Source organism: Notolepis coatsorum (genome assembly GCF_963971535.1).
Source record: "Notolepis coatsorum genome assembly, chromosome: 12".
Classification (NCBI taxonomy): domain Eukaryota; kingdom Metazoa; phylum Chordata; class Actinopteri; order Aulopiformes; family Paralepididae; genus Notolepis; species Notolepis coatsorum.
Genome location: NC_140176.1, coordinates 55,889,585 through 55,961,673, shown reverse-complemented (window position 1 = coordinate 55,961,673; position 72,089 = coordinate 55,889,585). Strand labels below are relative to the sequence as shown.

The following is a 72,089-nucleotide window of genomic DNA, read 5'->3' as shown; positions in this document are numbered from 1 at the left end:
AGGAAAGCCCGTCCCATCAGACAGCAGACTGCTCCACCTGGCACCCGAGAGTGACGCCCATAATCTCATCAGAGTGGGTGGTCGCCTGCGGAGAGCCCCCGATCTACCGGATGACATTAAGTACCCGATAGTCTTGAACAGCCGACACAAGGTCACAGAGCTGATCATAAAGAAATACGACGAGGATGTACACCACGCAGGAGCAGAGAGAGTCTTCGCGGTGATCAGACGTCGCTATTGGATACTTCAAGGAAGAGAAGCGGTGCGACGCTTCCAGCGAACCTGTCTAGACTGCCGAAAGTGGCGCGCGCAGCCCAGCATACCACGGATGGCTGACTTACCCCCCTGTCGCCTCCGACTCGGCGACAAGCCATTCCACTCCACAGGCATGGACTGTTTTGGCCCGTTGTATATAAAGAGAGGAAGAGGAACCGAGAAGCGGTGGGGTATTGTATTCAAATGCATGACCACCAGAGCGATACATATCGAGCTCCTTCCGACCATGAGCACAGACTCATTCCTTATGGCCTTCCGAAGATTCACATCACGGAAAGGAAAACCGTCTACATTGTTGTCTGATCACGGGACAAACTTCAAAGGCGGAGAAAGAGAGCTGAGAGAGAGCTTCCAAGCTATGGGCCCAGAACTTAAGACCCACCTAGCTCCATCCCAGATTGACTTCCAGTTTAATCCCCCGAACGCACCCCACTTCGGTGGAACCTGGGAACGAGAAGTACGTTCTATAAAGACAGCCCTGTACGCCGTGCTTGGGGCCCAGACTGTGGCGGAGGAAGTCCTAATGACAGTCCTCACGGAGATCGAGGGAGTATTGAACTCAAAACCCCTCGGTTACGTCTCCAGTGATGTAGCAGATGTCGACCCAGTCACCCCCAACACACTCTTAATGGGGAGGCTGGACCCCGCGCTACCCCAGACAATGTACAGGCCTGAAGAAGCGAACGGCCGAAGAATGTGGAGGTACAGTCAAGTGCTAGCTGACAAGTTTTGGAGCAGCTTCCTACTCCACTACCTACCGTCTCTACAGACCCGCCAGAAGTGGGTAAAAGAGAGAGACAATTTGACAGAAGGAACAGTCGTCATGATTATCGACCAGTCACTACCCAGAGCTATGTGGCCGGCTGGCCGCGTAAGCAAAGTGATCACTGGTGCCGATGGTAAGGTCCGAGCAGCTGAAGTACTCGTCCAAGGGCGAACTTACACACGACCCGTGGCGAGGCTAATAGAACTGCCCCGACTCCCAGATACAATCGATGATGACCATGACCCCATGACTTTGTGAGTTGACTGACCCTTACAGCGGACCTTGAGTGGTAGACAGTGCGGTTAATCTGTCTCTGCTTAGCTAATTAGGTGGGACTAATTAGGGGGCGGCTGTTGTGAAGGATCAGATTAAACCGAATATATATATTTATTTATGGATATATATTTAATAGTATTTGTATATCGTTTGATATCCCCTGTATATTCCTTGTACAATATGCACTGAATATCCCTTTAGTCTACTAAACAGCCCATAATAGTTTCATTCTACCATTGGACGAGAACCTGGCGCCAGCAGCCATACCCCTAGGTTCAAGTTCAATCGTGCCAACCAACATGTCGTGGCAAGCCCGGTTCCGCGTAGGAATACGTCTGGCGAAATACGAATGGTACTATTTGTTCACAGCGCATATATATATGGCGCAAGTAAAGTAGAACTTCCTTTTTTAGTCCATTAGTTCTTTACCCTCCAACCTAGTAACAGACGCGAAGCCTCACCCACGACGCACGTGTGGTGCAGTAAGGCCTACTTGGCCTCAGAATAGGCATTGAGATATCGTGTGGATTAATAGTTGAATTGTCATAGTTTGGCACTATACCGTCGAGTTGGACGTATTTCTATTAAGCTAATAATAGTCTATTATGTATGGTGCATCGTTCGGTTAGAGTTATAAAGTGAGCAGCACCCCCATCGTTCCTGACGTTATCTGGAGTCTTAACCAGGCTGGGCAGACCACTTGTGGTGCTTGCATCCGAGGAGCTCCGGGCCAGGACGAGTGGACCTGTACATTGGATTACTTTACCCGGACGACGGCGAGCCTTCCACGGCTTGGATTATCTACATGCTTTGGGTGCTTTGATTATTCCATGGATAACGGCCAACACTGCTGAGTGTTGGAACTACCCCCCGGAGAGGAGTCCAGGTGAGACGGCGCTCTACACCAGTGAGGTCGCCTCACGTCTCTCCGTTGTGGACCGGCAGCTACCGTCCACCAGAGGGTCCAGCTGTATTCATCTGCGGACCGAGGTTCTGTGGGCACCGTGTTCAGGACTCTGAATTCTCCCAAGAAATCGTCGGCCAGATGGGATACCGCCAGCGGCTCTTCTAACCCCCCCCTCCTACTGTCTTACAACCAGCGGGACCCCCCCCCCCCCCCTTAGTGTATCCAGCTATAATCATTTAAGTACCATCGCTATAGTTCCCTAAAGAACCGGGTTGTATACTTACTCCCTGCGTAACCAGAGATTGGACATTCAATGTTGATTTACCTACGAATACTCATTTGCCATACAAGTGCATTTCAAATCATAAATGTCATCAAGTGAACGTTGTATATACCCTTTGCTATATAAAATATTCGATTTGTACATTTGTGTGGACTTCGTTTCATCAGGTGGGAAAGTGTTCATCATATCTATATCATGTACTGGATGGCCAGAAGTTAAAGTACAAGAGGTAGTGGTTTAATAATACCATACTTATCAATACAGTCAGGGAATTGTACCCCTCAGTTACACCTATTCTGAGGCCAAGTAGGCCATACTGCACCACACGTGGGTCGTGGGTGAGGCTTCACGTCTGTTACTAGGTTGGAGGGTAAAGGACTAATGGACTAAAAGAAAGTTCTACTTTACTTGCGCCATATATATATGCGCTGTGAACAAATAGTACCATTCGTATTTCGCCAGACGTATTCCTACGCGGAACCGGGCTTGTAACGACATGTTCGTCGGCACGATTGAACTTGAACCAAGGGGCTTGGCTGCTGGCGCCAGGTTCTTGTCCAATGAGAGAATTAAACTATTATGGGCTGTTAGTAGACTAAAGGGATATTCAGTGTATATGTACAAGGAATATACAAGGGATATCAAACGATATACAAATACTATTAAATATATATCCATAAATAAATATATATATTCGGTTTAATCTGATCCTTCACAACAGCCGCCCCCTAATTAGTCCCACCTAATTAGCTAAGCAGAGACAGATTAACCGCACTGTCTACCACTCAAGGTCCGCTGTAAGGGTCAGTCAACTCACAACGTCGTGGGGTCATGGTCGTCATCGATAGTGTCTGGGAGTCTGGGCAGTTCTATTAGCCTCGCCACGGGTCGTGTGTAAGTTCGCCCTTGGACGAGCACCTCGGCTGCTCGGACCTTGCCATCGGCACCGGTGATCACTTTGCTTACGCGGCCAGCCGGCCACATAGCTCTGGGTAGTGACTGGTCGATAATCATGACGACTGTTCCTTCTGTCAAATTGTCTCTCTCTTTTACCCACTTCTGGCGGTAGGTAGTGGAGTAGAAAGCTGTTCCAAAACTTGTCAGCTAGTACTTGACTGTACCTCCACATTCTTCGGCCGTTCGCTTCTTCAGGCCTGTACATTGTCTGGGGTAGCGCGGGGTCCAGCCGCCCCATCAAGAGTGTGTTGGGGGTGACTGGGTCGACATCTGCTACATCACTGGGGACGTAGCCGAGGGGCTTGGAGTTCAATACTCCCTCGATCTCCGTGAGGACTGTCATTAGGACTTCTTCCGCCACAGTCTGGGCCCCAAGCACGGCGTACAGGGCTGTCTTTATAGAACGTACTTCTCGTTCCCAGGTTCCACCGAAGTGGGGTGCGTTCGGGGGATTAAACTGGAAGTCAATCTGGGATGGAGCGAGGTGGGTCTTAAGTTCTGGGCCCATAGCTTGGAAGCTCTCTCTCAGCTCTCTTTCTCCGCCTTTGAAGTTTGTCCCGTGATCAGACAACAATGTAGACGGTTTTCCTTTCCGTGATGTGAATCTTCGGAAGGCCATAAGGAATGAGTCTGTGCTCATGGTCGGAAGGAGTTCGATATGTATCGCTCTGGTGGTCATGCATTTGAATACAATACCCCACCGCTTCTCGGTTCCTCTTCCTTTCTTTATATACAACGGGCCAAAACAGTCCATGCCTGTGGAGTGGAATGGCTTGTCGCCGAGTCGGAGGCGACAGGGAGGTAGGTCAGCCATCCGGGGTATGCTGGGCTGCGCGCGCCACTTTCGGCAGTCTAGACAGGTTCGCTGGAAGCGTCGCACTGCTTCTCTTCCTTGAAGTATCCAATAGCGACGTCTGATCTCCGCGAAGACTCTCTCTGCTCCTGCGTGGTGTACATCCTCGTCGTATTTCTTTATGATCAGCTCTGTGACCTTGTGTCGGCTGTTCAAGACTATCGGGTACTTAACGTCATCCGGTAGATTGGGGGCTCTCCGCAGACGACCACCCACTCTGATGAGATTATGGGCGTCGCTCTCGGGTGCCAGGTGGAGCAGTCTGCTGTCTGATGGGACGGGCTTTCCTCCCTGTAGACAGTCTAGCTCATCGGGGAACGAGTCTCTCTGGGCTTGTTGTAGTAGAAGAAGTTCTGCTTCTTCGTAGTCAGCTGCTGAAATGTCGGCAGTGGGCTGAATCTCTGGGTGGTGCCACAGGAATGTCTTTAGCTGCGCACTCTGTAGGGTAATGCAATCATCTATGTTGGGGTCTGTGGAGGCGACTGTGCTCAGTCCACAGAACATAGGTTTCTTGTTCTCAGCCTCCTCTTTACTCGCTTCCCGTGGGGTGGGCGTAGGCCACTCTTCTTCCGGGAGCTTGAGGAACTCTGGTCCGTCACTGTAGATGTTGCGACGGGTGAGGTCATCTAGGGACATTCCCCGGGTGATGACGTCAGCTGGGTTGTGTTTGGTGTCCACATACCGCCAGCTCGCTGCTTCTGTTAACTCTTGAATCTCGGTGACTCTGACTCCCACGAAGACCTTGTATCTGCATGAATCAGACTTGATCCATGTGAGTACTGTCGTGGAATCTGACCACAAGATTGTTCTGTGCACCGGAATGGTGAGTTCACGTTGGATTAACGTGGCTAGATGCGCTCCTGCTAGGGCTGCGCAGAGCTCTAGACGCGGGATAGATTGTTGCTTTCGTGGGGCTATTCTTGAGCGAGCCAGGATGAAAGCAGTGTGTATCTCTCCTCCCTTCTCTTGGGCACGCAAGTAGGCCACCGATCCATAGGCTACTTCGGAGGCGTCACTGAAGACGTGTAGATCCATCTTGCATGTCTCTGGCCTCACTGTGGGTGGGAAGTAGCTGCGGCGTATATTGACGCCTGGGAGTGAGCGGAGCTCCGTCTCCCACTCTCTCCATGTGGAGGCAAGGTGTGCGGGTATTGGGTTGTCCCAGCCCTGGTCCTTGTCCCATAGTGCTCGTACAATCATCTTTGCCCTGGTGGTGTAAGGTAGAATACATCCCAACGGGTCATATTGTCTGGCGAGTGTTCTGTACACACTCCGTCTGGTGGTCGGTATCGCCGTCGACCTTCCCTGCTCCGTGGTCAGGGGTTTGTGTCTATAGTGGAGCGAGTCTGTTTTGAAGCGCCAGACTAATCCTAGTGTCATTTCTTGGGCTTCTCCTGGGATGGTCGCCATCCAGGTCTCGCTGCTGGCAGCCTTGTCCGTGGGGGAGAGGCTGCGCAATACGTGCGGGTCGCTGCTGGCCCACTGCCTGAGATCAAAGCCGCCTTTGATCAGGGAGGCGCGTAGCTTGAGTAGGAGAACCTCGGCTTCTTCTTGAGTCGAAACGCTTTGTAAACAGTTGTCCACGTAGAAACTGTTCTTCACACTGTGTCGGACCTCTTCATCTGCTGCTGGGTCCTCTGCGACGTGTTTCTGTAGTGCAAACAATACTGGGGGGTCGCTGCTGGCCTGCTGCCGGAGATCAAAGCCGTCTTTGATCAGAGAGGCGCGGAGCAGCGCTCGGCGTCGCCAGTCAATCTTCTTTACGTGTCCCGCTGTGATTAGCTTCTCAATCTCAGCGCGGTACACACTCTCTTGAGCGGGGTCTTTGGCTAGGCGCCGCTCTGTGTTCAATAGATACCGCTCCGTGGCGTCTTTCTTTGCGTGAAAGGTGGGCATTCCCTCTCGCCTCAGGAGTGGAGTTGCGTATCTCATCACTCCGCCGACTGTGACTCTCTTTGTCCCTTGCTCGAGGAGGTTTATGGCGTAAATGTCTTCTTTAGAACGAATGTCTTTCTTTTCGTTCTTAAAGGGCATTGTCTCTAGTGTCCATAGCCTCTTGACATGCTGCAGGAGAGTGGTGTCTTCTTCTGTCGCTCTGGAGTGGAGGCAGCTAGTGGCTGCTGTTCGGTTGAGAGATTTAGCGAGGGGGCCTTGTAGTGTCCACCCTAGGCGGGTCTCGACTGCTGCAGGACAGCCTCGGGGTCCTGTATGGACCCGGTCTATCGGGACTATGAGGTCTGCATGGTCGGAGCCTATCAGCAGGGTCGGGGTGGCGCCGTCTATGAGCGGGATAGGTAGTTGACGCAGGTGCACATATTTATCCATCAGCTTGGCGATGGGGTAGGTGTACTGTGATAGTCCTATTTCTTGGCTGGTGAAAGCATTTGTAATCCTATACCGTCGCTCTGGCTGCCCGCTTGCTGCGATAGTGAAGGAGACATTCTCGCCCTTTATCGTCTTTAAATCTCTTCTTATTGTCCGAATCGTCATTTGGTTCTCGCTCCCCCGCAGTCCCAGCTGGGCCGCAGCGGACGCGAGCAGAAGGGTCTTCTCTGACCCGTCATCAAGGACGGCGTAAGTGTCCATGACTTTATCTTGGTAGCTCAATGTTACACGGACTACCTTTAAGAGCACTTGGGCGCCGCTGCTGCTGGCGGGGTCAATGTACATGACACTTGCCTTGGTGCTGCTCGATGGTGCAGGTGCAGGCTTTCTTCTGTTACTGTCGTGTAGTACATCTAGATGGGCTCCGTCACACCGACTGCACCTCTTCTTTAGGCGGCATTCGGCTGCCATGTGACTGCGCGCACATCGGTAACAGCGCCTGTTGGACTTTATCCATTGACTCACTTCTTCTGCATTCATCTTTGTGAACAGGTCACATTGTGACAGCCAGTGTTCCTTCTCGCAGTACGGGCACACCATCTTCCACTTCTCTTTTCTCGAGGGGGTACTGTGGTTCTTACTGCTCGGTACTGATTCTGATTGGTGCATGACAGTCACCGATCTTCTTCCATCGTTTATTCTCCTGGGTCCCTCTCTGGAGCTTGGTGTGCTCCGCACGAACGTATCCAGTCGTAAGCTGCTGACTTCTCTCACCAGGAAGTCGGCTAGATCGAGGAGGGATGGTTCGGGACCGTTAGGATCACGGTGGTCTCTCTGCCGCCTGAAGCGCTCTTGTCTGGCGGGTGGCAGCTTCTCTAAAATCCTCTCGACGTTAGAGTTGGCGTATAGCTCGTGCATGCCCTTTTCTCGTTGCGCTCCCAGCATCCCTACCAGGGACTGCACTTTTATAGACAGGTCGTCTAATGAGCGATTGTCTGTTGCTGGGGGTAGGCGGTCAATATGCCTTATCTCTTGGATTACGTAATCCCATATACGTCCATATCTCTGGTCCAGCGCTGCTAGAGCCGCGGTGTATGGGGTCGTAGAGGTGGCATAGGCTAGCGCTATATTGTGCGCTCGCGGTACTTTCAGGTGCTTCAGTAATATTGCATACTTGTGGCGTTCATCAGCGACATCCACCATCATTGTCTCTAAGCACATCCGGAGCTCCGTGTACTGTGCTCGATTCTCATAGGTGAAGTCGGGAAACGTCGGTGTGGCAATGTATGACGCCGTGGATGGCTGATACATCGGCGAGCGTTGGGGGAGAGACCTCCTAGGCGAGTCTCCTCTTGCGCCTCTCTGTGGGCTGGTACCGGCAGGGTACCATGGCCCGCTGGTCCAGGTGCTATTCCTCGGGGCTGGTCGTGCGTCGTGCTCACCCGTGAATAGAGTCGGGGGTCTGTAGCGCAGCGCCGCGGGGGTATAGCCTGGGCTGTACTGGACCTCCTGGTCCGGTGGAGTACTGTGCTGTCGTCGGGCTTGGTTCTCCTCCTCTCCCTCTTCTTCTTCTATCAGGTCCTCTAGATCCTGTAGTCGTTTATTTAGCTTCTCCGCAGTGTATGCCGCTCCTTCCTTGTAGCTGGGTCTCGCTTGGACCGGTCTGGGAAGGGGGTCTGCGGGGGGTATAGGCTTGGTCTGTTGGTCAAGTTCAGGGTCGCTTGCTCGGTTAGGAGACGCTGCCCTTGACTGTTGTCTCGACGAGTTCCTTGAACCCCTGGCGCAGGGAGAGGGTGTTGCCTTGAGGATCAGCTGCTCCATTAGCTGCGCTTGTAACTTGTCGCGCTCGGCTTGTAGTCTGTCGTGTTCGCCCTGTAGTCTGTCGCGCTCGGTTTCGCGCTGGATGAGAGCGAGGTCGCGCTCTGTTTCTCTTTGGGCACCGGCAGCGGCACGCTGGGTGTCTGCTCGGTCTCTTGCCATATTCTCTTCCGTCTAAAGGCGTCTCATCTCCAGGCGTATGCGCTCTTCTTCGCTCCGTTGCTGTGTCTGGAGTCGATCGCGTTCACCCTGAAGTCGATCGCGTTCACCCTGGAGTCGATCGCGTTCGGTAGAGGCTGTCAGGCTGACGAGGAACGCCTGTGATAGCATCCTCTCCGCTTCGCTGGGGGAAGACGGTTGTAGAGGTGAGCCGCTCCTGGCTGTACTCGTTGGGGAGTCCTGGAGCTCTATTTCCTCGGCGCTCTCCTCCTCTTCTTCCGTGCAGAGTTCTCTCTCTGTAGGGTTGTCTTCCTCCCGGGGCTGGTCGGGGACTACTTCTTCGGTATTGGCGGGGGGTAAAGGCATGTCAGCTCCCTCCTGGTCCCCACCGTGAGCTTGGTCAGTTACATTAGAACCCACTAGGGCCTCTGTGGTCGGGGTAACCTGGTTGTTAAGGTCAGACATGATTTTACTTTCTACTTTTACCGCGTTTACCGTTTGTCGAAGGCTAGGTAGTTGACTGACAGCGTAATCCTCTAAGTACTGAGGTGTCTGTCGTCTGCGCCGCGGGCGTTCTACGTTAGGAGGACCGTTTCGTGGAGTGTTCATCATAGGCCATTTCAATATTAATAACACTATATTAATATTACACTAGTTACCCTCCGGCTCGAAGGACCAATTGTAACTGAGGGGTACAATTCCCTGACTGTATTGATAAGTATGGTATCATTAAACCACTACCGATTATGTACTTTAACTACTGGCCACACAGTACATGATATAGATATGATGAACACTTTCCCACCATGAAACGAAGTCCACACAAATGTATAAATCGAATATTTTATATAGCAAAGGGTATATACAACGTTCACTTAATGACATTTATGATTTGAATGCACTTGTAAGGCAAATGAGTATTCGTAGGCAAATCAACATTGAATGTCCAATCTCTGGTTACGCAGGGAGCAAGTATACAACCTGGTTCTTTAGGGAACTATAGCGATGGTACTTAAATGATTATAGCTGGATACACTAAAGGGGGGGTCCCGCTGGTTGTAAGTCAGTAGGGGGGGGGGTTTAGGAGAGCCGCCGGCGATATCCCATCTGGCCAACGATTTCTTGGGAGAATTCAGAGTGCTGAACACGGTGCCCACAGAACCTCGGTCCGCAGATGAATACAGCTGGGCCCTCTTGTAGACGGTAGCTGCCGGTCCACAACGAAGAGACGTGAGGCGACCTCACTCGGGGTAGAGCGCCGTCTCACCTGGACTCCTCTCGGGGGGTAGTTCCAACACTCAGCAGTGTTGGCTGTTATCCATGGCATAATCAAAGCACCCAAAGCAAGTAGATAATCCAAGCCGTGTAGGGCTCGCCGTCGTCCGGGTAAAGTAATCCAATGTGCAGGTCCACTCGTCCTGGCCCAGAACTCCTCGGATGAAAGCACCACACATGGTCTGCCCAGCCTGGTTAAGACTCTAGATAACGCCAGGAACGATGGGGGTTACTGCTCACTTTATAACTCTAACTGAACGATGCACCATACATAATAGACTATTATTAACTTAATAGAAATACGTCCCACTCGACGGTATAGTGCCAAACTATGACAATTCAACTATTAATCCACACGATGTCTCAATGCCTATTCTGAGGCCAAGTAGGCCATACTGCACCACACGTGGGTCGTGGGTGAGGCTTCACGTCTGTTACTAGGTTGGAGGGTAAAGGACTAATGGACTAAAAGAAAGTTCTACTTTACTTGCGCCATATATGCGCTGTGAACAAATAGTACCATTCGTATTTCGCCAGACGTATTCCTACGCGGAACCGGGCTTGTAACGACATGTTCGTCGGCACGATTGAACTTGAACCAAGGGGCTTGGCTGCTGGCGCCAGGTTCTTGTCCAATGAGAGAATGAAACTATTATGGGCTGTTAGTAGACTAAAGGGATATTCAGTGTATATGTACAAGGAATATACAAGGGATATCAAACGATATACAAATACTATTAAATATATATCCATAAATAAATATATATATTCGGTTTAATCTGATCCTTCACAACAATAATGGTATTTCCAAAAAGGCATCATGGTACTTTGGTCACTACGATGATGGTAGTAACTAAAATATGATGGAAATGCCACAATATTACCATCAGTATCATGGTTTAAATTGGATTATACCATGGTATTATATTATGTAAATACAAAAATGGTACCATAGTGATACATATAACTCTTACCATTGTAGTACTGTGGTAAATTATTTATTCAACGTATACTATTTTTAAACTGAAATGACCATCATGCTACCATGATACTTTTTCTATAAGGCTGAACACTGGAGTAAAACAGACCTATTCTTGGTCAACAAATCAAACTCTTTGGGCGGTCAGGTGGCGTAGTGGAGATTGTGCTCGTCACCAATGCAAGAGGCTGCGGTCTCGACTCCCGGAGAGTCAGCATTGCCTTGGCTTGGGCTGATTGCTATACTAACTCGTTTGGCTGAGTTAGGGGGAGGGAAGCCGTGGGTGGGTCCTGGGCGTTGTGGACAGCGACCCCTACAGTTCGGTCGGGGCACCTGCACAGCGAGGGTAGGATCTGGAGAAAGGTAGTGTGACCTTCCACACGTTACACTCTCCCGGTGAGAATCTGCGCTGCCGGCTGGCTGCACATGTGTCGGAGGAAAGCATGTGACAGTCTCCGGCCTCCCGGACCAATAGTAGGGGGGGGTGCGCAACAACCAGGAAGGAGGTTGGGAATTGGCATAACGACTAACAGTGGGATGGGAGAAAAATCGGAAAAAGGAGGGGGGAAAAGATAATAAAAAAATAATAATAATAAAAAATCTAACTCTTGAAGAATGTATGTGAATAATCCCCACATATTATTGGCCGAATTGCTCGTACTTAAGGTGCTTACTGGCCATAAGCTTGTACTTAATGCAAGCAAAACAAAATCCATGATGTTCTCGAGGGCTAGACATATTGTGTACAATGATATGCATATATCGACTGTGAATGGGTCTGATGTCGAAAGAGTTACAGAATACAAATATCTTGGTACTTGACATTTAAGTATCATAGCTTGCCGGTAAATTGCAGAAAAAAATATGCTTCTTGTACAGGAACAGAACTGCGGTCAAGTGAGCCGTCTTTTGCTTTTGCGTGGTCAAGTGAGCCGCTCTTGTTTTTCGAGTGCGCGATTAGTTCCAGGTTTACGGTAATGCATTAAAACAAGCCTGGGACGCTGTTGTAATGAACCGACGTGACTTTTGAACACAGTCTCACAAGTAGATCTTACAGAAATACTTAATATGACATTGAATGCGCATCGAATCAATGGGACGTTTAGTCTAATCAATAGGACGTTTCGTATGTGCAGTATTATTGAACATCGAATCAATAGGACGCGCAGTATATTCGATCACTAAACTAAAGCTACAGACAATTCCACAGAGGAACACTTCCGGTGAGGATTTCAAAGTAAAGGATGGCATGTGGTTCATTTCTATTATTTCATAAGTAGTTTATTACACTGCCATGTTTGTACTTAATACTTCTCAAGACTACTTGCACAAATAATATTAACTACTTTTACTGTGTACTTTGAGTAATTTGAGTTTCAAAGTCCTTTTTATAGAACAATGAGTATTTTCGACTAACTTTGATGTGGGATAAAAAAAAGATTTCCCCATAAGCACTTTATGAAACTGCCATGGTTGTACTTAGTACCTCTTAGACTACTTGTACAAATTATATGAAATATTTTTACTGTGTACTTTTTGAGTAATTTCAGTTTCAAAGTCCTCAGAATCAGCATTTTCGACTAACTTTGATGTTGGATAAAAACAATTCTTCCCATAAGCACTTTATGAAACTGCCATGGTTGTACTTAGTACCTCTTAGACTACCTGTACAAATTATATGAAATATTTTTACTGTGTACTTTTTGAGTAATTTGAGTTTTAATGTCCTCAGAATCAGCATTTTCGACTAACTTTGATGTGGGATAAAAAAAGATTTTCCCATAAGCACATTATGAAACTGCCATGGTTGTACTTAGTACCTCTTAGACTACTTGTACAAATTATATGAAATATTTTTACTGTGTACTTTTTGAGTAATTTGAGTTTCAAAGTCCCCAGAAGCAGCATTTTCGACTAACTTTGATGTGGGATAAAAAAAGATTTTCCCATAAGCACTTTATGAAACTGCCATGGTTGTACTTAGTACCTCTTAGACTACTTGTACAAATTATATGAAATATTTTTACTGTGTACTTTTTGAGTAATTTGAGTTTCAAAGTATTCAGAATCAGCATTTTCGACTAACTTTGATGTGGTATAAAAAAAGATTTTCCCATAAGCACTTTATGAAACTGCCATGGTTGTACTTAGTACCTCTTAGACTACTTGTACAAATTATATGAAATATTTTTACTGTGTACTTTTTGAGTAATTTCAGTTTTAAAGTCCTCAGAATCAGCATTTTCGACTAACTTTGATGTGGGATAAAAAAAGATTTTCCCATAAGCACTTTATGAAACTGCCATGGTTGTACTTAGTACCTCTTAGACTACTTGTACAAATTATATGAAATATTTTTACTGTGTACTTTTTGAGTAATTTCAGTTTTAAAGTCCTCAGAATCAGCATTTTCGACTAACTTTGATGTTGGATAAAAACAATTCTTCCCATAAGCACTTTATGAAACTGCCATGGTTGTACTTAGTACCTCTTAGACTACCTGTACAAATTATATGAAATATTTTTACTGTGTACTTTTTGAGTAATTTCAGTTTTAACGTCCTCAGAATCAGCATTTTTGACTAACTTTGATGTGGGATAAAAAAAGATTTTCCCATAAGCACTTTATGAAACTGCCATGGTTGTACTTAGTACCTCTTAGACTACTTGTACAAATTATATGAAATATTTTTACTGTGTATTTTTTGAGTAATTTCAGTTTTAAAGTCCTCAGAATCAGCATTTTCGACTAACTTTGATGTTGGATAAAAACAATTCTTCCCATAAGCACTTTATGAAACTGCCATGGTTGTACTTAGTACCTCTTAGACTACTTGTACAAATTATATGAAATATTTTTACTGTGTACTTTTTGAGTAATTTCAGTTTCAAAGTCCTCAGAATCAGCATTTTCGACTAACTTTGATGTTGGATAAAAACAATTCTTCCCATAAGCACTTTATGAAACTGCCATGGTTGTACTTAGTACCTCTTAGACTACCTGTACAAATTATATGAAATATTTTTACTGTGTACTTTTTGAGTAATTTGAGTTTTAATGTCCTCAGAATCAGCATTTTCGACTAACTTTGATGTGGGATAAAAAAAGATTTTCCCATAAGCACATTATGAAACTGCCATGGTTGTACTTAGTACCTCTTAGACTACTTGTACAAATTATATGAAATATTTTTACTGTGTACTTTTTGAGTAATTTCAGTTTCAAAGTCCTCAGAATCAGCATTTTCGACTAACTTTGATGTTGGATAAAAACAATTCTTCCCATAAGCACTTTATGAAACTGCCATGGTTGTACTTAGTACCTCTTAGACTACCTGTACAAATTATATGAAATATTTTTACTGTGTACTTTTTGAGTAATTTGAGTTTTAATGTCCTCAGAATCAGCATTTTCGACTAACTTTGATGTGGGATAAAAAAAGATTTTCCCATAAGCACATTATGAAACTGCCATGGTTGTACTTAGTACCTCTTAGACTACTTGTACAAATTATATGAAATATTTTTACTGTGTACTTTTTGAGTAATTTGAGTTTCAAAGTCCCCAGAAGCAGCATTTTCGACTAACTTTGATGTGGGATAAAAAAAGATTTTCCCATAAGCACTTTATGAAACTGCCATGGTTGTACTTAGTACCTCTTAGACTACTTGTACAAATTATATGAAATATTTTTACTGTGTACTTTTTGAGTAATTTGAGTTTCAAAGTATTCAGAATCAGCATTTTCGACTAACTTTGATGTGGTATAAAAAAAGATTTTCCCATAAGCACTTTATGAAACTGCCATGGTTGTACTTAGTACCTCTTAGACTACTTGTACAAATTATATGAAATATTTTTACTGTGTACTTTTTGAGTAATTTCAGTTTCAAAGTCCTCAGAATCAGCATTTTCGACTAACTTTGATGTTGGATAAAAACAATTCTTCCCATAAGCACTTTATGAAACTGCCATGGTTGTACTTAGTACCTCTTAGACTACCTGTACAAATTATATGAAATATTTTTACTGTGTACTTTTTGAGTAATTTCAGTTTTTTTTTTTTGTATTTTATTTTTTTATTCTTTTTTAAAACAAACATATAAACAAACATGACAACACACGATAAGATATACAAGCATTAATTGTCAGGGCACATCCAATGGGATCACCTTTTGGTTAGTTGTTTTATATAAGATATACCCATAATACCTGTTATCTAAAAAAAAAAACCTACATACATATGCTCAGCTCGAACCCCCCCCTCCCGGACCCCACCTTGAGAAGTACCTCCACTATCCCTCGCACCTAACCAGACACTACCATTATAAGCTAGCTTTTATTCTCTCCACCACTTCTAACCACATTGACATTTTGGATTCATTGAGACCCAGAATTCTTGCTGTAGATATTTCATGGTAAATTACATCGAGATATGTAAGAAACCAAACTTTACGGCACATTTTTTCCGGTTGAAACCAGCGTGATGCGATCAGCTTTTTGGCTACTGTGATACCCGATAAAACCAATCTCTTTAGCTGTGGATTCACTGCAAACTCAAAAACATCATTCAACAGCAATACCGAGGGGTGTACAGGTATATTCCAAGATACGAGTTTTGATATTTGTTGGGTCACATCTTTCCAGAATGCCTTAACTGGTGAGCAGTCCCAATACATGTGCATAAATGTCCCTTCGTCCCCATTTGTACATTGGGTGCATTTGGAATCTTGTTTGAGCCCCATTCGGCACAGTCTTATAGGAGTCAAGTATGTCCTGTGAATATAGTTAAGATTGATTTGTTGATGATCCGGGTTCCTTGATGTAAGTCGGACATTTGCCCAGGCTCCTTGCCAATCAAAGTCATTTTCCAGGTCTGGTATATCCCTCCTCCAGACAGAGTCAAGTTGGAGGGTTTCATACGAGGACGTTAGTAATTGATGATAAAATTCTGAAACAAAACCTCTCGATGTCTCTCTTGAGTAGAAGAATTTGTGGTATCTGTGGTGTTCAATTGGTCTGTCTAATGGAACACTGTGAGACTTCAAACATAGCTCTAACTGTTTGTGAAAAAGCCATGTGGACTTGGTGAGATTAAATTTTTTGCGTATTTCTTTATCACTACAAAAACCCTGTTTGTTAAAAATATCCCCTAATGAGTGTATGCCTTGCTCTTCCCATATAGGGAATCTTATAGGTCGTTTTCCAATTAAGAGAGCATTGTTATTGAATAAGGGAGTATGGTTGTGCCATTCTTGTGGGTTAGGATTTTTTTTTTGTGATTCACGCCATATCCGGATCGCATGAGTAATTATGGGGCCAAATTTTCGTTCACAGTGCTTGATTGGTAGTTTAGTGTATGCTATGTCCTTCAGTCTATGTGGGGCTACTATGTTTTCTTCTATTTTCCTCCAAGATGCTAATGCTTGGGAGTCAAACCATGTTGTCAATGGACTTAATGAGTACGCCTTAAAATATAGGAAAAAATCTGGAAATGCCATGCCACCATCTGCTTTATTTCTCTGTGCGGTGGATCTTTTTATACGTGGTGGTTTGTTATTCCAAATAAATTTGTATGTGGAGGAGTGTAATCTTTTCCAGTAACCCTCTGGAGGGGGTAACGGTAGCATTGAACAGAAGAAGTTGATTTTAGGTAGTACATCCATCTTAACTATTGATATCCGTGCTTGTACTGTGTTCTTAAGTTTTGCCCATCTATCAAGGTCGTCTTTGATTTTGTTTTGGATTTTTGTGTAGTTGTGCTTCACCGTTTGTCTTATGGTAGGGAATATTTCCACTCCCAAGCATCTGAAATGTTTTACCATCGGTATCTGTCCAGGGAGGGTTGTATCTTTTTTTGCAGGGGTGTTAAGTGGAAGGAAAGCCGACTTCGGCCAATTTATCTTAAATCCCGATAAATCACCAAAGTCCTCAATCAACTTGAGCAGATGAGGCAATGTGGTGTTGGGGTTTTTCATGAATAATATTACATCGTCCGCATATAAACAAATTTTTTGTTGTGTGCCCTTGATTACGATAGGTTCTATGGATTGGGATTGTCTTATATATTGTGCTAACGGCTCTAATGATAGATTGAACAGACCGGGACTAAGAGGACAACCCTGTCTGGCAGAGCGTGATACCGGAAATATTTCAGAGATGATTGTGCCTGTTATAATCATGGCCGATGGGTCTTTGTATAATACTTTAATCATATCGATGAATCCTTTTCCTAACCCCATCCTTTCTAGCACTGCCCACAGATACGACCATTCCAGCCTGTCAAAGGCCTTCATAGCATCCAGGGACAGTATCGCCTTAGGTATGGTGTCCTCTTTGTCGGCATCAAGTACGTGCAGTATACGTCTTATGTTCTCAGTGATCAGGCGGCCTCCTATGAAGCCAGTTTGGTCCGGGTGAACTAAAGACGTCATATGCTTTTGTAATCTGATGGCTAATACCTTAGAGTACAGTTTGATATCTGTTCCGAGGAGGCTTACAGGTCTATAACTACCGCACTCGTTGGGGTCTTTGTCTTTTTTAAGGAGGACTGTTATGAGTGCAATATTGTCGGTTTTATGGAAGTTCCCCTCCTTGACTGAGTATAAGATCATATTTAGTAATAAGGGGCCAATTATGTCCCAACAAGAAAGGTACATTTCTGATGGGAAACCGTCTCTTCCTGGAGCCTTACCACTTTTCATTGCGGTTATGGCCATCTTGAGTTCCTCTAGTGTGATCGGTATTTCTAACTGTTTAGCGTCATCCTCTGAAAGTTTAGGGAGAATAATTTGATTAAGAAATGTGTCCATTTTGTTTTGATCGAAGGTCATTTCTGATTTATATAAATCGGAGTAGAATACTTTGAATGTATCGTTTATTTTTACCGGATCTGTTACAAGTACTTGTTGTGCTCTAATGGTAGTTATATCTGCAAATGTTGCATTAATTCTTAATCGCATGGCTAATAGGTGGCTGGGTTTGGAACCATGGGAGTACTGCTGTTGTCTTGTGCTGCGTATTTGTATTTCCGATTGTTGTCTGTATATGTCATTGATCTCTATTTTTAGTACGTTAACTTGATTTTCTAGTCGAGTTGAGTTGTTGTATTTCAGAGAATTAAATAACGTTGAGTAAAGCGTTTCCAGCTCATCCAGTTTTGTGTTTTGATTCTTGCGCATTTTGGAGGAAAAGCTATCCGTGAAGTCTTTGATCATTCCCTTTACCGACATCCATATTATTCTGGGGTCTTGCACCGAGTTTGCATTCTCCCGTTGGAATACTATAAGAGCTTCTTTGAGTTGTGTAATGAATTCCTTGTTGTTAAGCAGCAACGAGTTAAATCGCCATCTTGGGGCTCGGGAGGATAGTATACCAAATGTACCTTTAAGGAGTAAATAACAGTGATCTGATAATGCGTTGGGAATCATTTCCACTTCATAATTATCAAATAGTTTCTGTGATGCAAAGACATAATCTATTCTGGATAGTGTCTTATGTCTCGCAGATCGACAAGAGTACTTTCGGGTCGTGGGGTTAAGTAACCGCCATAAGTCCTTTACACCTGTAATCTTTGACCAATCCTTTAATGCCTTCGATGAATTCTTTTGTTCGCTGGAAAAGGCGAGGTAAGATTTGTCTATCCTTGGGTTCCAGATGGCATTAAAATCCGCTCCTATTATAAATGAGTAATCGGGAATGTCTAACATTGCATTGGTTAGTGTAGTGAAGAAATAATTAGTAATTAGTAAAAGAGTAATTTCAGTTTTAATGTCCTCAGAATCAGCATTTTCGACTAACTTTGATGTGGGATAAAAAAAGATTTTCCCATAAGCACATTATGAAACTGCCATGGTTGTACTTAGTACCTCTTAGACTACTTGTACAAATTATATGAAATATTTTTACTGTGTACTTTTTGAGTAATTTGAGTTTCAAAGTCCTCAGAATCAGCATTTTCGACTAACTTTGATGTGGTATAAAAAAAGATTTTCCCATAAGCACTTTATGAAACTGCCATGGTTGTACTTAGTACCTCTTAGACTACTTGTACAAATTATATGAAATATTTTTACTGTGTACTTTGAGTAATTTCAGTTTTAAAGTCCTCAGAATCAGCATTTTCGACTAACTTTGATGTGGGATAAAAAAAGATTTTCCCATAAGCACATTATGAAACTGCCATGGTTGTACTTAGTACCTCTTAGACTACTTGTACAAATTATATGAAATATTTTTACTGTGTACTTTTTGAGTAATTTGAGTTTCAAAGTCCTCAGAATCAGCATTTTCGACTAACTTTGATGTGGTATAAAAAAAGATTTTCCCATAAGCACTTTATGAAACTGCCATGGTTGTACTTAGTACCTCTTAGACTACTTGTACAAATTATATGAAATATTTTTACTGTGTACTTTTTGAGTAATTTCAGTTTCAAAGTCCTCAGAATCAGCATTTTCGACTAACTTTGATGTTGGATAAAAACAATTCTTCCCATAAGCACTTTATGAAACTGCCATGGTTGTACTTAGTACCTCTTAGACTACTTGTAAAACTGAAATTACTCAAAAAGTACACAGTAAAAATATTTCATATAATTTGTACAAGTAGTCTAAGTGGTACTAAGTACAACCATGGCAGTTTCATAAAGTGCTTATGGGAAAATCTTTTTTTATCCCACATCAAAGTTAGTCGAAAATACTCATTGTTCTATAAAAAGGACTTTGAAACTCAAATTACTCAAAGTACACAGTAAAAGTAGTTAATATTATTTGTGCAAGTAGTCTTGAGAAGTATTAAGTACAAACATGGCAGTGTAATAAACTACTTATGAAATAATAGAAATGAACCACATGCCATCCTTTACTTTGAAATCCTCACCGGAAGTGTTCCTCTGTGGAATTGTCTGTAGCTTTAGTTTAGTGATCGAATATACTGCGCGTCCTATTGATTCGATGTTCAATAATACTGCACATACGAAACGTCCTATTGATTAGACTAAACGTCCTATTGATTCGATGCGCATTCAATGTCATATTAAGTATTTCTGTAAGATCTACTTGTGAGACTGTGTTCAAAAGTCACGTCGGTTCATTACAACAGCGTCCCAGGCTTGTTTTAATGCATTACCGTAAACCTGGAACTAATCGCGCACTCGAAAAACAAGAGCGGCTCACTTGACCGCAGTGGAATGAATGAATGAATGAAAACTTTATTAACAGATTGCAGAATGGGTACAGTGCAGTACAGCTCAATACATACAATTGTTAAGGGGATGCAGACCAGAGAAAGACTTTCGACTTGTTTACACCAGGGTCCCCCATTTCCAATTCATCGTAACATATATGACATACAGATAGACAGTACTGCTACATCTATACATTTATGACATACCAGATTTGCAATTACAGTACTGTTTGTGATACAAAAAGAGTCCAGAAAGAAAAGAGTATATACATTAGGCGTAGAAACTGTACATTACACAAGCAGTGTCCCAATGATTAGCAGAAAGAGGGTCGTTGAAGCATTTTTTCTATCAGTCCTGGATTATGGAGATGTGATTTATTAATTAGAATTAGAATTAGAAGTGCTGCCTAGTAGACGGTCTATCATTCTGCACTCAGATTTATTACTGGTAATAGATATGACACTCATCACCCCATCCTGTATGATGAAGTGGGTTGGTTTTCTCTGGCAGAGAGCCCAAATAAACATTGATATCTGTTTATCTTTATGGCCATTGCCGGGGAATGACCACTTTATATCACAGTGTTGCAAGATTGGCACTATGGACCCTATCTGACACATTCAAATGACTGGCTCAGTTTTTTGTTTCAGTGGCCCAGCTTCTGGAATGATGTTCAACTCTCGCTAAAAACCAATACCCAATGATCTTCTCTGTTTTTTGTTGTTGTTGTGTGATTTATTCATTGTCAGCCATTCTGAATAATGCTATAATAATGTTGAATAATCATTAAGAAATACACTGTAGTATCAAATCTATTGGCCCTATGAACATAAATGTTACTTCAGAGGTAAACGGTACACTAACCCCCCCCCCCCCCCCCCTCCCAGTGAGCTGCGGTGTTCCACAAGGAAGCATTTTAGGACCTAATTTTATGTTCCTAATTTATGCAAAAACCATGTCATCAGCCTGTGACTGCAACCTGTTCCTGTTTGCGGACGACTCAGCCCTGCTGGTCTCTGACAGGGACAAGTTGCAGGTTGAAAAAGCCCTCAGCTCTGAACTCGGCAGAATCTGCACCTGGCTCGCTGATAACAAACTATCATTACACCTAGGCAAAACAGAGTCCATTATCTTCGGATCAAATAACAAACTCAGCAAGGCCAACAGCTTCTCTGTTACAGTGGGTGACAATATTGTCACAAGGAAAGATGAAGTTACATACCTGGGTTCCATCCTAGAGGCTAATCTTTCCTGTGACAAAATGGCAACCGATGTAATCAAAAAAGTCAACCAACGAACAAGATTCTTGTACCGGATCTCCTCTCTGGTAAACAAGAATACCCTGAAGACTCTAACAGGAGCACTCATTCAAGGCTACGACTATGCTTGCACCTCATGGTACCAAAGCACCTCAAAGGCACTAAAAACAAGATTACAAACATCACAAAACAAACTGGTCAGACTACTGCTTAACCTCACTCCTAAAACCCACCTCACCCCTGCCCACTTTGACAACCTAGGATGGCTTAGAGTAGACGACAGAGTACAGCAACTTGCAATTGATTGATTGATTGAAAACTTTATTAACAGATTGCAGAATGGGTACAATACAGTACAGCTCAATACACACAATTGTTAAGGGGATGCAGACCAGAGAAAGACTTTCGTCTTGTTTACATCAGGGTCCCCCATTTTCAATTCATCAGGACATATATGACATACATGACATACAGATAGTCAGTACTGCTACATCTATACATTATGACATACCAGATTTGCAAATACAGTACTGTTTGTGATACAGAAGGAGTCAAGAAAAGGGAGTATATACATTTGACGTAGAAACTGTACATTGGAGGAGGTTGGGTGGGGGGGGTTGGGTACATTGGGATATTGACAACCATACTGGGTAATTTACATTGGAGGTGGTTGGGGGGGGGGGGGCACACTGTATAAACAAGTAAAACTGTACATTGAGGTGGGGGGGGGGGGGAGACACTGTACAAACAAACAAAATTGTACATTGGACTATTGACAACCATACTAGGTAAATGACTGTACATTGGAGGGGGTTGGGTTAGGATATTTACAGGGGCCAGTGTTGAATTGCAGTCTCCCGTAGGTGTCCCTTGAGAGAGGTTTTGAAAGTGGGTAGTGATCCACATTCCTTTACAGCTTTGGGTAGGGCGTTCCACATTGATGTGGCATAATTGCGAAACGTGTTTAGTCCCTTATTTGAGCCGAATCTGGGTTTAACATGATTTGTGGAGCTCCCTCTGGTGTTGTGATCGTGGTATTCACTGACCTTTGGGAAGTATTTTGACATGTACATGGGTACCTTGGTCGTGTAGTGTATCTTGTAGACCAGGCCCATTGCAAGTTGCTGTACTCTGTCGTCTACTCTAAGCCATCCTAGGTTGTCAAAGTGGGCAGGGGTGAGGTGGGTTCTAGGAGTAAGGTCAAGCAGTAGTCTGACCAGTTTGTTTTGAGATGTTTGTAATTTTGTTTTTAGCGCCTTTGAGGTGCTTTGGTACCATGAGGTGCAAGCATAGTCGTAGTACCCCTGAATGAGTGCTCCTGCCAGAGTCTTCAGGGTATTCTTGTTTACCAGAGAGGAGATCCGGTACAAGAATCGAGTTCGTTGGTTGACTTTTTTTATTACATTGGATGCCATTTTGTCACAGGAGAGATTAGCCTCTAGGATGGAACCCAGGTAGGTAATTTCATCTTTCCTTGTGACAATATTGTCACCCACTGTAACTGAGAAGCCGTCGGTCTTGCTGAGTTTGTTATTTGAACCGAAGACTGGTCTACAAGACTGGTCTACAAGACTGGGACTGGTCTACAAGATACACTACACCACTAAGGTACCCATGTACATTATCTTATTCCATTGCTTCGCCGATGACGTGCAGGTCTACCTCCCCTTAAAACCCACCCAAGGGAAAACATCAATAACACCACTACTTGACTGCCTGGCAGAAATCAAGTGCTGGATGTCTGAAAACTCCCTGACATTAAACGAAGGGAAAACTGAGGTAATTGTTTTTAATAGTGCCCCCCCGACCCCCCTCATTGACGCACTTGGTCCCCTGGGTCCAAACCTCTCCACCTCTGTCAGGAACCTCAGGGTAATCTTCAACAGCAATTTTAAATTTGATAAACAGGTCAGCGCCGTAGTCAAAAACAGTTTTTACCACCTTAAGACTCCTGGCAAAGACAAAGACGCGTCTATACTTTCCGTAGCCGCATTTCTGGCAAGACGCTCTCTGATTGGCCACTGTTGCCCAATCGCGTGACGAGCTGTGTCTTTGCCCATTTCCGCGTCAAACAGCCTGCAAACTACCTGGCGTTCTATCGCCATGCTCTAAGACAAACTCTAACCTTAACCAACTTCGAAAGAGTGCCTAAGCTTAACCGTCGAAAGAACTTGCCGTCACACTCTAAGACAAACTCTAACCTTAACCAACTTCGAAAGAGTGTCTAAGTTTAACCAGTGTAGAAACAGGCGTCGGCCAATCAGAGAGCGTCTTGCCAGAAATGCGGCTACGGAAAGTATAGACGCAGGGGAGACAATGAGCTTTCTCCACCGCAGCGCCTAGATTGTGGAACAGCCTCCCCCTCAGCGTACGGACCGCCCAGACCGTGCAGGCTTTTAAATCACTTTTAAAAACCTACCTGTTCTCCTTGGCCTTCCCCCCTACTTAATCACCACTAGACCCCTGGCCCTTCTATCCTCTTTGTTTTACTGTGTCCTACCTGTTTTTATTACTTTCATTGCTTTACTATGTTTTTAATCTTATATCTTGCATCATATTATTTTCTTTTTATTACTTTCATTGCTTTATTATGTTTTTAATCTTATATCTTGCATCACATTATTTTGTTTTTATCAACCTGCCTGTGAAGCACTTTGGTGCCAGCTGCCGCTGCCTGGAAATGTGCTATATAAATAAAATTGACTTGACTTGACATGTCAAAATACTTCCCAAAGGTCAGTGAATACCACGATCACAACACCAGAGGGAGCTTCACAAATCATGTTAAACCCAGATTTGGCTCAAACAAGGGACTAAACACGTTTCGCAATTATGCCACATCAATGTGGAACGCCCTACCCACAGCTGTAAAGGAATGTGAATCACTACCCACCTTCAAAACCGCTCTCAAAGAGCACCTACGGGAGGCTGCTATTCGAAACTGGCCCCTGTAAATGTCCAAACCCAACCCCCTCCAATGTACAGTCCCCCCCCCCCCCCCCACCTACCCAACCCTCTCCAATGTACAGTCTCCCCCCCACCTACTCAATCCCCCCCACCCTCCTCCAATGTACAGTTTCTTCCCCCTCAAATGTATATAATCTCAAATGTTTATAATGTATACGCTCTTTTTAGAAACTATGTCTATTAATCAGAGTTTCCAACGCCAGGGTCTATATGACAGGCGTTGTACTCAGTACTGTATATTTGTCGATCTGGTATGTCATAAATGTTGGATGTAACAGTACTGTCTATCTGCATGTCATTGGGTTCTATGAAAGGCGCTATATAAATTTGATCTATTATTATTATTATTATTATTATTATTATTATTATTATTATTATTATTATTATTATTATTATTATTATTATTATTATTATATTATGATGAATTGAACATGCCAAATGGGGGACCCTGATGTAAACAAGACGAAAGTCTTTCTCTGGTCTGCATCCCCTTAACCCATTCTGCAATCTGTTAATACAATTTTCAATCAATCAATCAATCAATCAATCAATCAATCAATCAATCAATCAAATCAATCTCTCCCATGAGCTCAAAATACCGGAAGTATTGCTGTTGTTCTAGCACCACGGCACATGTATCGCTGCGTAGCGCTGTTGAACGCACCTCTAGTAACCAAGGCAATGACGCTTTCCCCCCTAGTCAAACACACCAGAGAGCTAGGCTAGCAAATCTGCCCAGATAATCTTCTAAGATATCCATTTGAAACACTTAATCGAGTTGCATTTTTAAGTAACATAGCTGTGATTTTAAAGTCTTTCTAGCTCATAACCATTAGCTGTCAGTGTGTTAGTTGCATGTCCTAAAGGCAGAGGGAAAACGAGGACAGGGTTTGGTGTGTAATTACTAATTAGCCTGCCTGCTAGCCGCGATGGTGAGTAACGTTAACGTTATCTGCTATTCTTCCAACCCAACCGTTTACTTATGACAAATGTGCTTGCTAAAGTGTTAGGTGCTCGTGCTGTAACATTAACGGGCTAAGTAGATAGCTAACGTTCTATTGCTTGCTCAAACCATAACGTTGTCGAGGCTATAACGTTACTGAAATGAGCTTCTCCACATAACGTTAACTATAAGCTCAGGCCCAGTTAACGTTACAGGTATCTCCTGTAGCTAGCTAAGTTAGCTGTGACTGTGAGTACAAGCAGAGATAGTCTGGGTTAATTATATGTTCTCACTATATTGACTCTGCCTTTCATTTCATGTGTTATCCAATGTCATCTCAACTCCTGCTCTCTCTCCACGTAGGCTGAATTGGGTTTTAATGAACACCACCAGAATGAAGTCATCAACTACATGCGATTTGCACGCTCCAAGAGGGTCCTGAGACTGAAGACCATTGACTCATGCTTTGAGGAACTCAAGGACAGCAGGTGAGTGACGTGTGTCACACAGTTTAAAATCTTCGGTGCCAATGCTTATTGTGAAAAATAGAAAGGTGGTGTTCACTTTAAACATCTGATAGACCTTTGTTATTGTGTGTGTGTGTGTGTGTGGTGCGACTATGCTTGCACCTCATGGTACCAAAGTACCTCAAAGGCGCTAAAAACAAGATTACAAACATCACAAAACAAACTGGTCAGACGTCTACTTGACCTTACCCCTAGAACCCACCTCACCCCTGCCCACTTTGACAACCTAGGATGGCTTAGAGTAGACGACAGAGTACAGCAACTTGCAATGGGCCTGGTCTACAAGATACACTATACGACTAAGGTACCCATGTACATGTCAAAATACTTCCCAAAGGTCAGTGAATACTACGACCACAACACCAGAGGAAGCTCAACAAATCATGTTAAACCCAGATTCGGCTCAAACAAGGGACTAAACACGTTTCGCAATTATGCCACATCAATGTGGAACGCCCTACCCAAAGCTGTAAAGGAATGTGAATCCCTACCCACATTCAAAACTGCTCTTAAAGAGCACCTACGGGAGGCTGCAATTCAAAACTGGCCACCGTAAATGTCCAACCCCCCCCGCCCCCACCCCCTCCTAATAGACAGTCTCCTCCCCACCGCATGTATATATTCTCTCCCCGCCGTATGTATATTTCTCTCCCACCCACCCACCCCCTCCAAATGTACAGTCTCCTCCCCACCGTATATATATATTCTCTCCCCACCGTATGTATATTTTGCTCCCACCCACCCACCCACCCCCTCCTAATGTACAGTCCCCTCCCCATCATATGTATATACTCTGTCAGGATCTATGGGTAACAGTACTGTATATTTGAATATCGTATATGTCACAAAATGTAACAGTACTAAATACCTGTATGTCATGAATGTCCCTATGCCATAAATGTCATGTATGTTGTGTATGTCATAAATGTCACTATGAATTGAAAATGGGGGACCCTGATGTAAACAAGACAAACATCTTTCTCTGGTCTGCATCCCCTTAACAATTGTGTGTATTGAGCCGTACTGTATTGTACCCATTCTGCAATCTGTTAAATAAAGTTTTCATTCATTCATTCATTCATTCATTCATTCATTGTTGATTGATTGATTGATTGAACATTTTATTAACAGATTGCAGAATGGGTACGGTACGGTACAGTACAGCTCAATACACACAATTGTTAAGGGGATGCAGACCAGAGAAAGACTTTCATCTTGTTTACATCAGGGTCCCCCATTTTCAATTCATCATAACATATATGACATACAGACAGTACTGTTACATCTATACATTTATGACATACCAGATTTACAAATACAGTACTGTTTTTGATACAAGAAGGGTCTAAAAAAAGAGAGTATATACATTTGACGAAGAAACTGTACATTGGAGGAGGTTGGTAGGGTGGAGGGGGGGGGGGGGGTTCGGTAGGTGGGGGGGAAACTGTACATTGGAGGTGGGGGGGGGGGGGGGGGGGGTGGTAACTGTACATTGGATTATCAACTAAACCTAACTGTGTGTGTGTGGTGTGCACGTGCACCTGCAGACTGGTGGAGGAAACGTTTACAGTGGATGAGGTGACGGAGATGCTGGACGGCCTGCAGGCGGTGGTGCGTGGGGAGGTGGAGACTGAGCTCATCAACACAGCCCACACTAACGTGCTCCTACTCAGGCAGCTCTTCTCCCAGGCTGAGAAGTTCTACCTCAGGCTGCAGACTGACATCTCGGAGCTGGAGAACAGGTGGGCTTTCAGGAGGGCTGGGGCTTGTCCGTGTCGCGTCATAACATTTGTATCAAATTATATACCGTATGATATGGTAGCTGCTAGCCAGGGCTGGGCGATGAATCAAGTTTCAATTTCAATTATGATTTTTGTCTTCCCACAATCATGAAAACAAGATAATCGAGATAAAACCATTATTGTGCTATACGGCCCTGCTCCCACCCCCACCCCCCCGAGTTTCAGCTTGTGTTGAGAGGGAGGAGGGAGTCACAGGCAGCACGTTTATCCAGTTATTTTGAAACGTCGTGATTTCAATAAAAATAATTGTGTTTATGATTTTTGCCATAATGAAGCAGCCCTAGTAGCTGTTCAATATCAACAAAACGTACCACTGCCACATCAAGGTGGGAACTCACACAGGTCTCTTTCACACAACGGGGCCCGATGTTCCACCCCCCCTGATGATCCCCCGAATAAAAGCAGAAGCCACTTCCTTCAGCGCATGTCGTTAGTTTTGGTGTATAAGGCACGCACCAAGGTCATTGCCATGCCACACAATCCAGCTGTTCTTTAACATACCTGTGGTTTCCTGCTCTGTGACTTGCCGTTGGCCTGAACCATAGTTCTTGTGACCTGTTAAAAAAAACGTCAGTCTGTCACACAGAGCATGTGTTAACATCCGATTTTCTACCAAAGATATTCCAACAGCCATGTGAGGTTTTGTGTCAAAAGCAGAGCACTGTAGATTTGAGCATGGTTTTTCATTTGGTGAAATGGTATTCTGCTTCTCTTGTTAATTGTTGTTTAACCATTTTGGTAGCCTATGCATTAGGGATGGGGGGTATACCGATTCATACACTGGTAGTAATCTGTGCTAGTATAAATGAACTAGAGCTGGGCCGTTAACGGCGTTAACGTGCTGCGTTAACGCTATACTAGTATCGCGCGATAATATAATTAACGCATTAATCTAACATTTTTTTTTTTTTTTTTACCTTTATTTACCCAGGGTAGGTTCGCTGAGCACAGATGCTCTTTTTCAGGAACGCCCTGCTTCACATTCACACAGTTCCATTCACACCTGGGAGCTGCCCAGTACAACCACAGTTGACACCATTGGCCACTGAGCAACTCCACTGGAGCAGTTGATTCAAGCCATGTCACATAGTTCAAGTTTGAAATTATTCTTTCTGTTTTGCTCCTGAGAGTGTGCTAGATACTGTACTGTACTGGTAATATTATTTATTTGTGTTAACTTCTGAATAAAACAACTTATTAAACACAAGTACATCTTATTGAACATTATTTTGATATTTCATTACCAATTATCATAGCAAAACAGCTTTTTCAAACAGTCTGTAATGCATTTTGGAAACGGGAGATGGGATCATGGTGTAATGGGCCACCTGGCCTGAGAAACATAAGGAGGAAAGAAAAAGTAAGGACTTACTTCTGGTCATTATTTGGGTAGAACACACATATTTTGAATGCCATCGGCAGGTTTTTTTTTTTTTTTTTTAGCCATTTTAATCTAGATTAATCTAGATTAAATCCAGGATTGCAGATAGATTAATCTAGATTAAAAAAATGTATCTATGCCCACCTTAATGAACCCTTATCATTTCTAGCGGTTGGGTATACTGTTGGGAGACCTGGGCCCAGGAGTTCAAAACTTTTAATCCCACGGGCGGCTAAGTGGCGCAGTGGGCAAGGCGCTCGCCACTAACGCAGGAGATGCTGGGTTCGAGCCCAGCTCTCTGCGTTGCTTCCGGCTTGGCTGGTCGTTCATACTAATACAATTGGCAGTATTAGGGGGTGGGAAAGCCGGTGGGTGGGGATTGGATGTTGTGGACAGCGACTCCTACAGGTCGGTTGGTGCGCCTGTACAGCAGAATAAGGAAGTATCGGGGGCAGTGTGAGCCTCCCACGCGTTACTCCTCACCACTGAGAGATCGTGCTGTACAGGTGAAAAGATGCGACGGCTGCCTCCTCGAGTACCGGAGGGGACACGTGATGCAAGGCTTCGTCCACATTGCAGCCGACCAGTGGGAGGCATGGTCTAGCAACGTTCGAGACAGGGGAGAGAAGAATTGGATAATACGAAATTGGGATGGGAGAAAAATTGAAAAATGGGGAGAAAAAGTAGATAAAAAAAATATATATATTTTTTTTATCCACTTTTTCTCCCATTTTTCTATATTTTCTCCCATCCCAATTTTTCGTATCATCCAATTCAACCCTCCCCTGTCACGGACGCTGTTTCTTGCCTCCCACAAGCCGGCTGCAATGTGGACTAAGTCATACATAGCACAAGTCCCCTCCGGTACCTGAGGTAACAGCAGTCGCATCTTTTCACCTGCGCAGCTCGATCTCTCAGTGGCGAGGAGTAACGCGTGGGAGGCTCACGCTGCCCCCGACACTTCCTGATTCTACTGCGCAGGCGCACCAACCGACCTGTAGGAGTCGCTGTCCACAACGCCCGATCCCCACCCATCAGTTTCCCACCCCCTAATACGGCCAATGTGTATTAGTACGGACGACCAGCTAAACTGAAAGCAAATGTGGAGCGCTGGGCTCGAACTGACGAGCCCAGCGTTTCCAGCATTTCGTGGCGAGCGCCTTGCCCACTACGCCACGTAGCCGCCCATAAAAAAAAAAAACGTTTAATCCCTATCTGATTGGATCAGATTGGGATTTTGGGTAGTTCAAAACCAAAAAACAGGATCCAAGGATCAAATCCAAGCTTTAATCTGGATCAAATCTTCAAAACGGGTAGTTCAAACCGACAACACAGGATTGGGATCAGTTTGATCCCAAAAAACTGGATTATCTTGATCCCACCAGAGGGGTGGATTTCCAGTGGATTACCAGAGCAAAATGTACTATACAAATTATAAAAAAATATGTTACAATATAAATAAAATGGCAAAGTTTGTTAACTGAAATAATACAATATTTTAGCCTTCATGGCAAATCAATTTAATCTTTTTATCTTTTGGTCACATTTGTGGGGGCCTATTTTGTTTTCAACCAAATGCTGATAAAAGTATCACAACAAAGATTGTCAATCACAAATGTAATTTAGATTAAAGAAAAAATATCTTCAACAAAAAAAAGTCCATCGGTCATCACTCATCACCTTCAGCAAACTGAAACCTCACTTAGAATTCAGCCCGTCAAAGCACGCCTGGATGATCAGCTGCCTTTGAATTAATGTTTTTTTGTTGTTACCCTAGTGGGAGTATTTTTCTTATTACAATTCCATTGTGATTTTATCAATATAATTGGACATTATAGATGTCTCTGCAATGTGGTCCTTGTCATCCTTTTTTTTTTTTTTTTCTTCTCATATCCACTAGATGGAGATCGGTAGGATTAAAGCACTGATATTCAGGATCTAGTAATCTTGAAAAGTCTGAATCTGGATCAGGGTGATCCTATCCTGGATTGCTTTGAAATACCGGGACAAAATCTGGCCGAGTTGTCTGATCCTGGATCACAAAAAATGGGATTTAAAAAATCAAATCGGATCAGATAGGGATTAAAAGTTTTGAACTCCTGGGCCCAGGTGACCATTAGCTTTGGCTCAAATACCAAAGAGACTGTTGCCTCTGCTCTGTACTTCTAAGTTTAAACTTTTACATTTATTTTCTTTGTTTTTATTGTACTGTATCACCAAATCAAATTCCTGTGTGCATTGTGCATTTGGCGAATAAAGCTATTCTGAAAAGTTGTACGTTGCACAATATGAATATTATATAGGCTAATAATTGCACTCTTCGTCAAACCTTTTGTCTATTGGGATTGCACAATGAGTCTTGAACAAAGGATTTGACAAGTCTCAATGCAGTCTGTGTAACATGTAGGCTACTCAAGTAAACACAATTATTTGCATGTGAATTTATCTCTAAATAAACTAAAGAAGAACCATAGACAGAATACATACAAAAGCAAACAAAGAAACAAACTATAAGGGCTTGGTATCCATTCAAGATCAATACAGGTCAAGTACAGAGAATGTATTTCCTCATAGGCTCAGCCAGTTTATATTGTGCAATGAAACGGGTAACACGTGTATTCTAGAATAAAAGGGAATAATTGCACTCTTGAAACCCACAACGAGAAAATAGCAAAGTGACATTGATTCAACGTTGAAATTACATCAGAATCATCATTTTGGCTGAGGTTAAAAATCGAATTAAAATGTGATAGTGCAACTATCCAAAATCTATATAATTATATTAAATTCAGGCCATATTGCTCACCCCTACTTTGTATTCTCTACTGTCATTTAAGCATGACTGAGAGGAGTTACTTGTGGTATTGTAGTCTGTGGTAACAAAGGAAAATACTATGAGACGAAACAAAAAAGAAATTCAGCATTACTACCCCCAGGCCTGCCAAGAACGTCCTACAGCACTTTTATTTAATAAGCGTGGATGCAGACGGAGCGTAAAAAAAATATGTATCTCATTTTAAGATGCTATCGGCACTGTCTTTGTCCTCTTGACAATGTGCCAGAAAACGTATTAGCACTCTGGATTTACCACCGCCGGCACATTCATCATCTGGTCTTGGAAACAGAAGGGATGGTAAACACAATAGCAGTTCACACAGTGGCACAAGGGAGATGAATCACTAATGAAATGTAAGACGAAAACCAGCCTCACAAAACACACTGGCTTACTTGAGAAAGTTAAACGCACAATTGGGAGCAATGAAATGGAACGATGATGTAATATGTTGCCAGGTGTGTGAGCGGCCCATCCCTCTATTTGCCGATGAGATATTAATTCAGCCTGCATCGCTTGAGCATTGATCCTTGGTATACGAAGACAAATGACATTTAGAACACAATTCACAACTTCTAAAGTGAGATTATCCGATGACCCTTTAACCTTTGACCCTAGCCTTGAGAAATGCACGTGTTTTGAAAAAGTATTTTTAGTTTGTATGTTTGTAGGTGCGTTGCTTTTTTTCTTGTTCTTTCCACCGCCTTCGTTTCGCCAGTGTCTATTTGGGCATCAGAACAGAAGTAAGGACAACACCCCGTGCAATAGATCTCTGTATGTTCCAATAGGATAGGGGCCTGTACTGTGTGGTGCACTACTGCGGATGAGGGGGGGGCTCTCTCTCTCTCTCTCTCCTCTCTCTCTCTCTAAGAATCTAACATACAGTACTGTTACATTTGTGATTGATTGATTGATTGAACATTTTATTAACAGATTGCAGAATGGGTACAGTACAGCTCAATACACACAATTGTTAACCTTCTGTGTATTGTCTCAGTGAAAGTGTTAACCGTTTGGTAGTGTGGCAGTGAAAGGGTTAACAATTGTGTGTATTGCGCTGTACTGTAAAATGTTCAAATCAATCAATCACAAATGTAATAGTACTGTACTAATGTCTCAGTAACACGTAGAGAGAGCGGGAGAGATCCCCCCCCTCATCCGCATGCGCAGTAGTGCACCGCACAGTACAGGCCCCCAACGCACAGTACAGGCCCCTGCCTGCAGATTTATCCTACTCGTATGTTCAGCAGCTGTTTTAAACCACATGTAAGCATTGCAGACAAATGCTTTGTTCACCACAATCTAATATTTAAACCATCGCTAAAAAGACGATGGGCATCACGTGCTTAACCCGTATGTAGTATTTTGTTTAAAAAAAAAATGTATCCACTTTTTCTCCTCCTGTTTTTCTCCCATCCCAATTTAGTCATTATGCCAATTCCCCCCCTCCCCTTCCTGGTCATTGCTCGCATGTGCCCCCCACTGGTCGGTCTAGGGAGCCCTGAAGTCTATCAGATGCTTCCTCCGAGACATAGGAGACAGTCAGCAGCATCTTTTCACCTGCCAGCACGGAAGTAGTATTGTGTTTCTTGTGCGAGTTATGGGCTTTTAGTTTCATGTTTGACATTGGGCTGAATATTGTTTGGCTTTAGTACATTATTGGGTTGCAGACGGTTGATGTTAAATGTTTTGGCTTGTAGTACAGAAGTCCACTTTTTACCCAGATTTGTTTTGCCTTCAAGGAGCTCGCCAACATTATTTATTTAGCACAAATTAATGGGAGCTGACACGGACCTGCTAGCCTAGCTGTCGGCCAAAAACACCTCTCCTGGTTTTTAAGCTAGGCTAGTGGTCTGTATCCATTAATTTGTGCTAAGCCAGGCTAGCTTGCAGCCGGATAGCTTTCTACTGAATGCACAATAATAGAACCTACTCGGTGAGTCTAGCCAACTTCTCCCAGCAAGCCAACCTCACCTGTGGGGTCTCACAGGGTTCAATCCTGGCACCCATCCTCTTCAATCTTTACATGCTCCTCCTCAGTCAAATCATCACTCGGCACAATATCTCCTTCCACTGCTACGCCAATGATACCCAGATATACCTCCCACTCACAACAGCTGACTCCACCGGCCTAGACCGCCTGAAGACCTGCCTAGGCAACATAAAGGAGTGGATGTCACAAAACCACCTGCAGTTAAATGAGAGCAATGGGGAGATCATTCTGTTTGGCACCCCCACCTCAGTCACTCAGCTCCAGAAACATGGGAAGTCTCTCCTCCTTGGTGAAACCCAATGTGAGAAACCTTGGGGGGTCTTATTTGACTCGGATCTCAACTTCAACCAGCAAGTGAGATCAGTGGTACAGTCCTGTTTCTTCCAACTGCACATCACCTCAAAAATCAAGTCCTTCCTCTCCCCCAGCGACCTTCATAAAGTCATCATCATGCTAATTTTCTCATGACTGGACTACTGCAATTCCCTCTACTCTGGTCTTCCAGACAACCATCTTCCCCTTCCAGCGAGTTCAAAATGCTGCTGCCAGGCCGGTCTCAGGCACCAGAATGAGGGACCACATCTCCCCAGTCCTTGTCTCTCTCCATTGGCTCCCAGTGAGGAAGAGAATCAAATTGAAAACCATGTTTGTTTACAAAGCCCTCAGTGGTCTACATTGAGGAACTCTTGGTCAAACCCGTCAGCTCCAGGTCCCTCAGATCAAATGACCAACTGTGTCTGAGGGTCCCATGGGCCAAACTGGTGACAAAGGGTTTCCGGGCCTTAGCAGTGATGGCGCAGACACTGTGGAATAAGCTCCCTCTCAACTAGGGATGTCCGATATTATCGGCCTACCGATATTGGCATAAAAATGTGATATCGGAAAATATCGGTATCTGTTTTCAATTTTTTTTTTTATCTTTTTTTAATTTGTATTTTTTTACATTTCTATAACCTTTATTTACCCAGGCAAGCAAGTAAGAACAAATTCTGATTTTATTTATTGTCAAAAGTATGCATAATGTTATGTTAATTCCACAACAAGACATATGTAATGTTAATTACCTGAAATTGTTCAGTTTTTTGGGGGGGGAAACCCTGCATATATCGGTATCGGTTGATATCGGTATCGGAAATTAAGAGTTGGACAATATCGGAATATCGGTATCGGTAAAAAAGCCAATATCGAGCATCCCTACTCTCAACATCAAGTCTGCCAACACCGTACAGACATTCAAGGCCTTGCTTAAAACCCACCTTTTCGCTCTAGATGATGTCTGAGTGTGTCTGAGGTGTACTTGTGTTCTCTGTCTGCCTGGTTCCCTGTCTCCATTGTCCTGTCTGTGCCCCGTACCGATGTAAAAATTGGCAGAGGGGGCGCATTATAAATTAAAATATCATATCATATCACAGAGAGGAAATTGGTATCTATCTTCTTGACTCTGGAGAAGACGGTAAAAGCATTTCCCATAATGTCGGCGTGCTCCTTTAACATGATATAGAATCCATGAACCCTTTTATTTTTTAACATTATCTCTCCTTTCTCCTCTGCATCATTTCCCTTGGCCAACCATCCCTCCATCATGCTACCTCCGCAGGGAGCTGTTAGAGCAAGTGGCTGAGTTTGAGAAGACCGACTTCAAAATGACCAATAAAGTAAGTACCGGCCGCTGTCATGCCGACCCGTGTCCACCCTGATGATGCACCTCTTCTGAGAGAGTAGCTGATGTGCTCAGATGAGCTACAGCACGTGAGCACGGCTTCACAGCATCTAAAATGCAATGCTGCAGTTACCATAATACTATTATGGTATGTATCTTTTCAACAATTCATACAACTTCCTGGAATCTGGGGAACATCTTTGTAAAAAAAATTTGCAAAGAAACTAGTATAAATATAATTGTATTTATTTTCCACCACCTTGTATTGACCACGTTGTTTTTGGTGGGTGTAACACAAGCCACATTTTAAATGAATTATTCTCCTCCCTGCCTGGCTACCCCACACCCCCAAGAGTAAACCACTTATATTAGGTAGGCAGTGTTCCTGTTTCCAAAAGCACAACTAATTGATTAATTAAGGCCAATTTATTACTTAATGAATCAATTGTGTGTGCTGACAGCAATCATTCTGAACAGCTTGTTTACAGAAGCCAGTAGGTTTCCCTCCCTATGTAAATTTGCGTGTCAAAAGGATTCTTCTTAGTCTTTCACACCTTTGTCACACTTCAGGTAAGTTATTCGGTTTCACACACAGGGTTGATATAATACCTTTTATTTTTTTGTCATGCAGTGCTGCCTTCCAGTATTCTTGTACTACATGTTGTGCGATTCACACCTTGCACTGAAAAGTACATATAATTTTTACATAATGTAAAAAAAAATGTCGGCTCCTCTCTGAGTCATGCTTGTACAATTAAGACTAGTCTGATATATTATATTTTCTGTACTATTATTTGCATTCAGCAGTAGATTATACAGAATCCAATTTAAGAAATCAAGAATTGTATCTTAAATGATTAAAACATACAATTGTGTGAATGATGTTGGGTTTTGTTGTGGTATATGTTTGATGTTTAAAGTATCCCCTTGTAAATATTCACTTGTCATTTTTAATGCATGTTTGCTGTGTCCTCAGGCAAACCAAGAGACTAACAAACCCAAGTTAGCGCCACTCAATGAAGGTGGAGGAGTGTCTGAACTTCTCAACAAGGTAATACAAAAAACTCTAAATGTAACCAATGTAAGGTAGGATGTAAGAGTTGGAACTGGACTATTACATTGATATGGCCGTATACACTTAAAATCTTTCTTCCTTCAGGAGATAACGAAACTACAAGAAGAAAATGACAAACTTAAAGCCAGGCTCCGGACTTTGGAATCCCAGGTACAAAACCCAACATAATTATTTTTAAATGTTGACTGCATTCTCCTGGGCCTAACGCTCTTATATTCCACTTGAAGGATAATTCTAGTTATTTTCAACCTAGCCCTTTTCTTCTATTATGTGACATCATGCTGATTCGATTCTGAACCAAAAACCCATCAATTGGACAACAAATGAGCAAGTTGGCTGCAATTCAATTGAATGTCAGTTCACTTTGGGTGTAACAAGATACAAGAAAGATACCTTTATTGCCACACAAGCAGGTTGGTGGTATTTGTGTTCGGTACAGAGTGTTTGAAGCTCTGGATATACATAAAACAGGAACATGGATACATTTACCCCCCCCCCCTCCCAGCAATAAATACAGCACAACATGACACAACACAACATAACCCATGGAAGAGACTAGTCCATCTGGTCAGGAGCTTGGTTAGTGTAAGGGGGAGAGGGGGGCCAAGGGAGTTCAGGGTCTGAATGGCTTTTGGAAAGGGCTCACACCAGCATTTTATTGCCTCACAAAGTCAAAACCCCATTTATTGTCTTTTATTGTAGATTCTTATAACATTAGCCTACTTTATCTCCAGTGTAAGTTGTTATGCTCCAACCTCTCTTGCAGCAGGGAGCACGCCTAAGAGTAGACCCATACTGCCGAGACTTAACTTTTAAGTGTTGCCATTACCATTTATTCTGCTATTACAATAAATGGTTCAACTAATGAAGTGTGTGATTCCTGGCAGAAATGCAATTTTGGTAGAAACCGATCGGTGTGACGCAAGGTGGTAGGAAAACTAGGTTTCTATGATGAAATATCGGCAGAATAATCATTTTAACACCATGTACAACTATAAGTAATTTGTTGTTCTTTTTTAGGCTATGAGTGCACTGGATGACAGAACCAAGGCAGAGAGAGCTCTGAAGGACCTCCAGAAGGTCCAAGGAGAACATCAGGTACAGCTGAGTCCAGTTTGCAGCTCGTTTCATCTAGTGTTTTTTTATGAATGTGTTGTCTCACTGCTGCTCATCTAGTCTGTTTGTTTATGAATGTGTTATGCCTCACTGCTGCTCTCATCTAGTCTGTTTGTTTATGAATGTGTTATGCCTCACTGCTGCTCTCATCTAGTCTGTTTGTTCATGAATGTGTTATTCCTAACTGCTGCTCTCATCTAGTCTGTTTGTTTATGAATGTGTTAAGTCTCACTGCTGCTCTCATCTAGTCTGTTTGTTTATGAATGTGTTAAGCCTCACTGCTGCTCATCTAGTCTGTTTGTTTATGAATGTGTTATTCCTAACTGCTGCTCTCATCTAGTCTGTTTGTTTATGAATGTGTTAAGTCTCACTGCTGTTCATCTAGTCTGTTTGTTTATGAATGTGTTAAGTCTCACTGCTGCTCTCATCTAGTCTGTTTGTTTATGAATGTGTTAAGCCTCACTGCTGTTCATTCTAGTCTGTTTGTTTATGAATGTGTTATTCCTAACTGCTGCTCTCATCTAGTCTGTTTGTTTATGAATGTGTTAAGTCTCACTGCTGCTCATCTAGTCTGTTTGTTTATGAATGTGTTATGCCTCACTGCTGCTCATCTAGTCTGTTTGTTTATGAATGTGTTATTCCTAACTGCTGCTCTCATCTAGTCTGTTTGTTTATGAATGTGTTAAGCCTCACTGCTGTTCATCTAGTCTGTTTGTTTATGAATGTGTTATTCCTAACTGCTGCTCTCATCTAGTCTGTTTGTTTATGAATGTGTTAAGCCTCACTGCTGTTCATTCTAGTCTGTTTGTTTATGAATGTGTTATTCCTAACTGCTGCTCTCATCTAGTCTGTTTGTTTATGAATGTGTTAAGCCTCACTGCTGCTCATCTAGTCTGTTTGTTTATGAATGTGTTATTCCTAACTGCTGCTCTCATCTAGTCTGTTTGTTTATGAATGTGTTAAGTCTCACTGCTGTTCATCTAGTCTGTTTGTTTATGAATGTGTTATGCCTCACTGCTTCTCTCGTGCTTTACCACTTTTTCTGTCTTCTGTTTCATTCACTATGATTTCTGAACAATTGCTGTTGTTTTGATTTTCTTTGCTAACTTGGACCTGGCAATGGTACGTATTCATCTGATCGAGGTGCTTCTTTTTCACTCTTACTTAATAGCGTGTCTGTCTGCACACGAGTGCGTATGTGTGTGTGTGAATAAACTAGGGATGGGTGATAATAATCGTTTGTGGGGATTAAAGTCAACTTTTGTAACGTGGTTGTTACTTTATTGAGAATTTCAATGGTGGAAATGAAAAATGTGTGGAGAGCTGTTCCTGCCTGGCCTCTGGCCTGCATGCGCTGTTGTGTTGTTATACTACCGTGGCTCAGTAGCTGGCTGCAACGTAGCCCTGTGTCAAACTTCAAGAAATCTGAATCAAACTTGTCTCATGTGGGACAAGTGGACCAGCGTTATCCTGCCGTGGCACCATGTCCACAAGTCTGACTTGTTAAAAAAAAAGAAAAAAGCATCTGTTTATTCAACAAGTGAGGATGACGGACCTGGCCAGTCAAATTAGCCTAGCATGATAAGTGTAAGTTCCATGGAGTGCCAGATGCCGCGATGAGAATTATTTTCTTTTTTCACCCGTCATCTATTCTAACCTTTGTGAATGTGGGTACGCATTCGCTCAAACCACCCACCGACTAAATGACTGTTGAAAAGTGAACTTGTGCACATCTCTAGAGTAAACATTCAACCTTCCATGCCAAACTGTCCTATCATGTTTTTGTTTTCCCTCCAAGCTGACGGCCTGTTCCCAGGAGATCAACTGTCTGGAGGACACTGTGTCGGCTCTGAAGGAGGACTACCAGAAGTCCCTCAGCGCCAATGCTGTGTCCCAGAAGGACATGCAGGAGAACCTGGTCTCCGCCAAACATGACCTGCTGCGGGTGCAGGAGCAGCTGACCCTGGCAGAGAAGGTACTGCGTGTCCCCTGCTCTCTTCGCTTGCCCACACACCCCCCACACACACACACACTAACCAATCCAATGCACTTACTTCCTACAATGGTCTCTAACTACACACCCTCAAGACCCCTACGCTCTGCATCTTCTGGCCGCCTCAGATCTACTCCTATCCAAGCTCCCGGAGGGTCATCAAAGAGAAGCCGCCTATTCTCAGTCCTTGCCCCACAATGGTGGAATGAACTACCCATCCCAGTTAGGACAGCCGAATCCCGTCCAATCTTTCGCCGTCGACTAAAGACTCACTTCTTCAACCATTATCTGAAATGATAAAAAAAAAAAAAAAAAAAAATCTAACCCCGACTAACCTTAATGTCATGCACTTGTCCTAATAAACTAACCTACACTGTAACACGCAACACTTTGATGAACATTGTTACTCAGCTGATAGAGTTATACCCTTCTTGCTGTCTTGTCGCACAGAACTTGTAAGTCGCTTTGGATAAAAGCGTCAGCTAAATGACTAAATGTAAATGTAAATGTACAGTATACTGTAGGTCTTGGGAATGTGATGTAACATCACAAAGCCGCCATCGGTAGAGGATCACTCCGGTTGACTGTGTGTGTTGACGGGCAGATTTTTGCAATACAAGAAGGTCTGGAAGTCTTGTTGTGTGAAAATCTGCCACAGTAAATCTCACGACCATCATGGGAGAAACCTCCACCCTGCTGTTTCTCCAATCCCTACTAGGGTTGAGTACCGTTCACATTTCGGTACCCGACGATAATTTTTTTCGGTACTTAACTCTCTGTAATAAAAATATATATTTAATTTCAGTTGTAAAAAATGTGTCCAAACAATTTCAACACTGTTATTTATTTGGAACATTTTGTTATTTATTGTTGTAACACACCACGCAAAATAAATCTTGTATTGTGTTTTTAACCTCTTAACAGGCGCCCCCAAAAGTGGCCGTTTTAGTTTTTGAGGACTGCATAGTTTTTTTGCAAACCGAAATACTATACTTTTATACTTATAGCACATGCATAAGCCTGGTCTCTTTTGAAAGTTACCATTTTGGAGTTTCTGATACAATAAGAAAATTAGCAAGCACTTTTAGTGCTAAGGAAATAGAGTAACATAGGTCTGAACTTGAGTTGTAGAAAAACCTGTTACTCACGTTTTTCTGTAGTAGTTGCAATATCCAGAAGTAGTATTTCCAAAAAGATTGGTATGAGCTGGAAGATACTGGGTCCATAGCCTGAAGATTTATATAGTACATGTCCAAATTTCATAAAAATCCGTTCAGAAATGAGTGATTAGGAGCGATTTTGGTAAACTGGGAGAAAAAAAAGCTCTGCCGGTTTCAGTTTTCTCATTGACTCCAATGCATTCCGTGTTTTTTTCTCTTCCTGTTTTCACTTGTGACTTTTCACCTAGATCCCTGATTTTCTCATCCCCACGTGGGGTATCATTGGAAAGCCACACTCATTGGTTACAACCCTGTCTAATAGTTTTCGAGATCACCAAATGATTGACAGAGCTAGTCGGGAGTCAGGGGTGGTATTTGGAAAAAAATAAAAGTCTGCCGTGTACTTTGGCGCACGCCTCACATATCGGCATGTAACTCGAGAACCGCTGAACGGATTTTGTCGCCTGAAACGGAAATTGACAGGCAACAAATAGGGCTTTAATACGATATATATATATATATATATATATTGTATTTAAAAAATGCACACCCGAGCCGCTAGAGGTCAGCAAAGTGGCGCGTTGCACCGGTGGGCAAATCGTCCTCAAGAGGGCCCGGGACCGGTGCACGTTAAATGTTTAAATATCAACATTATCTGGCCATGGGCGGCTAGGTGGTGCAGTGGGCAAGGCGCTCACCACCAATGCAGAAGACGCTGGGTTCGAGCCCAGCTCTCCGCATTGCATTCAGCTTTGCTGGTCGTTCATACTAATACATTTGGCAGTATTAGGGGGTGGGAAGCTGATGGGTGGGGATCGGACGTTGTGGACAGCGACTCCTACAGGTCGGTTGGTGCGCCTGCGCAGTAGAATCAGGAAGCGACGGGGGCGGCATCCCTCCAAAGCGCAGACCCCCGACGCTGAAAGATCGCGCTGTGCAGGTGAAAAGATGCGACGGAGGGGAGCTCCAGTAGCTCACCGCGTACCTCGGACGCTATTTCGGCGTCGGGGACAACCGTGCGCGTCACGGATCTGGGGTACACGAGTTCGACTCCCGGACTCGCCGTATTTTCTCAGAGTGTCTTTCCCCCGATCTATACCCCATTCAACCTGTTTCTGTCGGTCATGCTTGACCAGAAAAAGCGATAAACGCTAAAAGAACCAGCTGACTGGTCAAAGTTTTAAAAAAAAAGAAAAGATGCGACGGCTGCTACCTCGAGTACCGGAGGGGACTCGTGCAATGTATGGCTTCGTCCACATTACAGCCGGCTTGTGGGAGGCATGGCCAAACAGCGTTCGAGACAGGGGAGGGTAGAATTGGACGATACGAAATTGGGATGGGAGAAAAATAGAAAATGGGAGAAAAAGTAGATAAAAAAAAAAAAAAAAAAAAACATTATCTGGCCATCGTCCGTAAACATTATCAAACTCCTCTGACCTTAACCCACGAAGGATGGCGACCAGCGTCCGTAGCAACATGCGTAGCAACCGCCTCCACTTCCCACCCACTTCCGGAGCCATATTGCGCCGATGCAATCAACTTGCAAGTGCTCTTTTAATGGTGTGTGTGTGGCTATGTGTGTTTAGGAGTTGGAGAAGAAGTTCCAGCAGACTGCAGCCTACCGCAACATGAAGGAGATCCTGACCAAGAAGAACGAGCAGATCAAAGAGATCAGAAAACGACTGCAGAGGTGAGTTGAGTGGAGCTGCCCTGCTCAGCCTAACGGTACCGGGTTTATGGGACAGAACAATGGAGACGACAACACACAGTCTTTCCTGCGGTGACAGGCTCCGGTGACTCTGTACCGGTGACCAGTGGGCTAGTGCATATCTGGGTCGCAGGAAACGTCATACGATTTCCGAATACGAATTAGGTCTTTTTTAGGCTATAGGGAGGATAGGGTGGGGTGACAACAATATTTTGGTCAAGCCCTTTAAATGTAATACTTTTACAATCATAGGTGAATCATATCACAGTTTTCTTTCTTCCTAACGCACACCAATGCTTTCCCTTTCAGATACGAGTCAGACGAATGAGGCTCATCACAGACGTACCAGGCGAGATCGGGGGTGGGGGTAAGAAGGGACCAAAATCTGCAACTGTGGAAGAGACCAGTTATTCTATCGCTCTATTGATTGATTGATTGAAAACTTTATTAACAGATTGCAGAATGGGTACAATACAATACGGCTCAATACAAACAACTGCTAAGAGGATGACTTGGAGAGAGACAGAAAGAGATGCTTCCATGAAGAATTGTTTTGTCACGCGGCTTTATCCAGCATCATAAGTAGAGATGGGTTACGTTAGTAGAGGAGACTCAAGTAAGACGAAAGGTAGGCTTGAGGCTGTTGGGTCAAGTGATGATTAATTCAGGCCTTCTTCATCTGTGCTTTTATTTCTTTTGAATGTTCTGTCTCAATTCAAGTTCAATGGGACATAGTATGTACCAATTCAACATGTATACAACTTTGAATCTGTAGAACTTGTGTGTTGAGCTTTTAGCAAAGAAACTAGTCTAAATCTAATTTAAATTATTTATTTTCCCCTTGAACACATTGTTATTTTGGTGGGTGTAGCAACACATTTTGCCACCTATTAACACATGATTTCCATCCCTGCCTGGCTACCCCACACCCAAGAGTAAAAATCCTTTACAAACTGTGTTAGTACATTAGCTAGGCAGTGTTCCTGGCTCCAAAAAGCACAGCTAATTGATTAATTAAAGCTAATATATCGCTTGCGACCTCCTCGTGATATCACAACAAGCGATAATTCTCAACAGCTTGTTTAGGCTTCTTAACCTTAATCCTCTTAACTTCAAACCCCGGCCAAAACGGCAAGGAGTATCTATGTAATTTCACCCCTAGCCCCTAAATAACATTTCAGACCAACATTTACCATAATATGTCCCCTTTAGGTTTCCCTCACTGCACTCTGCAGTACAAGTACAACAGGGAGGTGTAGTCTGACGTCACTACTACACCTCCCTATAGGGTTACAAGTGCAGCATGCCCCACTTTTAAAGAGGCCTTGTACATTTTTGCTGAACAGGGAAGGTGCTGCCTGCCTTAAGCTTTGCAGTCTTATCTGTATGACGGGTTTAGGCTAATCATAGTTCTATGGCACCATGAATGAATTATCGCCTTCTTTCACAATGGCATGTTCATCTGTCTTTGATTTTATAGTTCCAGAGAGGACTCAAAGGTTCCACACTAATCTATTTATCGATAGCAAAACAACTGTCTGGTGAAGGGATTCAACCCTTTTGAGCTCCCACTCACAATATGCCATTTAGTATTTATTTAGCTAAACTCACATTCCATTGACCATATTCACACGGTGGCAAAGGAATCCCAACCTGAGAATGGCATAAAAGCAAAATGGCCACCGCATGAACATGGTCAATAGCATCTTGGAGGCAAGTTTACAACGAGAGGAATGGAAGATTTGACACGTTCACTTCATTGCGTACTTTAATATATTTTTATTGCATATCGAATGTGTCAAGAATAGTGATTGAGAAAGATATTTCCCTAATAGAGAGTGTGCATAGAATATTTTTATCTGAAAACGGTGTACTTTTTATTATTGTCATGGTTGATTGTAATGTACAAGACAAACTATATCTGATTCGGTCCGTGATGTGATGCTCTTGTAGAGTATGATACATTACGTATATCACACTAGACGTGCATTTGTTTGTATTGTGCAAAGTGTAGGGTAATAAAGGCTGTTACCAAAACAAGATTTATTTTCCTTTTTTCCCCCTATGGTCAGCATCACAATCACTTAAGACATCAAGCCAAAAGAAATAAACTATTAAACAATATAATGCCTCAATTGAACATAGACATTGACAGACATAAGTCATGTATATTGTGTTATTTATAGGGATGCACCGATCCAACCTTTTCAGTCCCGATACCGATACCTGGGCTTTGGGTATCGGCCGATACAGAGTACTGATCCAATACCCATTGTTCAATTAATAAACTATGCCTCACTGTGTGGAAGAGACTTGGATCATTATTTTGTGCAAGGCAACATCAGGCTTGACTTAAAACATTACTTTACTAACTTAGTGAAACAAAATGTAACAAATGAACACATAGATATAAATGTACTGAATTATTATTTATTTTATTTATTATTATTTTCTCAGTTTCAGTTTATTTTAAAAAGGACAGTACACATTAATAAACATTTCTGTAAATGTGTCAGTTTTAGCCAGCTGCCTAATTAGCAACTGTAGTCCTTTTGGCAAGATGTTATAAGACCGACAATACACCTAGAACAGAAGCATTCAAAGTAAAACACAGTATTTACAACACAATCCAACATAATAGTAAAAGCAATAATAAAATACACAATGAACTGATTAAAAGTGATTACATGTTTGATTGGTTAATAACCAGGTCTTGAGTTTTTTTTTGTAAAGGTGTGGTAGGTAGCACAGTGTCTTATTTCAGTTGGTAGGATGTTCCAGAACTGAGTGGCTCTGACTACAAAACAGGACTGACTGAAGGAGCTGGACCTAAACGGCACAGTACAGTCCCCTCTCTGGGTAGATCTTGAGGACCTATTATGAGATGTTTTTTGTTTGACAAAAGTACTGAGAGGTGGAGGGGCCTTGCCATTTAAGATATTGAACAGTAGGCAGGCATCAGTGTATTTTGTCAGGTTTTCCCAGCTGATGATTCTGTATTTGCTGAGGATGTGACAGTGGTGGTAAGTATATGGTTTTCGGTCCAGCACCTTGAGGGCCTGCTTATACAGAGAGAGAATGGGTGTCATGGTTGTGTTTTTTTGCATGGGTCCAGCTAGTCATACAGTACATGAGATGGGAAATGATCATTGCGTTCACATAGAGAAGGGCAGCAGTAGATGTTAAACAGTTCCTCATGAATCTGAAATTTGACAAGTTATATTTGGCAGTCTGTTACTCTTTTTACCTGCTTTTTGAAAGATAATGTAGAGTCGAGGATAATACCAAGATATTTAAATTGAGAGACTACTTGAATTGGCTCTCCAGCAACAAACACTCCAGGATTATCAGATGTTGAATTGGATTTTGTGAAATACATACAAACTGTCTTCTTCACATTAAGACACAGTTGACAGTTGAGACTCTGTGAGCCAATTGTTGACATTCACCAGTGTTCGAATTATGTGGGGGCCAATGGGGGCTCAGCCCCATAGATAGTCTGAGCCCCCATTGTCAACAACCCCTGTGGGGGTCTCTCAAAAAATGTATATATATATTTTTTTTTTCAATGTACGAATTAGTATTATTTATGTTACCTAAATAAATTGTTAATGGATCATATTTTTCTTTTCAGTTTTTAAAATAACCGAATGTTAATTATTGGAATAGGCTGCGTTTCACATCCAAGCCACAATGCGTCGCCCATGAGCGTGTCTAATGCTACTCCAACCCATTTGGTGAAGAAGAAGCAGCAAGCTTAACGTGATGTTCCTGGTCTGGTCCTCATGTCCTGCAACTGCGACTCAAGTAAAAAGTTAACGGTACACCACATGCCGCCGAAAAAAAGGCTTAACCCGCCACAAGGCTGGACAGCTTCGTCTTTATAAAAAGGCCAAAGACTAATGCTGTTAGCGCAGCAGCTAGCAGCACTACTGCAGTTGACACTGCTAGTAGTGTTACCATGGCTGCCACTGCCAGACCCGAGTCTCCACTAGACCACAATGCTGGGGACCGAGTCAGTGGACCTTATGGAAAACTAAATACAGCTGGTTATTTGCCAAGGAGGTAAATGGAGGTAAATGCTGCCAGCATTATCGCTTGAGTGCCAGCGCTTTAGTCAATGAGAGGACGGGGATATTTGCGAACGCATAAACTATATCTTAAATTATGGCTATGTGTCTAATACGACTGTCGCTTATCAATGACTTGCTTGCAGTCAACATGTACGAAACGGATTGTTTTTTCATCAGTACATTTCCGTTTTATACCGTTTTGAATAAGAGTATAGTTTTGAAGATTTCTAGTGATTCCAGAAAAATCTGCGATAATAGCTCTTTAGTGGAATACACAAAACACGTTGTAATTTTTTGGCCTATTTATGAATCGTTTTCAAATAAACGCTAGATTATCGATAGTATATGTGTACTTATGCTCGCTAGAGAAGCGGGCTGAAAAATCGATTATCCATGACCTGGTCAGCGCTAATGTCATATACACACATAGGGGACACGTTGTGAACGCTGTGGAAAAAAAACTGATTAACCCAATACTGGTAATATAGATTCCTTACCTTAGTTCAGATGTTCTGCAAAAAGATTATTCCAATTCCTGATCGCCATTCCAAATATCGATCACGTTTATTGATCCAACGTTAAACCTCGAAACAGATAATCCACGCTGCTTTCGGTTGCCTCAATGAATGCAATAGTCTCAGGTTACATGGCTCAGAAGTAAAATGTGTAATCCGGAGTATTTTTTTCTCATGCATTTCCATTGACTCCAATCCAATGGGTGCAATACCTTCGAGGTCAGAGCCAGTCCCAATTATAACTTGAGGCTGGATGGATGAAAAATGAATGGATATTGCTAATAAAATAAATAACGATTAAATAACGAGATTTCTCATCATTGGAACTCAACGCATGGCGGCCAACAACGAGATTTCTCGTTGCTGGCACCCAATGTGTTAAGTGCCATACAACTATTTATTTTCCATTTTATTTTTGTTAGTTTTTGATTTATAAGTGCAGAGACAAATAAATGTTCATTCAAGTTAATAAATTTGGTCTAATTTTTCAAATTAAATTGTTGTATTTTATCGGATGCAAATAAGTAAATATAGCATTATATATCAGAGGTGAGTAAGAAAATGAACAAATATTGATGGTTAAGAATGAGTCTGAATAATGACATCACACAATAGTCTAATGATTAGACTGTTGTGTGATGTGATTGATTGATTGATTGAAAACTGTAACAGATTGCAGAATGGGCACAATACGTACGGCTCAATACACACAATTGTTAAGGGGATGCAGACCAGAGAAAGACTTTCGTCTTGTTTACATCAGGGTCCCCCATTTTCAATTCATAATGACATTTATGACATACACAACATACAGATATACAGATATATATCATGACATTTATGACATACATGACATACAGATATACAGTACTGTTAAACAGATCCTAACAGAAAATATATACATACGAGGGGGAGGAAACTGTACATTAGGAGGGGGTGGGTGGGTGTGTGGGAGGGGGGGTTTGGACATTTATCGGGGCCAGTTTCATTAGTTTATTAGTATTAGACTCTAATCCTAATGAGATATTCCTCTAAATATGATTTGAAAACGGCCACAATTTCAGTAAAAAAAAGATTCAGGAGGCCCCCATAGCTCTCAGGTGATAACTCTAATCCTGACATTCACCATTGCAGTGTTTAGTTTAACAGATGCCAGTTCTTTAGTTTTTGCATGAATATAGATAACGTTGTCATCGGCATACATTTGAACTTCACACTGTGCAAACAGACGGAAGATCATTTATAAATAAACTAAAAATAGGATAAATAAATATAAATAAATAAATAATAAATCAAATTGGAGAGGCCTGAAGATGGATACCTGGGGCACACCCATTGCATTGCTCATAAAGGGTGATGTTTCACCTCTGACCCTAACACATTGAATTCTATCAGCAAGACAAGACTTCACCCAGTTCAGCACGCCAATAGAAAAATTATAGTTAGAAAGTTTGCAAAGGAGTATCTAATGACTAACGGTGTCAAATGCCTTCTTAAAATCTAAGAATATGGCACTGACAACACCTCCTTTGTCCATCTTTTGTTTAATATTCTCTAGGAAGAAGCAGTTGGCTGTCTCGTGGAGTGGTTTGTCTGAAAGCCAAACTGCATTGGGTGCAGACTAGAGTGTACGTAGCTGTTCAATAATGCATTTTTCAGCAACTTTTGAGATAACAGGCAAGATACTGATTGGCCTATAGTTACTCACTATTCTTGAGTCTCCTGATTTAAAGACTGGTACAACAATGGCTGTCTTCCAGTCATTATGATATTTATATTCTTTAATAGAGGCTTTTTTTTTTAGAAAAAGTGAGTCCAGACCAAATACAGCTTTAGACTTAGAGCTTTTGAGGAATTTCAGAATTTAGCTAATTTGGGCTTCAGTGACCTCCATTAAAGAAAACACTGGCTGGGATTCATCTATCAGATGTGAAATAAGTGGTCCTGTTTGACTGTTGGGCATTATCATCCTAACAGAGTTCACAAAATAGGAGTTGAAAAGAGTTGCAATTTGTACTGGTTCTTTAATCAGGGAGCCATTCTCTTTAATTTCAAGCTGTTTTGTTGATCTTTGACTGCTGCCTGATAACCTTTTCAAATTGTCCCAGATTTGTTTTGGTTTTCCCTTAGCTTCACTCAACATATTTACAAAGAAGGTTGCTTTAGCAGCTTTGATAACTTTTATGACCCTGTTTCTTAAGGAAGCAAAGATTTGTCTATCTGATTTTGTTGTATTTGTAATTGTATCTAGGAACATGCGTGTGCGTGTGAATCCACATTGTTCCCATATACTAGGTCCTTCCAGTTGATGTTCTTAATTGCACTTTCAAATTCAGCCATGTCACTCTTAGGTATTCTGAATGTATTACATTTTGTGTTGGAGATCAGGTGTGCTCGATTTGGGGGACGTTTTCTAACTACAAGGGTTAGGTTGTGATCAGACAGGCCTGTAATCATGTTAAATGTCTTAGGCACTCTCTCAGCTTTATTAGAGAATATTAGGTCAATTTGAGTTCTTGACGTGGAAGTTATCCTAGTGGGCCCCTTAACTAACTGTGTAAGATCAAATTTATTTGTGATTATATTCAGTGCTCTTTTACCTAACTTATCTTCATAGTTTAGGTTCAGATCGCCAAGGATTAATACTTTCTTCCCTGAGCTATATTTCTTTAGTACATCATGGAAGTTATCAAGAAAGACAGACTTTGCAGAGGGTGGCCTATACACCCCAATTAAGACAAAGGACATTCTTGGAGATAATGTGACATTCAGACAGATGCATTCAATATCATTCTCTGGGCATTGGATCTCTTCGCATAATATATGTTCTCGGACATAGAAGATTAGCCCCCCCCCCCCCCTCTTCCTTGAACTCTGTCCTTCCTGTAGATATTATAGCCAGGTATAGTTAAGGCAGCGGATGGGGAGTTTTTGTGGAGCCATGTCTCAGGGAGGCACAGGAAGTCTAGATTAGAGTCTGAGAGAAGATGTTTAATTTGGTAACTTTTTGGGATAATACTACAAATATTCAAATGTCCTCCTAACAGTCCCTTGGGTTTGGAGTGAGGATTCCACAGAACATTGGCATTATTGACAGTTTGATAGAAGTTCATTTTGCGCAGTTTTTTTAATGTTGGGTTTAATCCTAAACATGTCCGTGGTCGCGGAAGGTTAGGTTCTGCATTGACACTAAAAGCACTGGTCTTACCATTGAAAACGGTGGTAGCTGGGCTGGGTTAAACCTGGTGGTGGAGCTGCTGCTGTGGCCTGGGCTAGGCCTGGTGGTGGAGCTGCTGCTGTGGCCTGGGCTAGGCCTGGTGGTGGAGCTGCTGCTGTGGCCTGGGCTAGGCTTGGTGGTGGATATATATAAAATAAATAATAATAATTAAATAAATCCGATATTATTATAAAAAAAAATGTAATACCTGATCCAGATATTTTAGTCATATCGGGGCCGATATCAATATCGGATCAGTGCATCCCTAGTTATTTACTATGGAAAGGTCATGGAATTTGATCAACAGTCACAGAAATGATTCCATAAATCATTTACTACTGAAACATACTGTTTTATCAGCCAACGTTTTTAAATTTGAAGTACCACTAGAAATGTAGATATCTATACAATGTTGAATCTATGATGCACTTGGCTGTCATTATAGTACAGGTGTGGCCATGCCACACTCCCTGCCCAGGGACAGAGGTAAATATCATGGATTCATCCCTATAGGCTTTCAACACCAGGCAAAGTCCCCTGTCACTCACCATGGTGCTATGGGCCATTCTGTGGCTGCTGGGGAGGATGAGTGCTGGGACATCAGGTTCTGCCTCAGCTGGAGCTGCTGCTCTGGCCCAGGTGCTGACGCGTGCTGCAGAGAAGCAGACCCTCTCTGGGCCGAACCAGCGCTTTGCCAGCTATATCACCAAGGGGAAGCAGCTAAAACGAGAGAGCGCTACCCTTGAGGCTGGGCTCACTCAGCTGACTGGAGGAGCTAGACGTGTCCCCAGAGACTTTGGGTACCACCAACGTGGAGGACTGTGAGACCCAGCCGGCTGAGTACCGTGGGAAGCTGCAGAGCTTCACCCTGGAGACTGTCAAGCTGGAGATTGAGCTGGATTGCGTCGGGGGAACTGCCCATGAAGTCACTGGCTGGGAAACCTACATAGAGAAGGAGGAAACATGCCGGTATGGGGCTATTCCCTAGAATAGTTTATTCTTGGTAGTCCTAAGGGGGGATACCCTTGCCCACCTAGGACTTTACATTATACAAATCTATATCAAAGGTTATTAAGAAATAACTGCATTATGATGATGATGCTGATTATACTCCCACGAAGAGAGTAAGTAAGAAAGAACAACTATAATTTCATAGTATCATCATATGTAAAAAATTAGTATATACTTTGTGCATGTCATGATTTGGCACTTTAATTTGCATTGATCTTTATTTTTGGGCTTTCTGTATTTTTCACTCATCCCAATTTAGTCGTTATTCCAATTCCCTTCCTGGTCGTTGCGCGCATTGCCCCACTGTCGGCCTGGGGAGGGTGTAGAACTACCACATGCCTCCTCCAATACATGTGGATATGCGTGCAGAGGTTTTTCCCCCAGATCCCCTCCCTGGTGAACAGGCACCCCGACCGACCAGTAGGAGTCACAGTTTACTACGACCAGGACACATACCCCGCAGCTTCCCACCCGCTAACACTGACGATTGTGTTAGTAGGGACGACTGACACAAGCCGGAGGTACCGCTGACAGCTGGAATCTATCCCAGAGTCTCTGCGGTGGTAGGCGAGTGCTTAGTCCACTGCGCTACCCAGCCGCCCCTATGAGAAAGTATTTTTGACTTATATTGACCTCTTGTTTTCTGGGGTCCTTGGTTTGTTTTGCACAGGAACCGTTTAGCCTACAGTCCAAACTGGGCAGCGGCACCACAGACACCTCTGCCTCCATGGTGGAAGTGGACACAGGCAAACACTCGACCTCCATGGTGGAAGTGGACACAGACACCTCTGCCTCCAAGGATGGAAGTGGACACAGGCAAACACTCGACCTCCATGGTGGAAGTGGACACAGACACATCGGCCTCCATGGTGGAAGTGGACACAGACACCTCGGCCTCCATGGTGGAAGTGGACACAGACACCTCGGCCTCCATGGTGGAAGTGGACACAGACACCTCGGCCTCCATGGTGGAAGTGGACACAGACACCTCGGCCTCCATGGTGGAAGTGGACACAGACACCTTGGCCTCCATGGTGGAAGTGGACACAGGCGAACACTTGGCCTCCATGGTGGAAGTGGACACAGGAGAGTCCTTGTCCACAGCCTTTGGCTCTGAACACAATGCGGATGGAGAAGTCAGCCCAGCAGACCAGATAGGAGGCAGACGCTCATTACAAGCTCAAGTTAAAAGTTCAGTTTGTGTACTTTAGGATGGAACTTGACACTACAGTTTCTAAACGATAAGAACATTTTACATGCAGGAAAGACAATGCTGATTTGCAGAGGATGCCTTTCCTGCAGTTTATATAGGCTAAACGTGGAAACAAACGATGACACAATAAAGGGAGAAAATAAAATGAATAGTCACAGGGGGGCAGAAGACTAATGCATGTGAGCAACAAGGCATTGGTCGTAACTCGTAAGAAACGAGCTCAGCCAGAGTCTGCGACCAGCAGGGTGCAGTAGATGTGATAAAAGCACCAGCACTAGGTGTGATGAGGAGAGAACAGGCATGAGAATGTATTGTGTAAATTTAAACAAAGTATAAAAATCGATTACAGCGAATAGCCATTTTCAGTAGACGTGTATTTTCAGTACTGCTACTACAATCGCTGCTATCATGTCTATCAAGTGTTTTTTTTTGTTTTTATTAATATTTAAACGGGACAAACCTGGTTGTATAAGAATTACATAAATACATTCTGCAAGTTTAATAACGTCTCCTGTACTTCACTCCACATGCAGCGCGTTAGCAAGCGTTATCTGAGTGCTGACGGTGTCGTGGTAGAGTAGTGGTCTCCAGACCAACCGCCCCCCCGTCCCCCTCCTGTTTGTAGTGAAACTCTTCAAACCACAGGCCGCCCTGGATTAACCCTGTTGGAGCCGCCTCACGTGCAGGAGTTCATGGTCTACCTTCCTATATAGTATGCACAGGAAGTGGGGGGAGTGTAGAAAGACATGCACACTACTGCATCAGGTAACACTTTAGGGATCACACAATGATAATGATTAAGTATCTAGGAACCTATGATGAACTATATGCTAACAAACCATTGATTAATTAACCACCTGATTGGTTTAGCTCCGAAGGGCTCTGGGATAGAAATGTCCACCTTGTGTATATATATTCTCTGCTTCGAAGTGGTTATGCTTTGGCCCTCTTTCGAAGTGGGTTATGCTTAGAGTTTGGAATCGGTTTCAAGTTTCAAGTTTCTTTAATAGTTGTCATACAGAAGTACAGAATACTTTTATACAAAATGCTTCTTTCTGTTCCAGAGACTGTGCTAGACAAAAAGATAAGTATGAAATAAAATAAGTATAGCATGTAAAAAAAAAAAAGTCACGTACGTAGACAAGTGTTCAGTATGTACATTGTACATATATACAATGTTCAATGCAGAATAGAAGTAGTTGAGTTACCATACAATATACTATGCAATATACTAATATACAATATACTATATAGTGCAAAGCAGAAATGGGATGAGGTACAATTTAGGTACAATTTACAGTAGGTGTACTGAGGTATGGGTTGTAGTGCAAATTCTTTGCCAATAAAGTGTGTTGTTCTAAAGTGTGGAGAGTGGGTGCTGCAGTGTGTTGTTTGTTTAAAGTGAGTCAGTGTGTGCGTGTGGATGTGTGTGCTGTGAGTGCATTTGATGGTTGTTGCATAGTGTTATTGTTCGTTGAGCAACCTGATGGCCTGGGGATAGAAGCTTCTTCCGAGTCTTTCTGTGCTTGCCATGAGACTCCGGTATTGCTTGCCTGACCGCAGCAGTTCAAAGTGGCAAGTTGTTTGGGTGGCTGGAGTCCTTGATAATTCTCTTAGCCTTACCCCTGCACCGCTTGTTGTAAATGTTCTGGAGAGTGGGAAGCCCCCCTCCAATTGTGCGCTCGGCTGAACGGGCCACTCTCTGTAGTCTGCTACGGTCTTGTGCGGTGCTATTCCCAAACCAGGCGGTGATATTGCCAGTCAGGATGCTCTCTATTGTACATGAGTAGAAGTTCTTAAGGATCTTCTGACTGACTTGGAACTTCCTTAGGCGCCTGAGGAAGTAGAGGCGTTGCCGTGCCTTCTTCACAACACTGTCAATGTGTGTGGTCCATGTCAAGTCCTCAGATATGTGGACTCCGAGGTACTTAAAACTGTTCACTCTCTCAACCGGTGCCCCGTCGATGCTGAGGGGGCTGTAGTCCCTGACCCCCGACCTCCTAAAGTCCACAATCATCTCCTTTGTTTTGCTGACGTTCAGGGAGAGGCTGTTCTCTTGGCACCATCCCGCCAGGACCTTGACCTCTTCCAGGTAGGCCCTCTCGTCGTTTGCAGAGATCAGGCCCACCACTACTGTGTCGTCAGCAAATTTGATGATTGTGTTGTTCCGCTGAGCCACACAGTCATGTGTGTACAGGGAGTAGAGGAGGGGACTCAGAACACAGCCCTGGGGGGCCCCTATGTTGAGGGTGATGGATGAGGAGGTGCAGTTGCCTGCTCTCACCACCTGGGGTCTGCCCTTCAGGAAGTCCAAGACCCACTGACAGAGGTCATAGTTCAAGCCCAGGTCCCTGAGCTTGGCTATGAGTTTGGAGGGGACTATGGTGTTGAATGCTGAGCTGTAGTCGATGAATAGCATTCTCACATAGTTCCCCTGCCTCTTGTCCAGGTGTGATGCTGCTGTGTGCAGCACATGGGCTATGGCATCCTCCGTGGACCTGTTGGGGCGGTATGCAAATTGCAGGGGGTCCAGGTTGATGGGGAGGGAGGAGCAGATGTAGCCCTTTACTAGCTTCTCAAAGCACTTCATGGCTATGGAGGTGAGAGCTACAGAGCGGTAGTCGGGCTGGTGGTCCATCGCCCTGCTCTAAAGATAAACTCAAAGCATAACCCACTTCGAAAGAGGGCCAAAGCATAACCACTTCGAAGCAGAGAATATATATGTACAAGGCGGAAGAGCCCTTCGGAGCTAAACCAATCAGAGAGGGTCTTCGCTGTACGCGGGCTAGCCAATCAGAGAGCATCTTCGCAAACTGCGTCTACGAAAAAAAATCACGCCTCCCCTACTGCTCGTGCTCGGAGCACATTCCCAGAATACACTGGGGCAAGTGTTAATATACGCATCACAGCTGTGTATCCATTCACTGTAGCCTATCTGCTGCCGTGCCAAGGCTTTCTCATTTCACATAGAAGTTGTTTGTGGCTTTTCTTCAGAAATTGTGATGAGAAGTTTTGCTTGTAGTAAATTCTATTATGTTTAATAATAATTTTTGGTGACGCAGTGATGTTTCACCAAATAAAAACCCAGTTCTTTCTAGTTTTTGCTTTTGCTTAAAGGTACTATAAGTTGTATTTTCCTCCTGATAGCCATCACTGATATAGTGAGTGTTAAATCAGTAACATGGGTCTTCCAGTCCCTCCACTCGGCAGTAAACAGAAAATAAATGTGCTGGTATCCCGTTCGCCGTTCCCACTTTATCCAATCAGGAGAGAGAACCCTAGGGGTTAAGTGTTTTGCAGAAAAGGCCAGCTGGAACCTGTTAAGCCTTAAGGTCCCCCTATAGGGGGACCCTGCTTTTCTTTATCATAAATCGATCAATAGACACCGTATTAGATCCCCAATTATCATATCATGGGGTATCATTGGAAAGCCACACTCATTGGCTACAACCCTGTGCAAAGACTTTCGAGATCGCCAAATGATTGACGGAGCTAGAGCCCCGGGAGTCGGGGGTGGTAATGTGTACTTTTGCGTACTTTGGGGCACGCCTCACATATCGGCATGTAACTCGAGAACCGCTGAACGGATTTTGTCACCTGAAAGGGCAATCGACAGGCAACAAATAGGGCTTTAATTATATCTATATATTGTATTAAAAGAAATGCACACCCGAGCCACTAGAGGCCGGCAAAGAATCGTCCACATGTGGGCCCTTGGATGTTAAGAGGTTAACGTTTTTAAATATTTTTTTTGTAGCCAAGAGTAAAGACCATAACTCTATCAAAAACAGCAGTCAAAGTGTATATTTTCATTTTTACCGATGTTTTATACGATTTATCGTAAATACGAATTTATCTGAAAATGCTAATTATCGTAAAAACCGCAAGGAAATTACTAAATCCAGATTCAACCCTGCCATTGGAAAGAGGAGCATTTTCCATATCCATAGATGTATGATTTGGCCATAATAAGGTCAAGGTCAAGTTCAAGGTCAAATATGAATTTATAATTAAAATCGATTATTATTAATTACTGTATCTACAAATCCTTCTGTTTAATCATCTTCCCGCGGTTCATTTGCTTAGATTTTTTTGAACACATGATCTCAATAAGGTGGTGAATGAGCTCAGTGAGCATTTTCTTGTGCCCCGCAGATTTAACATGATCAAAGATGCAAAAATCATAAATCATAATTTATATTCTCCTTTTCTTCATTACAATTTACTCAGCCTAGTAACAGACACAATATTTCTGACACTGGAAATACATACCCCCAGGTCCCTAGATGTTCCTAGATACCAAGAACATGCTAATTGACCTTGCAGAAGTGGAGCAATCTTCCATTTACTTAGGCATGTACCTTTAGGCGAAATACGGCTTACAGCTTAACATGACACTGAACATTAAGGACGCACTGATATACAGATACTGGTATTGGATGTCACACTGATACCAGACGAGAATAGGGTACGACTAGCCTGACACGTCAGACAGAGGCCCGTTCAGAGTCAACCACAAACTAATCTTGGTCTTAGCTGATCTGACTACTTTGAACGCAGCCCACCTTGTGCCCTGAACCACAAGTCTGCGTCATTCAGACTTGTGTGGTTATTGACTGTTACTGACAAACTGTTGATGTGTGATCCAACTGTTGTGTCTCCTGACTACTGTGTGTGTACGTGTCTCTACAAATCACCTTTGGGCTGCCTGTTCTCCTTATCAGATTAACTGTCTCTTTGAACTTTTTTTGACGAAGGACAAGTACAAGAGACAATGTATTGCACGTTCTTGTCTACACACAATGCAGGCATTTTCTTTTCTTTTTTGCATGTGCAACGTGAACCCTTTAACACCTTTTAGCACTTTGACACTTGGTGGGAGTGCCTCTCACATCTGTCACTTTCTCCAGTATAAACCCAGTGAGACACTGCCGTTTCTCTGTGCCTCTCTGTGGTTAAAGGCCGAGAAACACAACCAACAAAATTATGGGAGACTTGAAGCTGAACAGCCATCGTGTCGTCCTCCCTGAGCCTCTGCTTCACATGGACTCTTAGACCGGAAGAGCTAAATCAGGGTGGGTATTGAAACCGTGGAGAGAATGTTACCCCACTCTCTGGTGCGTAGGGGGCCTTCAAAGGGGCCTGAACACTGAACAGCCACACTAGAGAAGGAAAGGACTCTTTCTTCCACCCACTCACAGGAAACACATACACACACACATGCACACACACACACACACACACACAAACCGGGATCGGTTGGCGGTATGATAGATTTAACTATGATACGCCTTGATTCAGTAACATATAATCCATATGATAGGAAATGTATGATCCAGCCAGGATGGACCAATGGACCATGTTACCACATTTGTAGAAAGTCACAAACATACAGAGCCACAATGAGGATTAGAGTGCATTTTTATCTTTGAGTTCTGCTGAACACTTGAATCTGGACAAAAAAGTACCAAAGATGAACTTTCTGAACTACCTATTAGATATATTCATGATCTGGGTCTTCATAAGTACACTGCATCAATTGAATTGGACCATTGCCTTTCAATGTAGCCATCCAAATCAATGTGCTGTTAAAACCCAGTCTATTTTTTTTATTCTGTAAAGTGTGCTTACACAAACCTGGATAAAGGAATAGATAAAGGAATAAATAAAGCAAGGGCGGCCGGGTAGCGCAGCGGACTAAGCGTCTGTCTACCACCACAGAGACAGTGGGATCGAATCCGGCTGCTGCGGTACCTCCGGCTTGGTCGGTCGTCCATACTGACACAATTGGCAGTGTCAGCGGGTGGAAAGCCGGTGGGGTGGGTCCTGGTCGTTGTAAACAGCGAGTCCTACAGGTCGGTCAGGGCGCCTGCACAGCGAGGGAGGGAACTGGGGGAGGTAGTGTGATCCTCCCACGCGTTACACTCCCCAGTGAGAGTCCTCGCTGTCAGGTGAAAAGAGGCTGCTGGCTGTCTCCACATGTATCGGAGGAAGCATGTGATAGACTTCAGGGCTCCCTAGACCGGCATGTGGGGGGCAAATGCGTGCAACAACCAGGAAGGGGAGGGGGGAATTGGCATAACGACTAAATTGGGATGGGAGAAAAAATAGGAGGAGAAAAAGTAGATAAAAAAAAAGGAATAAAGAAAGGAACAATTTACAGAATAAAAAAGCAGGTATTTATACAATAAACAATACACTTATCTGCAATAAGTTTTCGTTTCTTGTCTGTGTTGGTGTTTGTTTACTGTGAAAAAAGAAAGAATGCATACACTGTATTGCTGCAACAATTACCAATGTGTTTTACACAAATGGCTCAATAAAGGAATCTGAATCTGAATCTGAATCTGAATAAAAAAAGAAAAGCAGCCATAAAATAAGTACAACTAAGTAAATAAATATAAAATAAGTACACATTCGACAAGCTAAAATAATTGCACATTAATTGCCCTCGGTCTTGTCCAGCCAAAATGCAGAGAAATCTGACTTCCCAGGATGGACTGATTGGATGGGTGAAGGCTGATCTCGTCTCGTCTATTAAATGGTCTTCCATGAATCGTGTAAATCTCTGCCACGCCTCAGGTTTGGCTGAGTGGACGTCGGCGGCCGGTGTGATGAGCCTGCATCACTGTGTCACATGAACGCTTCAGCCGTGACTCGTTACAATCACAGGGACTTTCTCCTTTGTTGTTTTCCGGGTACTTATGTGTTACACTTTTTGTCCGTTCTGTGAGAGCATCAAGACATTCTCATCATACTTCCCTAATCCTCAAAAGAATAATTCCTATTTTTTGTCGAAATGGCAGAGTTCCAAAAAGCTGCGGTGACATCAGGTGGAGATGAGAACCACAATGCAACGCAGCCGGCTGTAATGTGGATGCTGCCTCCTAGCCATTACCCTTCTAAGTTGCCGGTGCGGTACTGACGTTACAGTAAGTGTTGCAAAAGACAGGACGGTAACCCCTAGAAGGCATACACATGGTGTTTCTGCCAGGTGTTGTTCAGACCATTTCTTTGGTGTGAGAATATTCTATGGACCAGGAGACACTGGAATACACCGTGTGGTTAAACAGAATACCACATTAATGCCTGGACAATCTCTTCCACTATTGTACCCATGTAACCGTGATATACTCGAAGTCCCGGTTTCTCAAACTATGGGTTGGGACCCAACACGGGCCGCAGGCCTTGCTTTGGTGGGTCACCACATGACAAGGGTATACGTTTGTGATATGTTTCAACAGGGACCGGGATGGGGATCTAGGATGGCTGCCTCCTACGCGCGTTGGAGTGGGGCCCTAAGACTGCTTCAAAACCCAATTCCTGTCCCCCCTCCCCATCCCTCCCCTCCCTCGCTCCATCCCTCCCTCCCTCCCGCCACCTGGCGCACGATGCCTTGTTTCACTACTTAGTGTTGTTGCTGCCGACGATCGCATGCAGTGTCTCAGGCATTCTGTAGATGACATGTGTCAACAAATGTACATGTCTGTTGAATTTATGCTGTGCCGTTGTTACTGAAAAAATGTAATGATTGTGATGTTTATTATTAATGAGACGTTGTGCTGTATGTGTGTGTCATTGGAATTTCCCCAAGGGGATTAATAAAGTATATCTTATCTTATCTTATCTTATCTCTCGTTCAGGTTCCTGACTACAAAGGTTTACGACGCTGCGCTCAAAATACATTCATCTAAAAATAAATAAATATAATAAGGACCCAGAAAGAGCTCCGGTCCAAGGTGTGAAAACAGTTACAGAGGGTCCGATATCCCACTTTGAAGGGGCTGTCACCGCTTTCAGGTTACAACATCCCACCTCCTACAGGCTGTCACCACCTGGGGGTTATGTCGTACCACGGTTTTCAGTTTCAGACATCAGTGGTCCGTAGCTTGAAGTGCTCCACCTAACTATAAAGCCTTGAGAAATGGGCTGTGACATGAAGAAACCCTATAGTCTGTTTTACAGAGGAGGGGGGCGGTGGACGTTGTTTCACTTCCAGACAGATGGTAATGGTCCGTTGGGTTTTAAGTCTGAGAGAGAGGTAGCTCGCTCACAAAACCTGCACACACACACTCACCAAACCCAGGTCTCCTTATAAAAGCTCTATTCAGGTGTCTCGGGGAGTGAGGGCGTGTTTGGTCCTAATGCTGACCATATTCACCAGTTCACAGACAGCCCTCCTTACATCTGGGGTGGTATAGGCTATCTTCCTTGATGTGATGATGATGATGATGATGATGGTGTGTAAAAAGTGTCCCTAGGCTCACGTTGAAAAAACAAGCCAGACAGACACAAAGCAGCTCATCAACACGTGATGTTGTGGTTAAGGGAAACCATATAAGCAAGTGAAAATGACGTAATGTTCGTCAGAGATACTGCTCAGGGAGAGGAGAGCACTGAAGTACAGGTTGCTCTCAACATCTTATTCCTGACTGCCTGGTTAAGCGGAGAAAAAAAGGTGATTTGTCAGTTACCAATTGTTTGATTTTCAGTATAATATTGGGATGACGTGTAATATTTTGTATCCATGCGACATGAAGTCTTAGGGTATTGTATAAATAATTCAAGGTATATGAAACAGACCAGCATTAACGTATTTTTTCTCCTTCTCTCTCCTTGCAGATAAAATGGACTATTACCCGTTCCCAACTGATATGACGACTGGATTTTCGACTGACGAAACTGTAAGTGTTATTCATGTCTTTTATTTCATTATTATTATTTCATACGTCACAGTTATGGCATTTGTGAAAATCCCTGAACAGCGCACAACATTGAAATTGATATACTGTCGTCAATGTGCTGAATATATAAACCACTTTGTGATAGTTCACATACATATTGAGGAAAAAAGAATAATAATAATAATAATAATAAGTCAGGGTAACAGTAACAGGTAAATAGTAACAGGGTAGAGGGACAGGGAGGTAGTGTTTGTACTTTGTAGTGACTCTGTACCACATTCAGAGAGGAAATCTAAACCGCTTCACAACTAGTCTGTTACCGGGCACGAGATTCCGGGAGGAAGCAGGGGTGCAGGGATGGGGGGTTGTAATACGTATATATTGTTTTGAGAATGTATCATCAGACACAAGTTATTTAATGTGTGCAACATGTGCAATGTGTAATCATGTAATTTTATGCAGTGGATGGATCTAAAACTGGTCTAGGATCAGCACAACGGAAAAAAATCTAACCAGCAGCATTTCCATTGTTTGTGAAATTCGCAAACATTGCCCAACCTGATACCCCCCCCACCCCAACCCACCCACCCAACCAACTTATGTGCCCTACATCTGTGTCATAGTCGGCGATGCTGGGTTGCTGACGTGTGTGATGAACCCCTATCTGTTTACCCCGCCCCCCCCCCCCCCCCACACACACACACACACGCACGCACGCACACACACGCACGCACGAACACACACACACACACACACACACACACACACACACACACACACACACACACACACACACACACACACACACACACACACACACACACACACACACACCCAGGGATGGTGGCAGGAAGCTACAGTGGTGTGGTTTCTCCTGCTGCAGGGGCAGCACCTGCATCCGACAGTCTGGTTGTAGCCTGAGCGTCAGTCAGCACTGCAGTAGGTGTTTGATGTCATGGCCCTGCAACCTTCAAAGAGATGCATCACTGTTATGAACCCCGGGTAGCAGATAGAGTTGGGTTAAAAACACAGACAGAAAAACACTTCAGAGAGGACGCCATGGTGAGCTGGGCGAAGTTATCTTAAACCAGTCACCCACAGAAAGTGACAGAAGGATCAGAATAGTCGAGGCGCGTCTGGCCGTGTTGCATGAAACCTCATGACCTCTAACATGTAAGATATCACATCTATGTGATGAAAAATGTGATTTAATGTTCTATGCCTTATCTTGAATGCCTCTATTTTGCTGCTGTCTATTTTATGCAAATTGTGTGCTTATTTTATGCCCAATTTTATGTCTGCATTTTATGTATTGCTCTTGATCTGCCAATTTTGTGCTCATTTTATGCCTGTGTCTTTTTTACTACTGTGAAGCACTTTGAGCTGCAATTCTTGTATGAAAGGTGCTATACAAATAAAGTGTATTATTATTATTATCTAATAACGCTTCTTCTCTTTGATTACAGGACTTTAGCTCTGGTTTCACGGATGACTATGACCTCAATTCCATTGACGAAGGCCTGTGTGACAAAAGCTGGGTCCGGCAGTTCCGTGGGCAGTACGAGCCTCCACTCTTCTGGCTAATCTTCAGCCTGGGTGCCCTGGGCAACCTCATGGTGGTTTGGATTTACACCACCGTACGCAACCGTCTGAAAACCATGACAGACGTCTACCTGCTCAACCTGGCCGTGGCAGACCTCCTCTTCCTGGGCACACTGCCCTTCTGGGCTACTGACGCCAACCAGGGCTGGGGCTTCGGCGTGGGTCTCTGCAAGGTGATGTGGGGCGTCTACAAGATCAACTTATTCAGTAGCATGCTGTTGCTCACGTGCATCAGTGTGGACCGCTACATCGCCATCGTGCAGGTCATCAAGGCCCACAATCTTAAGAACAAGAGGCTGTTCTACAGCAAGCTGGCCTGCCTGGGTGTTTGGGTCGTCTCTGGGCTCCTGGCCCTGCCCGAGTTCATCTTTGGCCAGGTGAAGACCGACCAACAGGGCCAGTCCTACTGTGTTCTTGTCTACTGGAACAACCTCTTCAACCAAACCAAGATAATTGTGCTGTCCCTGCAGATCTGTGTGGGCTTCTGCCTTCCCTTGCTGGTCATGGTCCTCTGCTACTCCGTCATCATTCGCACCCTGCTGCAGGCCAGGAGCTTTGAAAAGCACAAGGCCTTGCGGGTCATCTTCGCAGTGGTGGCCGTGTTTGTCCTCTCCCAGCTGCCATACAATACCCTCCTGGTGATCGAGGCCACGCAGGCCGCCAACGCCACGCACGACTGCGACACCGAGAAGCACTTCGACATAGCTGGGCAGATAGCCAAGAGTCTGGCCTACACCCACGCCTGCCTGAACCCATTCCTGTACGTCTTTGTCGGCATTCGCTTCCGAAAGGATCTTCTGAGGATGCTGAAGATATGCACTGGTGCCCTGGGCAGGGGCGGTCTCAGTAAGCTACAGACAGCCCCCAAGCGTTCATCTGTTATGTCAGATACTGAGATGACCCCTGCCCTCTCCTTATAAATAACTCCTTTCCCTGGTAGCTAGCATTTCATCATCATCATCATCAGTATCATCATCATCTACATTATCTTCTAAAGGCCTTATCACATCATATTTCACCTAGTGTCATAGAGGCTGCTGAGAGGCCTTTGTGGGAGACTTTTATTATAATTTCAAATAAATACTTTGAGGTGTACATTTACCATTCTGTGACATTTAAGAAAGGCAAATATGCATACACTATAAACTGTATATTACTGTAAATATTGTGAATTGTCTTCCGTTTTTATCCTTTAATAAATTGTGATCCCTTTGTCCCCCGACTTTCATTTACAGTGTGCTGTAGTTGAATAAAGAACATATAATGTTGTATATTTGATATCCAGGTTAAAAACAATTAAAAACCATGAAATCTTGCTGCTGACTTGTGTTCAGTTACGACCAATGTCTCACCAACATAGAGAATAGGATTTTTTTTTTTTTATGCACCACAACGCTTTCGCTGGTTTAACGTGCATTCTGTGGTGGGGGGAAACACTGCAGGCTCTCTCAACTGTTATCTATGTTGTTGTGTCGGTCTGTCTGGGTATGACTTGGCAGTTTGAAGGTGAGTGCCTTTGAGTGGCCATTGAAACTGGCAGGGAAGATTTGCGCTAGTTTACTTCTCTGTGGCTTGTGACTCAGCATGGAGTAGTGCCGAATAGGCGAAAGTGAGTTTCGAGTTCACCCGTTTCCTAGAAAACTCTGTACCCTTTGGGGATGATCAAAGCAGGAGTGCCCCGGGAATCGACGAGAGGTAGAGGCATAAAGGAAGCTTCAATGACCAATATACTATATTTAACTAAAACATACACCAAACACAGGTCTACACTCAACCAAGTCATTCACAAAATAAAATAAACATTTAAAGGAGCCAATAGATTCACTCCTCTTTGATGAGGTGCCCCAGGTGTGGCCAGTGGTCGTTAGCCAGTCAGGCATTGGGGGTCACCTCCCACCAACTAGGTGACTGCCAGTCGATCAGACAAGTGGCTCTCCCAAAAGATGATATCAGTGCACTGCACACAGTTACATTTACATTTAGCTGACACTTTTATCCAAAGCGACTTATAAGTTCAGGTCAGCGGGAAGGGTACAACTCTTTCAGCTCAGTAACAATATGACCCAATTTGTAAAACAGTGTTGGGTGCTACACACTTGAGTGCATAGTAGGCTAGTAAAGAAAGACATATTATATAGTAGGTAGGTAGTAATATTACTAATATATAGGCAAGGTCGATTATTTAGTAGCAAAGTGTATGATAGTAAAAGGCAGTACGAAGGTTCGTTTATTTTCATTTCAGATACAGTATTGGTAGAGGCTAAACCAGCCTGTTGAAAAATTGCTTACATGACTTTTAAATTTGTATTTATTTATATATTTATTTATTTTTCCCAAAGCCACACCATCTGTTCAAAAGGCAATGTAGAGCTCAGCAGGAATGGATGTGTGTTTACTTGTTTGGCCCACGTCGCTGAGACCTGAGTAGCTACATCAAAGGTATCTGATGGTAAATGGTGGGCAATTCTGCTGGCAAGCCGTCCTCGTCGCTCCTCTCCTAAATGCAGCCTCCATACGCTGAGGTGGAGTGAGCGCCGTGGGCTGTGTGCTCTTGTGTCACGTAATCTCACTCTCACGACTCCCCCAGACACACAGGAACCACCGGTATCAAAGTGTTCAAGTCTGAAATCAGACGAAATACACTGAGGCGCACGTTGGCGTCGCGGCTCGCCTCGTTTGGGATCCATCCATGAAGGAAACGCGGCAAATTTACATTTCAGAAGATCAAGTGCACATTTAGCAGTTTGTGCATAAGTGCTTATTAGATAGGGTTCAGTAGTACTGCGTACTGGCATTTTATAGAAAACTTGGTGACTGAATTCATTTGAAAACATCTTGTGAGCAATTTATATAATGCATTTCCAAATACATTTTCTTGGGAGGTAGCCTACACAATGTCATATCTGAAGCCTTAGGTGACCCAGTAAAAAAAACAAAAAAACTGGTTTGTTATTGAGGTCGGCCCGACAAAACTGTAGCCTATACCAGCTGAAATCAGCTGAGACCACAGACACTCTCCCCCTCCAGGCCAGGGGTCCCCATTTCACAACAGGAAACCCTAGGTCACATAGAGACGTTTACAGCCACAGCACATCATCAACAAACACAACTCAAATCTCGTATTTACCCTTAGCACTGACCTATATATTATAGGGATGTTAGTGGCCTATCAAGAGCTCAGTCAATGAACTAGAGAAAGAAAACGTCTCTCCATTCCTATTTCTCATTTTCCACCTACAGAATGAAATTATTCAATAATGTATGTGTAGGGCGGCCGGGTAGCGCAGCGGACTAAGCGTCTGTCTACCACCACAGAGACAGTGGGATCAAATCCAGCTGTGGTGCTTCCGGGTTGGCCGACCGTCCATACTAACACAATTGGCAGTGTTAGCGGGTGGGAAACCCGGCGAGGGTGGGTCCTGGTTGTTGTAAAACAGCGACTCCTACAGTTCGGTCGGGGCACCTGCACAGCAAGGGAAGGATCTAGGAGAGGTAGTGTGACCTTCCACACGTTACACTCTCCCAGTGAGAGTCCGCGCTGCCAGGTGAAAAGAAGCGGTGGGCTGGCTACCCATGTGTCGGAGGAAGCATGTGATATTGTGATAGTCTCCGCCCTCCCAGACCGACGGTAGGGGGTAGAGTGCGCAACGACCAGGAAGGGGATTGGGAATTGGCATAACGACTAACATTGGGATGGGAGAAAAACGGAAAAAGAAGGGGGGAAAAGATAATTAAAAAAAAATATTATGGATTGGGGCTTAAATTTGTAAGCCAATGTTAGGCCAATGTAAGCCAATGTTATGCACAGGACGGTGCTATATTATGCTATGGCCAATCTAGACTACAAGTTTTCTACCGGTAGCTATGGAGATTTACAGTACATAGTAGTGTGTGTGCGAGAGAGCATAATAGGAAATACCAAGAGCAAGTGTGCGAATATAAAAGATGATATATGTGGCTATGACATTTTGACACAGGGCAAGGGGGCCAGGTGGACTGACTGGGGGTAGAGATGGATGGGAAACGGCGAAAAAAGAACATCTAAAACATTCCTTGGCACATCAGAGAAATGAGCCTGTGGCAAGAGGTGCTCCTTAGTCATGCCAGCTCATCATATAGATAGAGGGTGTGAGTCATTGTTCAGAATGGTGTTTTTGATCAGTTTGCTGTTTGGCCTCCCCTGTCTTGATGTTACTGCACCAACATATCTATCTGCATTACTCTCTCAAAAAGCAGATGGATTGCCATAAACTTAACTGTGCACTTTCATGAAGGAAGAAACCTGTTGGTTTTGGTGACCCTGTGCCCTTTCCTCTAGCGCCACCATCAGGCCAAACTTGACATTTGATGAGCTTATTTCCTGATAATATTAGTTGTACAGTCACAAAATCTGTTGTGAACATTCACCCCCTAGAACAGGGCTGCCCAAAGTAGTAGGGCCTGTGGGCCAGATTTGGCTATCCACAACATTCTTTTTAGCCCTCCAAAGGGCATTTTTCATATTCGTATGCAATTTAAAGGAATAGTTCTGATATTTGGAAGCCTAGGCCTATTTGCTACCTACCAGATGTTGAATGGTAGAGTCTTTGCTCAGCACAATATGGTGTCGAAGTATGGTGTGGATGATTGCTACATGATCATTTCAATCCCACAATTCTTTGCGCCAGGTAATTTCCTGTGTTATGTCCAGTTCCAGGTCAGCGAATAATGCTGACCACTGAATCATCATTTGTCTGGTGTTACAAATGGCCACTTCCACCTTGTGGGTGTGCAACAGTGGTTAATACTGTCGCCTCACAGAACCACACCCCTTCCTCAGGCTCATAGTGGACAGGACGACCTCCAGAGGGTTTGTCTCAGACTTTTATACGCTCTTAATTCAATCCACGTATAAAAATGTGTCATTGGATACAATCTGGCGTGTGGATATCCCGGAGTTGGACCCCGAGTTTGACTGGGATGATGTTTGGGCAAATGTGGCATTGTCTTCCCGCAACCCCAATCACCAGCAAATTAATTTTAATTATATTCATAGGACCTATCTTACACCTAGGAAGCTATTTGCTATGGGACTGGTAACCGACTCTTGGTGCACTTTGTGCTCTCAAAGGGCCGCTGGCACTTATATGCATATGTATTGGGATTGCCCACCAGTGGCCCGCTTCTGGAGGTCAATAACGGACAAACTTTCAGATTTCTGTGGCTTAACTATCCCATTCACAGCTGTTACGCTACTCCTAAACGATATAACGACACTACCCGCGTCCGTACAACTAAAAAGGGTTGTCCTAGCGGGCGTCACAGCAGCGAAGAAGCTAATAGCATTGAGATGGAAGGAGCCTGAGAAGCTCACAGTGATTAACTGGTCCCTAACACTGTTGGATGTGATTTATCTTGAGATATCCACGGCGCGGGTGATTGGGGTGGGGCAGGCTGGTATTGACCTGTGGTTTGCAACAGCTGAGAAGGTCAGGACCGCCGTGTGCGGCTGAGCGGGGTTGAGGTGCTTGTTCGGGGGAGTCCGGCGGTCTCGTGGGAGGGGGAGGAGGAAATGTCTTGTCTGTCTTGTCTTTTGTCTTGTCCTTCTTAACTTTAACTGGGGGAATTTTATTGGGGGGGAGCTATTTTGCTATTTCTTCACTGTTTGGGCACTTTTGCACGGTTCCTGTGAGTCTATGGAACACTCTGTAGGTTTTTGTTTTTCGAAAAGGTTCATTGTTTTGTATTTCTGGTCGGGTACTCAGGGGCAGCGTTTTTCTACCTCAGGATCTTAAGCCGTTTTGAGGCTGGGCTCCAACCACTGTGTGGCCTGGTGACAATTGCCACATTGTTATGCAGCTGGAAATCTCTGACATCACTGATATGCACGTTTTGAGATGACTCAGTTTGGTGAGGGTGAGGGATGTGAGGGGAATTGGAAGAGTGCGCCAATATGAGAATTAGAGACATTGATATATTGATATAGAGCCACACGGCCGGGAAACGGCACTGAATACTGGGAAAGGCCAATTGTAAGATAGTACCCCTTTAAAATTAAAATGTTGTACTCTGTTTTTATAAATTGTTATTTCTTTTATTATTATTGTTCTGTTATCTCCCTGTGAAGTTCTGTGTATTGTTATTATGGTTATTGTATTGTGTTGTCTTGTTTTCATGTTAAGTAATAATAAAAAATTTGATCAAAAAAAAATACTGTCGCCTCACAGCAAGAAGGTCTGAAAAACATGTAGAACAGATCGCTAATGAATGAATGAATTTAACTTTATTTAACAGAATTGCAGAATGGGTACAATACAGTACGGCTCAATACACACAATTGTTAAGGGGATGCAGACCAGAGAAAGACGTTTGTCTTGTTTAGGGTCCCCCATTTTTTATTCATAGTGACTATGACATACACAACATACATGACATCATGACATTTATGGCATAGGGACATACATGACATACAGGTATATAGTACTGTTACATAAATAAGAAATAAGAAACCTGTTTATGAGCGGTAAGGTAGACTTAATATGCTTTACTGAAACTAAACTTGATCCATCTGTAACAGACCCTGAAATAGAAATAGAGAACTATACTATAGTCCGTAATGACAGAAACCAGTATGGAGGTGGTGTTTGTATGTACATACATAAGGACACCAAATTCATTACCCGTACTGACCTTCATCATGAGACAATTGAAACCGTATGGGTGGAAATTTTATTTGAAAGGGCAAAATCTGTTCTAGTCGGCACAATATACAGACCGCCAGATCAAACTGGCTTTTATAATACTCTGGATGTGTGCTTAGCTGGAGCTGAGGATGCGGAAAAAATTCTTATTGGGGATTGGAACACGGATATGCAACAAAAAGATGCACCCGTCTTCAAATCCTTCAATAGGTTTTGTGATCTGCACGGCCTCAGCCAACTAATCACCCAACCCACAAGGATATGTGAATCAACTCAGACTACCATTGACCTCATACTGACCTCTGACAAGTCCAAGATATCCAATAAAGGGGTTATAGCATGCGGGTTAAGTGATCATTATATGATATTCTGTACCCGCAAAAAGCTAAAACTAAAGGCTGGCTGTCACAAAACAGTCACATCTAGAGACCTCAAAACCTACTCTAGCGAGGCCTTTAACCTTGAACTGGAGAGTCTGGACTGGTCAGATGAACTCAATGGTACACTGGTTGAAGAAACTTGGCTTGGCTTCAAAACCAAATTTTCATCAATACTAAACAACATGGCCCCCCTAAGAACCACCAGGGTAAAAAATCGCGCTGAGCCATGGATGCACACTGAAATACTGACCGCTATGAAAGCCAGAGACAAAAAATGCTCTGAGTTTCGTAAAAGTCAGTCAAAGCTTACCAAAAGCACGAGCAGTGAACTCCAAGACCACGTGACTGAACTCAAACTAGAAAGAAACAGACTAAGAAATGACGTAAACTCCATGATCAAAACTGCTAAAAAAAATTTCATCAATGACAAAACCGAGGAAAACAAAAATAAACCACGTGAACTTTGGAAATTACTCAACAATCAACTAGGCTGCAGTAAAAAACTCAAAACCAGGTTCTCAAACATAAACATAAAGACGGACAACACGCTCATCACAGACAAGCTGGATGTAGCCAATTACTTAAACACTTTCTTCACAAACATAGCCACAACACTGGTAAACAAACTACCCTCCCACTCAGGGCAGTATGGGGTAGAACACATAGTAGCATACTACAAGAACCTAGGCGTCCACAAAGACGACTTCAAACTGGAAATTGTAACTACAGATGAGGTACTCAAAAAACTGAGCGCCCTCCAACCAAACAAGGCCACTGGCCATGACAACATCCCCTCCAAATTCCTCAGAGACTCAGCAGCAGCCATCACCCCAGTCATCACACACATAATAAACCTCTCCATAAAACAGGGACACGTCCCCAAGGACTTCAAAATTGCGAGAGTAACACCCCTGCACAAAAAGGGCAGCAAATTAGACCCGGGTAACTACCGCCCTGTTTCTATCCTTACATCCATCTCGAAAGTCATGGAAAAAATAGTATACGAACAGATCGAAAAGTACCTCGCGGAAAAAAATCTAATCTACGAATTCCAATCTGGCTTCAGAACATCCCACTCCACTGACACATGCCTTCTCTACTTGAACGACCACATCAAACAAGAGGTGGACGCGGGCAAATACTGCGGCATGGTCATGCTGGACCTACAAAAGGCCTTCGACACTGTCAATCACACCATTCTGATTGACAAGCTAAAAGCAATTGGTTTTGATAGTTTATCAGTGAGCTGGATACAATCCTACCTGGAGGGGAGGGAACAGATGGTGGAAGTAAACGGTACACTATCCCCCCCCCCTCACAGTGAGCTGTGGTGTTCCACAAGGAAGCATACTAGGACCGCTACTATTCCTAATTTATGCAAATGACATGTCGTCAGCTTGTGACTGCAACTTGTTCCTGTTTGCGGACGACTCAGCCCTGCTGGTCTCTGACAAGAACAAGTTACAGGTTGAAAAAGCCCTCAGCTCGGAACTAGGCAAAATCTGCATATGGCTCGCCGACAACAAACTATCATTACACATGGGCAAAACAGAGTCCATTCTCTTCGGTTCAAATAACAAACTCAGCAAGACCGACGGCTTCTCGGTTACAGTGGGTGACAATATTATCACAAGGAAAGATGAAATTACCTACCTGGGTTCCATCCTAGAGGCTAATCTTTCCTGTGACAAAATGGCATCCAATGTAATAAAAAAAGTCAACCAACGAACGCGATTCTTGTACCGGATCTCCTCTCTGGTAAACAAGAATACCCTGAAGACTCTAGCAGGAGCACTCATTCAAGGGTACTACGACTATGCTTGCACCTCATGGTACCAAAGCACCTCAAAGGCACTAAAAAACAAATTACAAACATCTCAAAACAAGCTAGTCAGACTACTACTTGACCTGACTCCTAGAACCCACCTCACCCCTGCCCACTTTGACAACCTAGGATGGCTTAGAGTAGACGACAGAGTACAGCAACTTGCAATGGGCCTGGTCTACAAGATACACTACGCGACCAAGGTACCCATGTACATGTCAAAATACTTCCCAAAGGTCAGTGAATACCACGATCACAACACCAGAGGGAGCTCCACAAATCATGTAAAACCCAGATTCGGATCAAACAAGGGACTAAACACGTTTCGCAATTATGCCACATCAATGTGGAACGCCCTGCCTAAAGCTGTAAAGGAATGTGAATCACTACCCACCTTCAAAAACACTCTC

General features: G+C 43.4%; 2 protein-coding genes across 2 annotated transcripts; both read left to right on the top strand.

The window, feature by feature from the left end:
* The first annotated feature begins 25,003 nt into the window (after positions 1–25,003).
* lztfl1 (leucine zipper transcription factor-like 1) lies at positions 25,004–44,478 on the top strand. The gene is made up of 10 exons (XM_084326618.1): positions 25,004–25,220; positions 25,595–25,719; positions 27,306–27,500; positions 35,365–35,422; positions 36,404–36,478; positions 36,587–36,652; positions 37,523–37,600; positions 39,417–39,593; positions 42,358–42,461; positions 42,789–44,478. The coding sequence occupies exons 1-10, from the start codon at positions 25,218–25,220 to the stop codon at positions 42,805–42,807; spliced, it is 900 nt and encodes a 299-aa protein (XP_084182744.1). The 5' UTR covers positions 25,004–25,217; the 3' UTR covers positions 42,808–44,478.
* A 7,617-nt stretch (positions 44,479–52,095) lies between these two features.
* On the top strand, positions 52,096–63,714 carry LOC311237860 (C-C chemokine receptor type 9-like; the record flags this gene model as incomplete). Its single annotated transcript, XM_084325837.1, has 2 exons — positions 52,096–52,431; positions 62,659–63,714. The coding sequence occupies 2 exons, from the start codon at positions 52,096–52,098 to the stop codon at positions 63,712–63,714; spliced, it is 1,392 nt and encodes a 463-aa protein (XP_084181963.1).
* Between the last annotated feature and the right edge of the window lie 8,375 nt (positions 63,715–72,089).

What these genes read in the sequence shown, in the direction of transcription:
- lztfl1 (XM_084326618.1), top strand. An exon ending in GAGGAACTCAAGGACAGCAG is followed by an intron (nt 25,720 to 27,305) that starts GTGAGTGACGTG and finishes GTGCACCTGCAG; the next exon opens with ACTGGTGGAGGAAACGTTTA. An exon ending in AGGTCCAAGGAGAACATCAG is followed by an intron (nt 37,601 to 39,416) that starts GTACAGCTGAGT and finishes TTTCCCTCCAAG; the next exon opens with CTGACGGCCTGTTCCCAGGA.